A 72,089-nucleotide genomic window follows, 5' to 3' on the forward strand; every position below is an offset into this window, starting at 1 on the left:
TAATTCCGATTGGCTGATAGAATCCTATCAGCCAATCGGAATTCGAGGGATGCCATCTTGGATGACGTCATTTAAAGGAACCGTCATTCGTCGTTCAGTTGTCGGCCAGGATGGATGTTCCGCGGTGGAGGTCTTCAGGATGCTGCCGCTTCGCTCCGGATGGATGCCGCTTGGATGAAGACTTCAATCGGATGGAAGACCTCTTCTGGCCCGCTTGGATGAAGACTTCAGCCGGATCATGGACCTCTTCAGCCCCCCAGATCAGGACATCGGAGGAGCTCTTCTGGACCGATCGGTGAACCTGGTATGGTGAAGACAAGGTAGGATGATCTTCAGGGGCTTAGAGTTAGGTTTATTTAAGGGGGGTTTGGGTTAGATTAGGGGTATGTGGGTGGTGGGTTGTAATGTTGGGGGGCTTGGGTATTGTATGTTTTTTTTTACAGGCAAAAGAGCTGTATTTCTTGGGGTATGCCCCGCAAAGGGCCCTGTTCAGGGCTGGTAAGGTAAAAGAGCTTTGAACTTTAGTAATTTAGAATAGGGTAGGGCATTTTTTTATTTTGGGGGGCTTTGTTATTTTATTAGGGGGCTTAGAGTAGGTGTAATTAGTTTAAAATTGTTGTAATATTTTTCTTATGTTTGTAAATATTTTTTTATTTTTTGTAACTTAGTTCTTTTTTATTTTTTGTACTTTAGCTAGTTTATTTAATTGTATTTATTTGTAGCAATTGTATTTAATTAATTTATTGATAGTGTAGTGTTAGGTTAATTGTAGGTAATTGTAGGTAGTTTATTTAATTAATTTATTGATAGTCTAGTGTTAGGTTTATTTGTAACTTAGGTTAGGATTTCTTTTACAGGTAAATTTGTAATTATTTTAACTATTTTAGCTATTAAATAGTTCTTAACTATTTAATAGCAATTGTACCTGGTTAAAATAAATACAAAGTTACCTGTAAAATAAATATAAATCCTAAAATAGCTCTAATATAATTATAATTTATATTGTAGCTATATTAGGATTTATTTTACAGGTAAGTATTTAGCTTTAAATAGGAATAATTTATTTAATAAGAGTTAATTAATTTCGTTAGATTTAAATTATATTTAACTTAGGGGGGTGTTAGTATTAGGGTTAGACTTAGCTTTAGGGGTTAATACATTTATTAGAATAGCGGCGAGATTCGGTCGGCAGATTAGGGGTTAATAATTGAAGTTAGGTGTCGGCGATGTTAGGGAGGGCAGATTAGGGGTTAATACTATTTATGATAGGGTTAGTGAGGCGGGTTAGGGGTTAATAACTTTATTATAGTAGCGCTCAGGTCCGGTCAGCAGATTAGGGGTTAATAAGTGTAGGCAGGTGGAGGCGACGTTGTGGGGGGCAGATTAGGGGTTAATAAATATAATATAGGGGTCGGCGGTGTTAGGGGCAGCAGATTAGGGGTACATAGGGATAATGTAAGTAGCGGCGGTTTACGGAGCGGCAGATTAGGGGTTAATAATAATATGCAGGGGTCAGCGATAGCGGGGGCGGCATATTAGGGGTTAATAAGTGTAAGGTTAGGGGTGTTTAGACTCGGGGTACATGTTAGAGTGTTAAGTGCAGACGTAGGAAGGGTTACCGCATAGCAAACAATGGGGCTGCGTTAGGAGCTGAACGCGGCTTTTTTGCAGGTGTTTGTTTTTTTTTCAGCTCAAACAGCCCCATTGTTTCCTATGGGGGAATCGTGCACGAGCACGTTTTTGAGGCTGGCCGCGTCCGTAAGCAACTCTGGTATCGAGAGTTGAAGCTGCGTTAAAAATGCTCTACGCTCCTTTTTTGGAGCCTAACGCAGCCTTTATGTGGACTCTCAATACCAGAGTTATTTTTATGGTGCGGCCAGAAAAAAGCCGGCGTTAGCTACGCGGGTCGTTACCGACAAAACTCTAAATCTAGGCCTATGTGATTTAAGGAGAGTAAGAAATCCTATTAATAAAAGACTATGGCCTCTAGTTATGAAGCCGTCTACTTCCCTGCATTCGCTGGCCCAATACGCTCGCTTAATCTCGCCTACCATCGCTGCCGCGGACCTGAATACGTTCGCCAAAGTTATCAATAAAGCTGTCAAGAAGCCGCGCACCAAGTACGGAGCGATGAGCAGCGGACTGTTGTTCACAGACAGTCATCGATCTCGCTGCTCATCGGCTTCTTCGCAGCTTTTTTGATAGCCTGTCACAAAGCACCCACACTAAACTACACTGTTTTACCCCCTAAACCACCGCTTCCGGAGCCCCCCACAACTATATAAAGTTATTACCCCCTAAACCGCCGCTCCTGGACCCCGCCACCACCTACATCATACCTATTAACCCCTATCCTGCCCCCCACTACACCGCCGCCACCTATATTCAAGTTATTAACCCCTATTCTGTGGATCCTGGACCCCGCCGCAAATAAATAAATAGTTTAACCCCTAAACCGCTGCACCCGGAGCCCACCACCACCTATATTCAAGTTATTAACCCCTATCCTGCCCCCCACTACACTGCCGCAACCTACATTAAACTCATTAACCCCTAAACCGCCGCTCCCGGACCATGCCGCAACTAAATTAAATGTTTAACCCCTAAACCGCTGCTCCCGGACCCCGCCGCCACCTATATTAAACTTATTAACCCCTAAACCTAAGTCTAACACTATCCCTAACCCCCCCTAACTTAAATATTATTTAAATAAATCTAAATAATATTACTCGTATTAACTAAATTAATCCTATTTAAAACTAAATACTTACCTATAAAATAAACCCTAAGATAGCTACAATATAACTAATAATTACATTGTAGCTATTTTAGGATTTATTTTTATTTTACAGGAAACTTTGTATTTATTTTAACTAGGTACAATAGCTATTAAATAGTTAATAACTATTTAATAGCTACCTAGCTAAAATACTTACAAAATTACCTGTAAAATAAATCCTAACCTAAGTTACAATTAAACCTAACACTACACTATCATTAAATAAATTAAATAAATTACCTACAATGACCTAAAATTAAATTAAATTAAATAAACTAAACTATAGTACAAAAAAACAAACACTAAATTACAGAAAATAAAAAAGAATTACAAGAAGTTTAAACTAATTACACCTAATCTAAGCCCCCTAATAAAATAATAAAGCCCCCCAAAATAAAAAAAATGCCCTACCCTATTCTAAATGACCAAGTAACCAGCTCTTTTACCTTGGATGAAGATTTTGGCCCGGTTGGGTGAAGACGGCTCCAGGTAGGATGATCTTCAGGGGGTTAGCGTTAGTTTTTTTTAAGGGGGGTTTGGGTGGGTTAGAGTAGGGGTATGTGGGTGGTGTGTTTTAATGTTGGGGGGGTTGTATTTTTTTTACAGGTAAAAGAGCTGATTACTTTGGGGCAATGCCCCGCAAAAAGCCCTTTTAAGGGCTGGTAAAAGAGCTGGTTACTTTGTAATTTAGAATAGGGTAGGGCATTTTTTTTATTTTGGGGGCTTTATTATTTTACTAGGGGGCTTACATTAGGTGTAATTAGTTTAAACTTCTTGTAATTCTTTTTTATTTTCTGTAATTTAGTGTTTGTTTTTTTTGTACTATAGTTTAGTTTATTTAATTTAATTTTAGGTCATTGTAGGTAATTTATTTAATTTATTTAATGATAGTGTAGTGTTAGGTTTAATTGTAACTTAGGTTAGGATTTATTTTACAGGTAATTTTGTAAGTATTTTAGCTAGTAGCTATTAAATAGTTATTAACTATTTAATAGCTATTTTACCTAGTTAAAATAAATACAAAGTTGCCTGTAAAATAAAAATAAATCCTAAAATAGCTACAATATAATTATTAGTTATATTGTAGCTATCTTAGGGTTTATTTTACAGGTAAGTATTTAGTTTTAAATAGGATTAATTTAGTTAATACGAGTAATATTATTTAGATTTATTTAAATAATATTTAAGTTGTGGGGGTTAGGGATAGTGTTAGACTTAGGTTTAGGGGTTAATAATTTTAATATAGGTGGTGGCGGTATGGGGGGGCAGGATAGGGGTTAATAAATTTAATATAGGTGGCGGCGGGGTCCGGGAGCGGCGGTTTAGGGGTTAAACAATTTATTTAGTTGCAGCGGGGTCCGGGATCGGCAGGATAGGGGTTAATAAGTTTATGTAGGTGGCAGTGGTATAGGGGGCGGCAGATTAGGGGTTAATATGTATAATGTAGGTGGCGGCGGGGTCCGGGAGCGGCGGTTTAGGAGTTAACATGTTTATTATAGTTGCGGCGGGGTCCGGGAGCGGTGGCTTAGGGGTTAACATGTGTATTACAGTTGCGGTGGGGTCCGGGAGCGGCGGTCTAGGGGGTAATAAATTTATTTAGTTGCGGCGGTGTAGGGGGGGCAGATTAGGGGTGTTTAGACTCAGGGTACATGTTAGGGTGTTAGGTGCAGACATCTCCCATTGGAATCAATGGGATATCGGGCAGCAGCGAACATGAGCTTTCGCTATGGTCAGACTCCCATTGATTCCTATGGGATCCGCCGCATCCAAGGCGGCGGATTGAAAACCAGGTACGCTGGCCCGGAATAGTGGCGAGTGTACCTGGTAGTAGTTTGATAACTACCAAAAGTAGTCAGATTGTGCCGAACTTGCGTTCGGAACATTTGGAGTGACGTAACCTTCGATCTGTGTCGGACTGAGTCCGGCGTAGTAGGTTACATCACTATATTCTACTTTTGCCGGGCTGTAGGGCTTGATAACTAAAGCGAATCAGCCTCGCCACAAATACGCTGCGGAACATCAGCGTATTTGCGGTTGACGGCTTGATAACTAGAGGCCTATACATGTGTATCAAAAACACTTAAACCATATTCCAGAATTGATTATTTCCTTATACCACAGAAATTAATAAGCATAGTTACAGATATTAAGATAGTAATCTCAAACCACATTCCCATTACATTATCTATATAGGACAAATTTAAAAAAAGAACAACAGCAATAGGCTATTAAATAATCAACATTTTAAAAAGTTTTTACAAGAGAAATCAAAGGAATATGTATTACATTTGGAATACAAAAATAAGTGTTTTGAGAAATGTCCAAGGCGTTTTTAAGAGCAGAAATAACAACATATGTAATTACATTAAAAAGAAAGAAAAAACGTAAAGAGTGTCAGTTAACAGAATAATTATTAAATGCATAAAATAAATATCTTTATGAGCCATCCATCAACAATTGGAATAAATACATAGCTGTTAAGAAAGAAAATAAAAATATACCTACAACAAGAGACCCTACAAAAAGATATGAAAATTAAAGGGACAGTCTCAAGTCCCAAAAAAACTTTCATGTAATTTTAAACAACTTTCCAATTTACTTTTATCACCAATTTTGCTTTGTTCTGTTGGTATTCTTAGTTGATAGCTAAACCTAGGAAGGCTCATATGATAATTTCTAAGCCCTTGAAGTCCGCCTCTTATCACATGCTTTTTTATTTGCTTTTCACAACAGGGGAGAGCTAGTTCATGTAAACCATATAGATAACATTGTGATCATGCCCGTGGCTTTTGGCAGACACTGCACTAACTGGCTAAAATGAAAGTCAATAGATAATAAATAAAATGTCATGTGATCAGGGGGCTGTCAGAAGATGCTTAGATACAAGTTAAAGGGACAGTCTACACCAGAATTGTTATTGTTTTAAAAGATAGATTATCCCTTTATTACCCATTCCCCATTTTTACATGACCAACACAGTTATATTTATATACTTGTTACCTCTGTAATTATCTTGTATCTAAGCCTCTGCAAACTGCCCCTTTATTTCAGTTCTTTTGACAGACTTACAGTTTAGCCAATCAGTGCTGGCTCTCAGGTAACTTCACGTGCATGAGCACAGTGTTATTTATATGAAACACATGAACTAACACCCTCTAGTGGTAAAAAACTGTTAAAATGCATTCTGAAAAGAGGTGGCCTTCAAGGTCTAAGAAATTAGCATATGAACCTCCTAGGTAAAGCTTTCAACTAAGAATACCAAGAGAACAAAGCAAAATTGGTGATAAAAGTAAATTGGAAAATTGCTTAAAATTACATGCCTTATCTGAATCATGAAAGTTTATTTTAGACTAGACTGTCCCTTTAATCACAAAGATAAAAAGTTTATTAGTATAACAGTGTTAGTTATGCAAAACTGGGGAATGGGTAATAAAGGGATTATCTATCTTTTTAAACAACAAAGATTCCGGTGTTGACTGTCCCTTTAAAGGTATATTCTATAGACAAGGTCAGAAACTGGGGATTATTTTAGTAAATATGGTAAAAATGCTAAATAATTCCAATAATATTGCAGGTCAATGAACATAGGTAAACTAATATAAAATATATCACAGAAGAATTAAAAAATATACATTTTGAATATAAGATTACATTCTGAGAGAAAAAATAAAATGACAAAATATTCAGAATGTAAAAAATTTGAATTAGAAAAACAATTAGAACAAGAAGTTGTAAAAAGTATTAAAGAATTAGCAAATAATAAAGCGCCATATACAGACAACCCCCCATCTGAATATTATTACAAGATTTTATATCACCAATATTAACTAATTTATATCCTTCTTATTGGAAATTTGTTTAATACTACAACCTGGAAAAAGTCAGATAAGCTTAGTTCTTACAGGCTTTACTAAATTTAGACTACAAGGTTCTGACCAGAATTCTGGTAATTTGATAACAAAAAAATTCTAAAGAAGACCCAACAGGTTTTATAAAGGGAAGATCTATGAGAAAGAATATGAGAAAGCTATTATTTATTTTAGAGGTGACAGGAAATGATAAGTTGGATGAGCTTTATATTACATTGACAATGTAATATGGGATCACTTAAGAAAAATTGAATTTGGACCACAATTTAGATATTTAATTAAGGTATTATATAAGATATCTACTGCCAGAGTTTGGCATGGAATTGGATTAAATTAGGTTATTCAAGGGTGTCTTCTATCACCATTGCTTTTTAATTTGGTAATTGAACCTTTGGCAATTTGGCTAAGAAGCCGTTTTTAAGGTATTAAAAAAGCTGATGTTCATTACAAATATAACATTGTTAAATATAGCAGATAAAAGATTATTAGATATGGTCAAAATGTTAGACGTGTATGGGTTTTTCACAGGGTTTAAAGGGGCATGAAACTTTTCTTTCATGGTTCAGACAGAACATGTGACTTTAAACAACATTCCAGTTTGCTTCTATTATCTAAATTGCTTCATTGTCTTGGTATTCTTAGTGGAAAAGCATATCTAGATAGGCTCAGGAGCAGCAATGCATTACTGGGAGCTAGCTGCTGATTGGTGGCTGCACAAAAATGGCTATTTTCATTGGATCACCAGATGTCTTCAGTTAGCTCCCAGAAGTGCATAGCTGCTCCTTCAAAAAAATAATACAAAGAGAATTCAGCAAATTGGATAAACTAAGTAAATTGGAAAGTTGTTTAAAATCACATGCTTTGTTTGGATCATGAAGAAGAAGAAAAAGAAAAATGTTGGGTTTCATGTCCCTTTAAAGTAAATTATAATACATCCAAATTATGATGGATAAAAAACTGGCAACTCGGAAAAATAACTGTGGCTTTAATAAAGTTAGGCATTATTTGAATGCTACATAATCCTACAGCCACATAATCCTGTGTCAGCATTGTACTCCTCAAAATTTATGCCAAGCTAGCACCAAGGCACAGCAAAAGTCTGGAGGCTTGCCATACAAGCATATTTGGAGTGAGCGCTAACTAAAGCAATAGCAGGTGTATTTGCGTTAACAGAATTTAGCAAAATAGTGAGCCCTTATGAGGAGTAATATATGATAAGACACGACCCGTGGAACCACCAGGCCTGGAAACCACAAATAATGAATATAGAATCCCATCAAAGCTTAAATCAACATAATAGCAGTAATGGGTTAAAAGGTACCAATGAGATTCAATAGTGCACATTAGAACAAAAATATAAAACTTATAACATTGAGGGCTCAAAATATTAGAGAGGCAGACAATATAGGTATTCAACTCACACAGGAGCGTGAAATATAAACAACTCACATAGAAAGTTCCCTAGACAGCAATCCACCCAGGTGCTATCTTGTCCAGGTTCTTTTAAGTGATCCCACTCTCATAGAATAGCTTAGATTAATTATATAGGAAAAGTAAAGGAACTTAGAATAGGTACAAACATATAAATTTATGCTGATATAAAGTGAGATATATACAGTCTAACTACGCTACAGTACCTAAATAAAATTAGTTGCATTTGAGATGTGAGATTATCTTAATGATAATATGTTAAAGCTTGCAGTTATCTCTAAGAGCTGCAGGTAGAGGCCGTACACAGAATAGTTGGTGCAGAGGTAAATTCCTTATTACTAGATAATGATATCAGGTCGGGGATGGCCATATGATCCTATATCAGCAATGTACTTCTCAAAGTCTATGCTAACCCAGTCTCGAGGTGTAACATAAGTCTGGAGGCTTACTATATAATGGAACAACACATGGGGCTTCCAGGAGTGGAAGTAACGAATAATGAATATAGAACCCTATATATGTGTTGACATAATAACAGTGGTAGGTTAGAAGGTACCAGTGACATTCAGTATTGCACATTAGAACAAAAATATAAAACCTGTAACATTGAGAGGCATACGTGTATGGTTAAAGCTCAAAATACTGGAGATGTAATTAATATAGGCATTCAGTTCACACAGGAGTGTAAAATACAGATGGAGACTGTTCATAAAGAAAGTTCCTTAACAGCCATCTGCCCAAGCGCCAACTTGCCCAAGTTCTCTTTAGTGAGCCTACTCACATAGGACAGTTAGCCAACACCTATTTTGTTTAGGTTAGATCTCACCAAGATGTTTTCAGGGATGATGCCACTGGGCTTAGACTTGCTGTGATACGGACAGCCCGTCGCCTGCAACGGACTGACCAAGATCCAATCTCCTGCATTTGACTGTGACAAATGCAAGGCTGCCAGGTGAAAGAGAGAGTTCTTTAAATCGGACTGTGCTTGGAATTCTTCCTCCCATATAGGTTCGGCTGCATTCACCAATTCCCACTGGTGTGCTGCAATAGAAGGTGCTCTCATGATGGTAGTCGGTGCGGTAAGGGATGTCTCCTGCGCTATAGATTCTTGTGGCGTAGTAAATACAGTCTCCGAGGATATATTGCATGTCTCCTCCATTAGCTGCACTTTATCGCTTTGCAATGTTATGGGGTAATGATCGTATCTTCTAGTGTTTCTGACGGCAGCGAAGGGAGTCTCATACCCCCAAACAAAGCGTACTCCAGCTTGTCAAAGTGGGACTGTAATAGATGTCTCATCTCAGTCTCCCATGTGTGTGGTTCCATCTTATATTTGATTCGGTGGGGGTGGTAGGTTAGATGCTGTAAATTGTAGCACTTTAAGTGCTGCGTAACGACAGGGCCAAAGGCGCCCTGCCGGGGGGTATGATGTAGGCCAAGGTCTTGTAACGGCTCCAGGCACCGAAGCCAGCAGCAATTCCTGCAAAACTGGGTAAAGTAGATGCAGCGTCTAAAGTATAAGTCAGCTCTTGCAAAATATTATATAGATCAATCTGCTAAAAGGTACATTTCTGCATTTATCAGAAAAAGGCTGTAGAAGCATTCAGTTATGCGACCGATCATGGCCGCTGTCCGGAAGTTCCCCCCGGGTTATCACATTTATAGCAGGATATACATCTAAAATATTTGTAATATGGAAAAGTAAAGGTGTAAACAAAATCAAACAATTAATAGACAGTGATGGTAATGTCTGAACCTTTCATAATTTAAAAGAAGAATTTGGATTAGTGAATAATCATTTTATACCTACCTTCAAGTGAAAGATTATATTAATCAACTCAATTTTTGTTATATAAAACAGAGTGGAACATGGGTAAACTGGAACAAGCAATATTGGATTGGAAAAGAGGGATAACAAAGCTTTATACCAACTTATAGGTAGAGAAATACACAACTAAACACATAAAAACCATCACCAAGAGGGGGGCGGAGCTTGGCCGCACTGAGTAATGGCCACGAAATAGAAAAGCTCCTGGGCCTGAATTCCCCAGTTAGGCACCCAACATAACCATGTAGGGGGCATCCGCAAGGAAACACACACAGATAGAGAGGCGATCACATAAAGGCTAACAAGCCGCGACACAGAAGCATACAAGCAGCAGCAGCCGCCATTGAAGCCCCGAGAAGATCTGAGGCCTATCTCTTCAGAGGAGCGGTCACCCGCTGGAGTTTGGCGGGGACCGCTGAGGATCTAAGCGTTGTGGCCGGAGAACAAAGGGGGAGGCTTACACGCATATGACCGCGGCTGGACCCGCTGACATATCTCCTCTGAAGCGCAGCAGCAAGAAAGCAAGGTGAGCGCAGGGCAATCACACCTCCATACCCCGGGCGGCACGTCCCTGCACACGGGAGCCGTTAGAGGGGATAAATACCAGATCAAAAAGCAAGAGGGCCAGTAAGCCCGCACAGCCCAGCCTTAATCGCAACCAGAGAGGTGATCTCCATAACGCAGCCCACGTGGGGGACAAACAAAATAAATACAAAGCGACCACCTAGCATAGCCACTTTGACAATAAAAAATAAAAAATAAAATACAACAAACAAAAAATAATATAAAACAAAACCAACACTGCAACAGGCAAATCCTGCAATACCCCCAGGAACAAAGGACACTTTTTGCTGACCACTGCTAACTATCACTAGATAAGCAGATTGCTTAACACATAAACATTCCCCAAGACAACATAAGAAGCATTGTCAAGCACATAAAGAAGCAGCCCAGCACCTGAGACACACATAAACAGTCACAACACTAGGGGAAGGCATACAGTCACAAAACACTGGTTATGCCAGCTAAAAAACAACATAAGCTAGAAACTCCTGCTAAAGAAAAAAAAATCAGCCAATTCCTGAAACCTATTGAAAGTGCCTCATCCCAGACATCAGATACGGCTGAAATGGCTCACAAAATAGCACAAATCTTAGCCATACAAACAGAAAATACTGTATGTGAAATCACCAAAGCAGACTTACAGCATCTGGCAACTAAAGATGATATCAAATCGGCTATGTCTGACATGAAGGAAATGTTTAATGAAATTAAAAAAGACATAAAGAAACTGGAACGCAAGCTGTCAACCCTTGAGGAGGGACATAACATTGCAACTCAGGACATACAACATCTATCCCAGCTCTCATACGACCAAGACGAAGTCATCCACAACCTCATGGAGAAAGTAGAAGACTTGGATAACAGGGGCCGCAGAAACAATTTGAGGATAAGAGGCGTCCCGGAGAGCATCCACCCCCCTGCGATCCCCGGCTACCTGCAAGACCTCTTCAGGACAGTAAAAGGCTCAAATACAGCACCTGATGTTACCCTTGAACGTGCCCACAGAGTGCTGAGACCTAAACCACCAGCTAAAGCCCTGCCACGAGATATCATCGTAAAATTCCTTAACTATGCAGAAAAAGAAGAGATACTAAGACACTCACGCCAGAAAAATCAAATCACGCACGCTGGCATTAGTATCCAAATTTTCATAGACCTAAGTCCAGCCACTTTGCAGAAACGGAGAGACTTGCAATTTGTGACATCGGTGCTGAGAGCACAGAAGATCCCCTACAGATGGGAGTTCCCAGTAAGCATCACGGCCACAAAGGGAGACAAATCAGCGTCACTTCGCACACTAGATGACATCCCATTATTCTGTGAGGAGCTGCAAATAAAGATCCCTACACCCACAGAGCTACCACAACCACAAAAACTCAGGAAGCCTTTAATACACAACCCTAGGGAAATCCCAAAGCCATCCTCCTCCAGCTCCCTGGGAACTCAAGATCTGGCGCTATAGGAGTATCCTGATTGATTGTGGACATTGTTGACTTTGGACTATGTGACTTTTGCCTTTGCAGCTGCAGGACAGATGAGTATATTGTTCACATTTATGTATAATTTGTTGCTGTTTAATAATGCAATGTAGAAGTTCATAATTTAAGCTGTTCTGTTGTGTCATACACTGGTTTTTGAGGGTCATTTGATGCACACGACATAAAAAACGTATCCTTACTTCCAATGGGAGTATCCCCCCCCCCCACAATGGGAGCAGCACACATAGCACTAGCAAGCTCCTCGAGCAAAACACACATTTATACTCTTAATATATCTTGCAAGCTCTGGAACAGGAGCAGAACTCTGAACCTTAGACCCCTCGGCTACAGCACTTAAGCAATCTTCCATAAGAAGAGAATATCTGCTGCTCATTCAACCCCCCACACATGCTAAGGCCATATGCATTAGCATTAGGCACAGAAACTTAACTCAACTCATAACGAGTGCCCCTGGGGAAGAGGGCCCCTATCCTCTACTATAGTACTAAGGATACTAAGCTATAGTCCATCAGTTGGGAGTGTATACATTTGTTCTTGTTCTGTCATAGTGTTTATATTGATATTCAATTGTATACCCTTTCCTGTCGACCTACTGTTTTCCCCCTTCCCCCCCCCGACCCCCACCCCTTCTCGATAAAAAGGTCAAACTCACAGACTAACCTGACCGGTAGCCACAGTAAATACTCAGACTCTATAGCTTGGTTGGTTAGCCTTAAACTCAAACCCACAGGTATCATCGCACCCAACACACAGTTTATAAACTAAAGATGCGCTCAACACCAAAAACACACACTATAAACATAATTTCGGTCAACGTTAAGGGGTTCAACGTGCCCCAAAAAAGATCCATAATAACACACGACTTAAATAGACTAAAAGGTGATATTGTCCTAATTCAGGAGACACACTTCAAAAGAGGGGCGGAACCGAAATGGTACAACCGAGCATACCCCATTGCATACTTCTCCTCTGGGCCAGCGAAAAAAAGCGGAGTAGGAATACTAATTAAACAGAATGTCCCGCTAAAAATCACTAATATAGAAAAGGACACAGAGGGCAGAATGCTTATACTGACCGGCATGATGCACGGCCACCCAATTACAATAATAAATACATACTTCCCAAATAGAGCACAGTCAACATTCATGCGCACGCTATCAGGGAAAATACTGGATAACTCAAGAGGGGTGGTATTCATGGGCGGAGACTTAAATGTCCCACTCAACCCAGAACTAGACACATCAAGTGGCAAAACAAACATCCCCAAAAAAGATATCAAACAAATAAACAGCCAAATAGATACACTAGCTTTACACGACACGTGGCGCACCTTCCACCCCTCGGTCAGAGATTACACTTTTTTCTCTAGCCCACATGGGATCTACTCAAGACTTGACTATATATATTTACTGACCCCATAGGCCTCACACTTATCAGAAACACTTCAATACAACCCACAACATGGTCGGATCACGCCCCAGTGATCTGCCAGCTGGAGTGGCCAGACAGCCCAGTTACACCTTATATATGGAGACTAGATGATAACTTAATGGATCACCCCCTGATACAGCCGGACATTGAAAAAACTTTACTGGAGTATTACCAAATCAATGAAACACCTGACATGACATACTCTAATATTTGGGAGGCACACAAGTGTGTGCTTAGGGGGGTGTTTTTGAAACACAAGGCAAACTTAATTAGACAACATAGAATCAAGTACGACTCTATCCTACACAACCTCAAGCACTTAGAGCAAGAGCACAAACAAAATCCCAAAAATACAGAACTCAAAACCCGCCTCACACAAACTAGACTGGAGTTCAACACATTCCTACAACAAGAGCAGCAAAAAAGAGCACTCAAATTACGCCAAAGATATTACGAACAAGGGGACAAAGCGGGGAAAATGTTGGCTAGAGCGTTGAGGCGTAGGCAGCTCAAAACACACATACACCATATAAAAAATAAATCCAACCAGCTTAAACACGACAGTATAGCAATAGCGGAGGTATTCCATTCATACTTCTCAACACTATATAACCTGCATACCTCGGATACCGACGCCAAACCGTCATCTGCAAAAGACCAAGTTATAAATGAATACCTAGGGGGGGTTAAATTACCCAAACTAGATGAGAAACAAGCAGAAAAACTAGACTCCCCATTTAATATTAAAGAAATACAAGATGCGATCAAATCTCTCCCATCCGGGAAAAGTCCAGGCCCAGACGGGTTTAGTGTAAAGTATTATAAAAAATTTGCCCATATACTCACCCCGAAATTGCTGCTCCTTTTTAACTCCATTAGACACATAGGAGGCTTTCCGGCATCTATGCTGGAAGCCCACATCATCATGATACCAAAGCCGGGTAAAACCCCAGATGCCCCAGAAAACTTTCGGCCAATCTCCCTCCTAAATACAGATATAAAGATATATGCCAAAGTTTTAGCAAATAGACTGAACCCCTTGCTCGCACACTTAATATCACTCGGTCAGGTGGGCTTTATACTGGAAAGAGAGGCGAGAGACAATACCATTAAGGTTCTGCGGCTAGCAACTCTTGCACGTAACACTCAACAAGACCTGGTCCTTCTCTCTACAGACGCCGAAAAGGCCTTTGATAGAGTGGACTGGGACTTCCTCAGAGCCACTCTACAAAGAATAAATATAGGCACCAACTTTATCGAGAACATCTTCTCCCTCTACGCTAACCCAACGGCGAAGATTAGGACCAACTCAGTCCTATCCAAACCCTTTAGTATTAAAAACGGAACGAGACAGGGTTGCCCCCTGTCCCCCCTTCTGATTGCTATTTCCATAGAGGTATTGGCATGTAAAATTAGGTCACTAAAGGAAATAAGAGGCGGCTTTACCAAAGAAAAGGAATATAAGCTGGCTATGTACGCCGACGACATCTTATTAACACTAACTGAAATAGATAAGTCCCTTCCACCCCTTTTAAAGACATTTGAAGAATACGGCAAAGTATCAAATTTCCACCTAAACCTGTCCAAGTCCGAGTTACTTAACATAAATTCCCCGGCGTCCACTATAGAAAAAGTAAGGCTCACATGTCCCATTAAGATTCAACATACCCAAATAAAATACCTGGGCACACAGATCACTCAACAATTTAGCGATTTATTTGCAAAAAATTACAGCCCCCTATTAAAAGATATCACAATCGATCTTTCCAGATGGAAAAATAAAACTCTGTCTTGGATAGGCAGGATACACGCAGTAAAGATGAATGTCCTTCCGCGTATCCTTTATATTCTGCAGGCGCTGCCCATACCCCTACCAAAAGAATACCTACACCAACTACAGGGAAAGGTATTACCACTGACAGACATGGGAGGGATCATAGGAGATAACCCTCAGGCATGGTACGTACACACACAACTGTCCCACTTTGTATACTCTCACAAATCCCTAAAAAAACCTAACAAGACAACTTACACGCTTTGAGGCTCTGTGTACATCGACACACTCTCCCCGACATACCATATCCACACTATACAAGATACTCCTGAACCCAGTAGGGGAACATCTGCCCTCATACTGTCACAAATGGGCCAGAGAATTAAATCTCGAGATTTCATACGAGGAGTGGATGCGGATTTTCTGCAACCAAAAAAAAGCATCAGTGTCAGCCAAGGTACAAGAGACAAACTTCAAATATATGTCTAGATGGTACCTCACCCCAGTAAGACTACAGAAAATATACAAACAGGCTAGCAACAGATGCTGGAGGGGGTGCGGGGAGCCCGCAGATATGCTCCATATATGGTGGGGCTGTGAGAAATTGGGAACCTTTTGGGGAGATGTTATAGGACACATAGACAAAACCCTCGACACACACTTGAACAGAGACCCAGGGTAGTTGTTGCTTCATGGCTTACCGAACCTCAAAGACGACACAAAACAAAACCTCTTACTCATAATGCTTAACAGCGCCAAATCAATAATACCACAGAAGTGGAAACTACAGAAACACCAAATCTTACATCCTGGAAACAACAAGTAGATAACCTGCTACTTATGGAGAGATACCACTTTCTTGCAATAGGCAAACTGGAAACACACGAGTACATGTTGATGCGCTGGAACGCGCATAGAGATGACTGACGAACGACCTGACTTTTTAAGATAGGATGGGGCAGACTCGGAAACACAACGGACACAGGACACACCAAGACATTAATGTTATATAAGTATTTCCAGAAGTCCACTGACCACACACCCCAACACTAAACCAACCTCGATGTCTTTTTTACCCTTTCCCTTCTCCCTCCCGTGCTTATCCCTTATACATACCATTTTTATTGTTATACATGATATTTTATTCGTTAAATCTGAGCAAGTTTGTAAACGGTTGATCTGCATGTCCTAGTTGGCCGGATGTTCTCTAGCCTGGTCTAGACCTCAATATATTAAGATACCTGGATATCAGCCAACTTCCCTATTTCACTCTGAACTTTACCTACTGGTCCTCACCAACCATTTATAACATTGGACACTCATTAGCCCAAAAGTGGCTAGATAGCTTAACAATAGGCTTGGTTGAGGACAGCTTAAGCAATCACTGTAGAACTATGATCTGTAATAAGCTTGGTAAAACTAAGCCACTTGAAGCCATTGTTGTACTATTAAGATATTTTGTATGAACGCTCTCAAGGCTCACACTGTATCCGGAGCCAAGTTTGTATTTTTGATTACATGTCAATAAAGTTCTTAAAAAAAAAAAAAACCATCACCAAGATTACAAGTTGTGCAATAAACCATAAATAACCCTAAAAATTTACCGCCACCACACTTTTCATAGCGCTGCCATTACAAGTTACACAAAAACGTCTTTTGTTGTGCGGTATGGTGCGTTAAGCTCCATACCGCACAAAAGCCAAGGCCTGACTTGACATACTCGTGCATGTTTTGCCCCATAGACATCAATGAAAAGAAAAAACTAACACCTGCGATCGCGGAATGGTGATCCCTATAACGCAATCCCCATTGATGTCTATGGGGAAAAGAAAGTTATGTAAAAACCTAACACTCTAAGATAAACCCCTAGTCTAAATATCCCTATTCTGCCGCCCCCGACATCACCAACACTAAATAAACATATTAACCCCTAAACCGCCACCCCCCACATCGCAACTACTATATTAATGCTATTAACCCCTAAACTGCCGGGCCCCCACATCACAACTACTATAATAAAGCTATTAAACCCTAAACCGCCGGCCCCCCACATTGCAACTACTATAATAAAGCAATTAACCCCTAAACCACCAGCCCCCCACATTGCTAATACTAAACTAAACCTATTAACCCCTAAACCGCCGGCCCCCCCACATCGTAACACACTAAATTAAACTATTAACCCCTAAACCTAACACCCACTAACTTTAAATTAAACTTACAATATATCTACCATAACATAAATAAAAACTTACCTGGGAATTAAAAAAACCTAAGCTTAAACTATACAAAAACCTAACATTACTATTTAAAAAAATAAAATAAAATAAAAATAAAAAACCTAAGTTACAAAATTATAAAATCCTAACACTAAGAAAAAATAAAAAAAACTAACATTACCAAAAAAAAATTACGAAAAATAAAAAAACACTAAGATTATAAAAAATAATAAACAAAATTATACAAAATAATAAAAATTAAACCTAATCTAATAGCCCTATAAAAACAAAAAAGCCACACCAAAATAAAAACACCCTCTAAGCTAACAATAGCCTTTTGTAGGGCATTGCCCTAAGTTAAACAGCTCTTTTACCTAAAAAAATTACATAGTCCCCCCTAACAGTAACCCCCCCACCCAACCAACCCCCCAAAGTAAAAAAACGTAAGTCTAAAAATAAACTTAGTTACCCATTGCCCCTAAAGGGCAATCAGCTCTTTAGTGCCCATAAAAAAAATAATCCCTGGAGGGCGGAGCCAGCCGAGGACCAACATGGCCGCAAAATAGTAAAGCTCCGTATAGCAGACTCCTGCAACTTTGGTTATTTACAGTCCAGGGTGCCAAATCTGGTACACAGTGACATGGGCAGATACCAAGGACCATCCAGAAACACAGTGCCAACGGCCAGCTGTACACGCCTCATGTAACCCAGGCGGGGTATCCATGCTGGTGCAACAGATCCGACATTAGTGAGGCCCAACAGACCAAGCCCACTGAACAATGCACCGTCCGACGGCGTGACAGAAGTGGGGCAAAGGTAAAGAGTTTGTGGGCTGAGAGTGCACACACTTCCTGAGCAGAGACAAACGGAACTCGGAATCTGCCGATCGGAGTCTCCAGAGCCTGGGGGTAACAAATACTCACGGTCTGAGTGCAAGAGGAAGATGTGAGGCTATTCAGCTATAAAGACCCCATCAGCTAAAGAGAGTGACAGAGGAAGGAGCACTGCCTAAAGAGTTGGTGACTAAAGGGCATTCAGTTATGACCTGCGGCAACTAAGACTTTCTGATCCGTGAAGGAGATGACTTGCGACGCTGGAGCAAAGCCACGTGGTCAGCCGACATCACTCAGGCCTACACCGAGAGACACATTGCCTCTATGTTGTGCGAGGGGCGATCGCCACGCTCCTAGCAAAGGATCTACACGCAAGATGGTTATTGGAGAAAATGGATGCTGTTGATATGGAGGAGGAACTCCTCATGCATGAGTTCCGATTTTCACCTGATCCCTACACACCGGCTAAGAACCGGCATGGTGGCCTAGGATAGATGGCTGTTATGGGCAATGGGGTGGCCACTGTCCCAGGCGGTGAGGAACCTGCATGCCCAAATTGTTCTATTGCCCGGTGTCTACAGATAGGAGACAGGATACTTCAGGACACAGGGGGCATCGTTAGGCTCATACCCCTCTCTGAAAGCGAATGTGGGTTATTGAGTTAACTTGACTAATATACTCAAGAATGCCTACTTTGATGTACTGGAATATGCTCTTTACGGACATTCTTAGAAATGTTCTTGTTCCTTTTTGAAGACAACTGGGGGATATATGGTTTATATGTGTTATGCTTCCCTATCTTGTTTATTGTTACGTATTGCTTTACAGAGTTATTGAAGAAGGTTAAATATCTTTCCTCTCCCTGAGATCGTAATATTACCTTGGTTAGGCTACAATTTAGCAGAAGTTATTCTTATACTAATTATATTGCAAACTTTTACTGTACATACTGCCTATAAATCCCAGCAGCCCCTATCGCCTTTCATAGTAGTTGTATTGGGCATACTTTGCTTATTACTTTAGCACATATAGGCCACTAGATACAAGCTCCATACTATTTTCTTTTAACTACTGTTTTGGGGCACTTAATCAATATTTACTACCTTTTCTTGGTTAGGACCACTATCCTCAAAATTTGAAGCCCAAGTTAGTTATTTATGTGGTTGACTCTATATTATATACATTTATTAGGGTATTAGATACTATAAATGCTAGGTGCAGTGTGTGCTAGGTGCTATATATGCTAGGTTCTGTCTATGCTAGGTATTGGGTGTGGTGGGTTTCGTGTGGTTTGGGTACTGTAGGTGCTACGTGTGCTAGGTGCTGTGTGTGCTAAGTGCTGCATGTGCTAGGTGCTGCATGTGCTAGGTGCTGCGTGTGCTAGGTACTGTGTGTGCTAGGTGCTGCGTGTGCTAGGTGCGGCGTGTGCTAGGTGCGGCGTGTGCTAGGTGCTGTGTGCGCTAGGTTCTGTATGTGCTGGTAGGTACTGGTGTGCTAGGTACTGCGTGTGCTAGGTATTGCGTGTGCTAGGTAATGCATGTGCTAGGTACAATGTGTGTTAGGTAGTATACTCTAATACAGCATGGGTTCCTAGGTGTGCAAGGTACTGTATGTGCTTTGTACTGTGTGTGATAGTTACTGTTTGAGCTGGGGACTGTGTCTGTTTGGTACTGCGTATGCTGGGCATTGTTTATGTTTGGTGTTGTGTATGCTAGGTACTGTGTGTGCAGGGTACTGTGTGTGCTGGGTACTGTGTGTGCTGGGTGCTGAGTGTGCTCGGTGCTGTGTGTGCTCGGTGCTGTGTGTGCTAGGTTCAGTGTGTGCTAGGTACTGTGTGTGCTAGGTTCTGTGTGTGCTAGGTTCTGTGTGTGCTAGGTTCTGTGTGTGCTATGTACTTTGGGTGCTGTACAATGTGTGCTAGGTTCAATGTGTGCTAGGTACTGCGTGTGCTCGGCAAGGTGGGTGCCAGGTACGGTGTGTGCTAGGTACAGCGTAAGCTGGGTACAGTGGGTGTTAAGTACAGCGTGTGCTAGGTACAATGAGTGCTAGGTACAATGAGTTCTAGGTACAATGAGTGCTAGGTTCAGTGTGTGATGGGTATAGTGTGTGCTGGGTACAACGTGTGCTGGGTACAACGTGTGCTAGGTACATCGTGTGCTAGGTACGATGAGTGATAGGTACAATGTGTGCTAGGTTCAATGTGTGCTAGGTACCGCGTGTGCTAGGCAAGGCGGGTGCTGGGTACGGCGTGTGCTAGGCACAATGTGAGCTAGGTACAGTGAGTGCTAGGTGCTGTTTGTGCTGAGGTGCTGTTTGTGCTAAGGTGCTGTTTGTTCTAAGGCACTGTTTGTGCTAAGGCGCTGTTTGTGCTAAGGTGCTGTTTGTGCTAAGGTGCTATATGGGCTAGGTACTATTTGTGCTAAGGCACTGTTTCTGCTAGGTACTGTGTGGCCTCGGTACTATGGGGCCTAGGTAATGTTTGCGCTAAGTACTGATTGTGCTAGGTACTTTTTGGGTTAGGTGCTGTTTGTGTTGGGTACTGCGTGTGCTAGGTACTGTGTGTACTGTGTGTGTGCTGGGTACTGTGTGTGTGCTGGGTACTGTGTGTGTGTTGGGTACTGTGTGTGCTAGGTACTGTTTGTGCTAGTGATAATCTTGCCCTTTCTTTAAATCAAACACTCCTTTTGTTGGCTGGTGTGTGCACATAGAACCTGATCCTTAATATATGCGGTTAAATTTATATATTTTAAAATTAATATGTACTGACTTTGCTTCTAGACGTATTAACCTTAATTTATATGCATCACCCCTCCCCCCCTCCCATATTCAGAGCCCATTTTAGGGTTCAACCTGGGTGAACTATTTTCACCTCAAATTTTACTTGTGTAATATCAATGTCTTGATAGCAACTGTAACTGGACCTGCGTGTCCGATCTCCTTGTTTGTGTTTATTTGTGCAGGGGTCCTGCGCGTCTCCATATTTTGTTTCTAATTCTAAAACCAAATAAAATTCTTTAAAAAAAAAAAAAAAAAATCCCTAATCTAAAAGAAACCCCCCCCAAAAAAACAAAACAAAAAACTAACCCTAGAATATGTACTCCCGTTTCTGAAGTCCGAAAGTCCAGGAGGAGCAAAGTCTACATCCAGGTGGCAAATATCTTCTTCCAGGATGGCACCATCTTTTATCTTCTTCCCGGAGGTGCGAAGTGGTCTTCGGCAATGAGCGGATCCGGAGCGCTGGTCCTCTTCTGGGCGGTGGTCTTCAGCGATGTGGAGCCTCTTCATGCGGTCGTCATTCATTTATTAGATAACCCTCATTTATTTATGAGATAATTATTTAATAGTGGAACAAATGGATACACAATTACAACTCCAATTCCAAAAAAGTTGGGACAGTATGGAAAATGCTAAAAAAACAAACAAAAATAGTCAATTGAAAATTCTATTCACCCGAAACTATATGAAAACACATTATTCACACATTATTTGATGTTTTACTTTGGGAATTTAATGTATTTTTGAAAATATACACTCTTCAAATCTGATGACTGCAACACACGGCAAAAAAGTTGGGACAGTCAACTGTTTACCACTGTGTAACATCACCTTTTCTTTTAATAACACTGAAGACACCAGTTGGTTAAGTTTAGCAAGCAGAATTTTCCCACATCCATCTATTATGCATGTTGCCTTATTTTGTGCTTCATAATGCACCACACATTCTCAATCGGAGACAGGTCAAGACTGCAGGCAGGCCATGCTAGCACCCACACTCTCTACTTACGCAACCATGCGCTTGTAATCCAGGCATCTGGATGGCAGCATATGTTGCTCCAAAATGTATACATATCTTTCTGCATTAATGGTGCCCTCACAGATGTGCAAGTTACCCATGCCATGAGCACTGACACCCCCCCCCCCATACCATGACAGATGCTGGCTTTTGGACTTGACGCTGATAACAGCTTGGATGGTCTTTTTCTTCTTTGGCCCGGAGAACACAACGGCTGTTTTTTCCAAAAACTATTTGAAATGTTGACTTGTCGGACTACAAAACACGATTCCACTGTGCTACTGTCCATCTTAGATGAGACCAAGGCCAGAGAGGTTGGCGGTGCTTCTGGACAATGTTGATGTATGGCTTCTGCTTTGCATAGTAAAGCCTTAACTTGCATCTGTAGATGCAGCTGCGAATGGTGTTGACTGACAAAGGTTTACCAAAGTATTCCCGAGCCCATATCAGGATATCCATTACAGACTCATGATGGTTTTTGAGACAGTGACGGCTGAGGGATTGAAGATCACGCGCATTCAAAAGTGGTTTTCGGCCTTGCCCTTTATGCATATATATTTGACTGGATTCCTTGAATCTTTTAATTAAATTGTGCACTGTAGAAGGTGAAATGCCCAAATTCCTACCGATTTGTCTTTGGGGAATGTTGTTCTAGAAGTGTTGGATTATTTGCCGACACATCTGTTGGCAGATTGTCAAGCCTCGATCCTTCCTTGCTGTATACTATGATTACATGATTGCCTCACTTGTTTCACATCAATCAGAAAATCAAGTTCAATCCGATTGGCTGATCCGATCAGCCAATCAGATTGAGCTCGCATTCTATTGGCTGATCGGAACAGCCAATAGAATGCGAGCTCAATCTGATTGGCTGATTGGATCAGCCAATCGGATTGAACTTGAATCTGATTGGCTGATTCCATCAGCCAATCAGAATTTTCCTACCTTAATTCCGATTGGCTGAATCCTATCAGCCAATCGGAATTCGAGGGACGCCATCTTGGATGACGTCCCTTAAAGGAACCTTCATTCGTCGTCTAGTCGTCTGAAGAAGAGGATGGATCCACGCTGGAGGTCTTGAAGATCAGCCGCTCGTCATCGGATGGAAGAACATAGAAGATGCCTCCTGGATGAAGATGTTTGCCGGTCCGGATGTCCTCTTCTGCCCGCTTGGGCTTGGATCAAGACATCGGAGCCTGGACGGATCGCTGATACCCGGTGTGGTGAAGATAAGGTAGGAAGATCTTCGGGGGCTTAGTGTTAGGTTTATTTAAGGGGGGTTTGGGTTAGATTAGGGGTATGTGGGTGGTGGGTTGTAAATGTTGGGGGGGTATTGTATGTTTTTTTTCCAGGCAAAAGAGCTGAATTCTTTGGGGCATGCCCCGCAAATGGCCCTTTTAAGGGCTGGTAAGGTAAAAGAGATTTTCTATTTTAATTTTAGAATAGGGTAGGGCATTTTTTTTTATTTTGGGGGGCTTTGGTATTTTATTAGGAGGCTTAGAGTAGGTGTAATTAGTTTAAAATTGTTGTAATATTTTTCTAATGTTTGTAAATATTTTTTTATTTTTTGTAACTTAGTTCTTTTTTATTTTTTGTACTTTAGTTAGTTTATTTAATTGTATTTAATTGTAGGTATTTTATTTAATTAATTTATTGATAGTGTAGTGTTAGATTTAATTGTAGATAATTGTAGGTATTTTATTTAATTAATTTATTGCTAGTGTAGTGTTAGGTTTAATTGTAACTTAGGTTAGGATATATTTTACAGGTAATTTTGTAATTATTTTAACTAGGTAGCTATTAAATAGTTATTAACTATTTAATAGCTATTGTACCTTGTTAAAATAAATACAAAGTTGCCTGTAAAATAAATATAAATCCTAAAATAGCTACAATATAATTATAATTTATATTGTAGCTATATTAGGGTTTATTTTACAGGTAAGTATTTAGCTTTAAATAGGAATAATTTATTTAATAAGAGTTAATTTATTTCGTTAGAATAAAATTATATTTAACTTAGGGGGGTGTTAGGGCTATGGTTAGACATAGCTTTAGGGGTTAATACATTTATTAGAGTAGCGGCGAGGTCCGGTCGGCAGATTAGGGGTTAATAATTGAAGTTAGGTGTCGGCGATGTTAGGGAATGCAGATTAGGGGTTAATACTATTTCTTATAGGGTTATTGAGGCGGGAGTGAGGCGGATTAGGGGTTAATAACTTTATTATAGTAGCGGTGAGGTCCGGTCGGCAGATTAGGGGTTAATTATTGTAGGTAGGTGGAGGCGACGTTGGGGGCGGCATATTAGGGGTTAATAAATATAATATAGGGGTCGGCGGTGTTAGGGTCAGCAGATTAGGGGTACATAGGTATAATGTAGGTTGCGGCGGTGTACGGAGCGGCAGATTAGGGGTTAAAAAAAAAGGTGCAGACTTAGGAAGTGTTTCCCCATAGGAAACAATGGGGCTGCGTTAGGAGCTTAACGCTGCTTTTTTTCAGCTCAAACTGCCCCATTGTTTCCTATGGGGGAATCGTGCACGAGCACGTTTTTTAAGCTGGCCGCGTCCGTAAGCACCGCTGGTATCGGGAGTTGCAGTGGCGGTAAATTATGCTCTACGCTCCCATTTTGGAGCCTAACGCACTGAAAACGCAGCCATTCTGTGAACTCTAAATGCCTGCGGTATTTAAAAGGTGCGGGGGGAAAAAAGCATGCGTTAGCTACGCGGGTCGTTACCGACAAAACTCTAAATCTAGCCGTAAGTGCGCTAAAGCAATGTTGGACACGCTAAACCTTCTCTGGTAAATCTGTTTTAACATGAACTTGCATGCTAATTTTAGCGCAGTCCAGCGATATTGATTAATTGTAACTATTAATTATTATAAATATGTTTACATTTGTGTAAAGCTTTACTGGGGATTTTTTTAGGTGCTGTTTTATCAGCTGTATTATTCATGGCACTCGTGTGTAAATTAAATTGGTCCTTGAAAGAGGAGATAGATTACGTTGTCATATCTTTAACCTCTTTTTGTGTTAAAGGCTGCAGATTATCTGAGACTAAAACATCATGTTTGTTTTTTGGTACATAATTGGACTTCTAGACCAGTAGTGATCTAACTAATAATCTGCACATATCAATGTGTGGATATAAAATAAAGGGGTCGTGCAGAAGGAGGTGAATATGCCACTATGCTAAATGAGTATGTAAAAACACAAGACGCGTCTCCCATCCAAATGAAAAACCTATTGGAGTGCCAAAATCTTAAAGGACCATTAAAGGGACATGAAACCCAATTTTTTCCTTTCATGATTCAGATAGAGAATGCAATTTTAAACAACTTTCTAATTTACTTCTATTATTTAATTTGTTTCATTCACTTTGTATCATTTGTTGAAGGAGCAGCAATGCACTAATGGTTTCTAACTGAATACATTGGTGAGCCAATCACAATCAATATATATATGCAGCCACCAATCAAGAGCTAGAACGTAGGTTTCTCTGCTGCTTCTGAGCTTGCCTAGATAAACCTTTCAGCAAATTATAACAAGAGAAGGAAGCAAATTAAATGATATAAGTAAATTGGAAAGTTGTTTAAAATTGTATTCTCTATCTGAATCATGAAATAAAATTTTTGGGTTTCATGTCCCTTTAAGTAGAATTAAATAATCAATGTGTATGGTAAAAAGACAATACAATAGCACTAACTCTAGATTTTAAATGAGCAGTAGATGTTTTTCTGAAACATTTCAAATTTACGTGCCAGCTCAATATATCATGTGACAGCCATCAGCCAATCACAGAATCATATATGTATACACTATGATTGCTGCACATGCTCAGTAGCAGCTTGTGCCTCAGAAAGTGTGCATATAAAAAAAATGTATAATAGAAGTAAATTGGAAAGTCTCGTGAAACTACATACTCTGGGGCTGATTTATGATGGCCCGAATGGGGCCAAATCTCCCTGTTTCCGTGCGAGCCTTCAGGCTCGTCGGAAACAGGAGTTAAGAAGCAGAGGTCTAAAAACCGCTGCTCCTTAACTCATACGTCGCCTCTGAGGCAGTGTACAGCAATTCGTCCGATCGTGTACGATCAGGCTGATTGACACCCCCTGCTAACAGTCGATTGGCTGCAAATCTGCAGGGGGCGGCATTGCACAAGCAGTTCACTAGATACGCTGCAGCGTATCATGTCCGCTAGGCATTGTTAAATCGGCCCCATAGTCTCAATAATGAAAGTTTAAAGGGATGTGAAACCCATTTTTTTCTGTCATGATTCAGATTTTCAAACAACTGTCCACTTGACTTCTATTGTCTAATTTGCTTTTTTCTCTTGGCATCCTTTGTTTAAAAGAATACCCAGGTAGGATCAGGGGTAGCAATGCATTCCTGGGAGTTGGCTGCTGATTGCTGGCTGCACATATATGCATTTTCTAATTAGTTCACCTTATGCACTCAGCAACCTACCAATAGTGACTTGCTGCTCATTCAACAAAGAATATCAAGAGAACGAAACAAATTTTATAAAAGAAGTAAATTGGAAAGTTGATTAAAAGTATATGCTCTGGGGGCGGAGCCAACTAGCAAGGAGAATGGACGCATCTCTGCAGAGCTCCCACTTATAATGCAGTTTAGAAGCTATAATCCAGTCGTTAAGGATACAGATTGTTCTAAAAATGCAACTAGGACATTGCTTGATCCATGATTAACAAAACTTCTGCTAGCTATGATCCTTCCACCACTATCCTAATACTAGTCAGCATACTGCAAGGAGGACAAGCCGAAAACAGCGGGTAACGCATATCACGGCTCTAACCTGATCTTCGTATGCACTAAAGATCCCGCAGGCCTGCAACTACCCACACACAGAGGGCGTGACATATAGACATTGAGCCATACTGGCTCGAGATCAATGATCGATCTGGGAGATAGAGAAATACACAGCGCGCGAACCTCCATTACTGCAAGAAACGTCACTGGCTTGAGGGAAGACGGAAGCCTACCTTAGTGCGCTAGTTCACTTAGGGAGCCGCAACGCCGATGGAGCTCATCACTTTACTTCTAGATGAACTCTCTACCCATTTAGACCGGCACTATATGGCTTGCATTGATGCGCTGCATGGCAGAGCCGACTCACCCTCTCCAGCATCGCTCGACCCCAACACTGATACCTGTGCAGCCCAGGGTGAAGCAGTGGGGCCCCGATACTGTTCCAGGGTGACAGACATGCTGAACCTCCAGCACGCACAATGGAGGGAACTTGAACCTAGCATAGCCCACAAAGAGGAGGAGGTAGAACCTGCTGAGATTTCTTCTCCTACTGACATCGCAGAGACTCCAGTGAAAGCGGAAGCAGCTCTGGTACTTGGGGACACACAGCAGCTAGACCAGCTGAATAGGCCACTCAGACTGTCTATACTACTCTATAACAGCTGTACCTTTATGGCTCAGATTGAAGAAGTTGTTGGTCTCGGATGGCCGGGGTTCTCTACAGTCCTAACGCCATCCTCATGGACTCTTAGAGACACTTTTCCCAATTCAATGGATTCTATCACCCACAGCTAAAGCTGGCGTGGGGTGACTTGATTTTTCTGGTTTGGGGAGGAAGGTACCACTCTAGGACTCTGTCTCTCATGTAATGGATCTCCCGAATGATGGTCTACAGACCTGAAATAAAGGACTACCTACCCCTAAAATACTGTATACTCAGCTTTCTCTTCTCAAGATTATAATACGATAAGTACCACTTTATTTAGTTCAAGTTTGCTCCCAAAATCTTGATGGCTCTCTTAGGGGTTACCGTAATTCATATGATGTTAGAATTATATCTTTAACTGTTACACACCTACATCTGAACAATTTGAACTTTCAAGAACCCTCTAGATACCCCTATGCTATGGGAAAGTTTCCACGGTGCATCCCTAAATTAAACATTTTCCTAACCTAGGTTCTCTACATTTATTATGGTGAAGGTCACTCTCACAATATATGAGTAGCTACCGAAGTTGATACTACTTGCTGTTATATGTATACATCTATTTGCTGCATACATTTCAAGTTTCACTCACCTGAATTGTGGCTGTGATAGATATCTTTACTGCTAACCTATACTAGGACCTATAGCACCTACTCTCAAAGCTGCCATTCTCTGATCCAAAGAGCCCACCTCTATGATTACAGTCATCTTTACTCAACTGGGAATCATACCCTGTCTCATGAGCCCAATAGGGTGGTTTCATGTTATGCTTATCACATATAGTTCTAATCTAATGTTGCTGGTTACTTGTACATGTTTACTTCGTTTGGTAACTTTCCTTATCTAAGTTAACTAGATTACTTAGAATTGCTCACACCCATCCCTGGGTATATCTACATTTACCTGAATGTTTTTACCCCAACTCTAAGGAATTTATTCCCTCCTATCCTACTACTGCCTTCTATAGTTACTTAAGAGACAACTATTTCCTATAGTTTGGGGTGCAATTCCGCACACAGTATTAGCTAAACCTATATCTCCTTGTCGGACATCATCACTGGCTATAACCCAGGTATATATTAAGGCACTATCTATAATTACATTATAGGATCTCCCTAGACGTCCTTATTACTTATAATTACCCTTTACTATGGAATCAGCCTAGAAAGGACCGAATTGATACACACAGGATTATGGATGTTTATGATGTCTGTTCTACATACCTTCTACTTATTAGGGGACAGTCAAGTTCTGTTTTACTCTTTTCTTTCCGTTGTCATAACTATGTATTATTATTCTTAAGTATCTGCACCAAACAATGTATTTTCCTTATTATTCTACATTAATTATTACCCTGGCTAAGCCCCTAAATTAGGTATTGTACGGAAGAGCTCTAGGTTAAACAGGAAATAATCTTTCTACCTGACCACGGATACCTACTATTAGAAACAACCACCCCTCTATTTATGCTACCTACATACCTCCCTCTCCCCTGTTCATTCTACTGTTTTAGTTGAGTTGGCTCCGCCCCCCTCTTCCCCTATATTTCGAGCGTCTCTCGCCCGCTGATCTTTCTTCCCTTTCCCACTCACTATGGCCCAAATGTGGCCGTCACTAAAGCCAACTCCCCACATCTTGTTGTGTTTAGAATAGAAAGCCATAGAATACCCCACCTATAGATGTGGGGATTATCTTTCTCCTTTAATACAACATAAAATGAAGTTCTATTTTATTTAGCCCAAACCCTTTTCTTTCACCTCATCAAGACATGATATGTAATCTCATCCTTACATGCTTATCCTACACTGTTGATCCCATCACATAAAAGCAGTAAACTAAGACACGTTGGCTTACACCCCTGGGAGACAACTCTTATCTCTATATAGTCCTATACTTTTATTAATATCCTTGCTATCTTTAATGTTAAAACACAGATTTGATATGTTGAGCTGCAACATTTGTTCTGTCTTATAGGGTATTCATTATGTAATAGCAAAGTACATGTCATGACATAATGTAATTATTGTTAATGGGCGACTATTGTATACTTCTTTTTCTTGGAAATTCAATAAAAAATGTAATAATAAAAAAAAAAGTATATGCTCTGTCTGAATCATGAAATAAAAAAAAATGGGTTTCATATCCCTTTTATTTTGCCTTTAAAAAATACTATAATATTAAAACAATACAGAGGAAAGTTTCTCACAACCTTACTCATATATTCATCATATACATTTTAATTCATAAAATCTATGAATATATAATTGATTTATCAACATTATTAAACAATTTATAATGTTGCTATGATGTAGCCTACTATGTAATATATAATACATTTCACAGGAAGGTGAAGTTTATTAGTTATGGAGTGGTCCTGTTTGTTCCAGTATTTGTCATTTTCATACCTTAAGTCATTCAGATATGACTTTAGTTGATTGGCAATTACTAGGGCTGGTAACTACAAGCCTTTGGGGCAACCATGTCATACCAGTGTATAATCCAGTGATCCAGTCTATCCCACAGAATGCTTTTAAGTGGGTTTACAAGAAAAGCTCAGGTGACAGTTTTATCTATGCAGCAATAGTCAGCCCAACCTTGATAATTTAAATGAGTTTTTCCTTAATACTTTAGTTAGAACAAAAAACAAAAAGCTCATAAACCAGAAGCTTAAAATAAATAATGTCAAACCAACCAGATACGTAAATATGGTGTGTGCATAATTTTCTAACAATGATAACTGTAGAATTTATTAGTAAAATTAGCATGAATCGAAAAAAATAACTCAGAAAATATATAAAGGTAAAGTTTAAAGGGACAGTCAAGTATAAATTAAACTTTCATTATTCAGATAGGACTTTTAATTTTAATTGACTTTTCAATTTACTTTTATCATCAAATTTGCTTTTTTCTCTTGGTATTCTTAGTTTAAACTAAACATAGGTAGGCTCATATGCTAATTTCTAAGCCTTTGAGGGCTGCCTCTTATCACATGCTTTTTAAATTTCTTTTCAACACAAAGAGACAGAAAGTACACGTGGGCTATATAGATAACACTGTGTTCAGGCACAGAAAGTTATTTAAGATCTAGCACAATACAATGCTAAATTTAAGAAAATAGATGATAAACAGTCACAGTCATGTGATCAGGGGGCTGGAAGAAGGTTCCTAGATACAAGGTAATCACAAAGGTAAAAAGTACATTAATATAACTGTGTTGGTTATGCAAAACTGAGGAATGAGTAATAAAGGGATTATCTATCTTTTAAAACAATAACAATTCTATGGTTGACTGTCCCTTTAAAGGGATGTGGAATTTTTTTCTTTCATGATTCGGATAGAGTATGCAATTCTCAACAACATTCTTGTTTATTTCTGTCGACCAGGATGCCGAAAATAAATATAAGGGTGAAGACATAGCATTACTTACCGTGGATGCGGAAAAAGCTTTTGATTCAATTATCTGGGATCATCTAATAAACTCGTTAAGAAAGTTTGGTTTTTCTGGCGCCCTGGTCGACCTGATCGGGTTAGTTTACAATAAACCTAGATCCCAACTTCTTATTAACGGTGAGCTATCACAGAATATTATTCTGGGCAAAGGAACACGTCAGGGATGTCCCTTATCACCATTACTCTTTGATATTGCACTGGAACCACTAGCTATATATCTAAGAAAGACCCTTCCACCTGTCTGGTTGGGGAAACAGAAGGTATCTATATCTCTATATGCAGATGATCTACTAATATTCTTACAACATACGAGACAGAGTATACCACGTTTTATGAAGATATTAAGTACATTCAGCTCATTTTCTGGGTATAGAATTAATATCAGCAAATCAGAAATTTTATGGATTATAAAAAACAGAAATAGCTACTCTGACATGTTCAAAGAAGTGCAAAGTATTAATTATTTAGGAATTAAGATCAGCAAGAATCCGGCACATTGGTATCAGCTTAACTTTAAAGAGATATTTCAGAATTTACATCATGATCTAGCAAAATGGAATTTATATTATCTATCTATCTCGGATCGTATAAATGTCATAAAGACCATTATATTCCCAAACTGTTTATTCTTATTGCAGAATCTTCCTTTGTTACTGCAGAAGAAAGATATTAATAGGTATAATAAGGAATGTGCTTTCTTTATTTGGTGGAAGAGGACCTCACGTATTGCATTCAGCAAGCTGGCTCAGGAGAAGCAGTTTGGGGGTTTCTCGTGTCCTAACATAAAATATTATAACATAGTCTCCTTGGTCAAATTTGGGGTAAATTGGCTCAGTAGAACAGATTATGTTACATATTATGATCATGAAACGGAATTAATCAAACCATTTAATCTACAGGCTGTGCTCCACCATCCATATAAACAATTACCAAGTAATATAAGTAGATTAACTACAATTGCGAATATAGTATTCACGTGGCAGAAATTTTGTAAATTACTGGGGGCAGAATATCAGATTTCCAGATTGCTTCCAATCTGTGGTAGCCCAGCTTTTTTACCAGGATATAGCAATAATTTATTCCAGGTTTGGAAAAGCAAGGGGCTGATATATGTATCACAGCTGAGAGAATCACATACAGGGCCAATCAGATCCTTTGCAAATTTAGCAAGCGATTACAATTTGCCATCCCAACATTTCTATGCATATTTGCAGGTTCGCCATCTTATAAAGGAGTATGAGAAAAGGTTTGGTGAGAATTGGACACAAACAAACATTGAGGCAGGTATCACTATATATAAAGCAGGTATCCGATCAATATCAATTTGGTATCAGTACATTATAACCCAGGAAGGAGAACTACATGTTAATCAGATTAAACAGAAATATGTAATTCACTTTCCACAAGTGCAAGATCATGACATAACAGATAGCCTAAAAAGAACAATGGAGGCAACGGATAGAATTAACTTAAGAGAGTCCCAATACAAAGTAATTAATAATTTATATCTAACCCCAGCCAGAATTGCTAAATGGTCTTAACTCCAGGTGGTTTGTCCCAAATGTCATAAGGTAAATGCGGACCTATGGCATTACCTTTGGGGCTGCCCAAAGATTGCGCAATTTCGGAGTAAAATCCAATACTGGATTAATAGAAAAGTAGGAAATACGATAGAATTGGAAGCACATCATATATTTTTTCTGTATCCGTCGCAAAATATAGGAGACAAACTATTTATAAACATTGCGATTTTGATCGCAAGAAACCACATACACGTATGTAAAATGTGGAAGCAGAGAAATTCCCCCTCTATAACTGAATTCATAAACCAGATGAGAAGTCAGATCATGCTATAGATAATAGGAATAGATAAAGGGGTAGATAAACAGGTTGTTACATTAACTTTAGAAATTTTCGAGTTTTCTTGGGTGAATCCTGAGTACAATCAAATATATGATGGGATGGCTACATGTAGCTTCCTTATAGGAATTTGAGCAGGTAAAGATAAAGCAGGATAACTCAAGATATCTGTTCAGGAACAGATTAAAGTATATCAAGTGTAAGAGATTGTAAATAAAGGTTCCTATAAAGGGTGTAAGAGAATAGATAAATGGTATTGGTGGGAGAAGCTAAGACTTTCTAACAAACGTGATTTGTAATATCTGGAAAGTTATGTAAAGTTTAAGTAAATCTGAAAGGTGTTTACTTTTTTTTTTCTCCTCTTTCTGTAGAATTTCAGTTGTTATTTCATTTTAATTGTATAAGAATCAGAGGTATTATATGTATTCTTATGGAATGAAATGTATTTTTCTTTCTTTTTGGTGCTTCACCCCCAATAAAAAGAATTTAAAATAGAAACAAGGTAATCACAAAGTGTATTAATATAACCATGTTTTCTGTGCAAAACTGTGGAATGGGTAATAAAGGGATTATCTATATTTAAAAAACAAACAAACAAAAAAAAAACACATTCTTGTTTATTTCTATTATTAAATTTGCTTTGTTGATCTGAGCCTACCTAGTTATTATTTTCAACAAATGATACCAAGAGAACAAATCAAATTAGATAATAGAGGTAAATTGCAAAGTTGTATCACAAAAGAAAAATGTTAGGATTTACGTCCCTTTAACATTTAAAGATATAAAGAGGCTAACAGTGACCCATAAACCCACAGTCCAGTTATAACGAGCATTAACCTTATCTGCAGAAGAAGGGAACTTTATATATAATAATAATAATAACTAGTATTTATATATAGTGCCTTTCTCCTAGTGGGACTCAAATCGCTTTTTCAACGATCGCTCTCGGAGTTAACCAAAAATCGGCAGCTGAATAGTAATAGTTGTTATATATCCATGGATCTAGTAATAAACAGGTGTAACCTTCCCCAACATAGCTCCATTCTTGCTACTCCAACATTGGTGTAGACCAAGAAGAACATTATGATAGTCTTTATTTCCCATGATCTCTCCAAGGAATGTTATCTCATTTTAGGTGAAATGCGTGATCAGATCACTGAAAGACTGCAGTAAACATAATGAATATAGAACATAATTCCATAATCTCATCCAAAATAGAGTCTGTCAGTGTGTTTTGGTTATTCACAACTCATTTTATTCCAAACAGCCTTGGAACACTCGCAAGTGTCTCTATCAAATTTAGTATTGATAAACTGGATAGTGATCACTTTGAACAGGACTGTCCCATATTATGTAAAGGACCTTTTATCTTCGATCCTTTTATGTATTTTCAGTAGTGAAAAATACTCGAAAACCTGTTATTGTGATCAGCTCTAATTCAAAAAGCGCAGATTGTGCACCTTCCGGATTCTAAACTGTTTGTATCATAAATATATTTAAAGAGTCAACAAGGTAGTGCTGTGACCTAAAAGTTTCTAAATAGCTATATCCCAGTATTACAAATAACGGCGTCTTCTTAACAGAAAAATGGAGTTTGATGTGCTTGCGCAGGTAAAGGTAAGTTCCAAGTCCGGATCCCTTCATGAGGAGGCAACAACACACTGCAATTCTGTGAGGAGTGTATCTCACCGTGTCTACCTGCTCTCCCCACTACCGGAACCTTGTCTCCCTCAGTGCTCTGCTTGCGACTTGCTCCACGACAGGCTCCTCTGGCAACGATTAGTGACGTCACACAGTGCGCAATTTAAATGTGCTACCGCAGGTGAAAAGGGTGTATGCAGGCTCTGATGCTTTGCTAAATGTGATAAAATCCATCCAAAAGAAAGGTAAGCTCAGACGTCGATAGTAGATAAAACTTGACTTTTATTTTCCATAATTTAAAACATGGAGATACACACATAAGGAAGAAGATGGTGTGATAAACACAGCTTACGCGTTGCGTCTGATAGCCGTAGTCATAGCCCTGTGCTATACCACACCTGGTACATCTTAAATAATGGGTTCTTTCACCTGATTGGGTAAAAAGATTTAAAAGAAAACATACACCTTCAAGCTTAAAGGGACAGTATACACTCATTTTTATATAACTGCATGTAATAGACACTACTATAAAAAATAAGATGCACAGATACTGATATGAAAATCCAGTATAAAACTGTTTAAAAGCTCTCAGTTTAGCTCTGTTGAAATGGTAGCTGGAAAGCCCACTGCAAGTGGGAAATAAGACACCCCCCTCCCCCTTCTTTTGCATATGAAAAGACCCGTTACACAAACAGGAGCAAGCTGTAGAAGGTAGCTGATGGTATTCACATAAAACTTTGGGGCTTGGTTAGGAGTCTGAAAATCAGAGCAATGTTATTTAAAAATAAGCAAAACTACAAAAAAAATTAAAAAAAAAAAAACAACTTTATGGGCTATATAAATAGATCATCTACAAAATATTTATGCAAAGAAAAAATGAGTGTATGATGTCCCTTTAAAGTGATATTTACATCAGAATGCTACATTGAATGATATAATTTCCATTTGTAAGTAATGTATGAAACTGTTCACACTAAACCAATATATACAAAAAACATGAACAGTGTATTCATTTAAGAAAAAAGGAGAGTATTTTAGAAATAAAATTATAAATACTTGGCCAGAGCTCTTTGTTTTTTTCAAGCAATATTAGCTTAGTGGGCATATAGATAACAATCTCATCATGAGCCCCTCCGGCCTCATATCTGTATTTAAGATCCCCTATGGTCGAATAACGATATCCCTGATACAGAATATGCTTGGTTTGTACACAATCATATACAAAGTATCCGCATTTATATTATTTCACAGATCAATGAAAAGAGATCTACATATCTGTTACATCAACTAATGTATATACACAACCATATGAAAACTTATTTGCAACAATGTCACTTAGATAAATACATAGATATATACATAAGTCTCATTATGGGATGTGTATACATGAACCTTTAGAACTTATTCACAGCAATGTTTAACCAATAAAAGGGAATGTGTGCTCACACCTCTGAACCTTTAGGTTTTGAAACTTATTCCCAGAAATTGATCAGATCATAGTATGAGATCAAACCATATGGTTTTCTAGTCTTTAACTTAAAGATCCAGAACATTTCCCTCTTGTTCAGCATTTTTTTTTCTATTTCCCCCTCTCTTTGGATTATTAACTTGCACTATGGCGCACCATCTCAGAGAATCTACTTTTTTTATTGTGGTGAATAGCAAAATGCTGAACAAGAGGGGTAAAGGATTTTCCTGCACCTATAGTGGATAGGTATTCCCTGATTCTTGAATTGATGTCCCGTGTCGTGAGACCTATATATTGAATGTCCCACAGATTACCTGTTAAAAGATAGATGACAAAGGTAGAGTTGCAATTTAGGCAACTATCAATTTGGAATGTTTGTTTAGTCGTGGGTAAAGAAAAATTATTTTGTGACAAGGACATGTTCACAGGGTTTTACATTTTGCATGCCCCCACACCTAAACATCCCTTTATGGTGTAGCCATGAACTAAGAGGAGTAGGAGATTTTAGTTGGGAGGGTGAAATTAAATTTCCTATGGTTTTACTTAGTCTATATGAACACCATTCTTTACTACCTCTGTGAGTTTGTCATCCGCCACAAGCAATCCAAAGTGTTTCTTTACAATTTTCTACACATCAGTATAGTTAGTGTTATGATCAGTTATAAAGTTAACTCCTTTGAATTGGTTGCACGGTTTCTCTTACTTTTTCTCACTCAGAAGTGAGATTCTCTCCATAAAGTCATCAGCCCTCCTAGCCCTTTTGATGTCTCTATACTTGTAGCCTCTTTGTTTCAATCTAACCTCTAGAAGATCAGCATCTCTTTTATAGACATCATTTTCTGAGCAATTTCGTTGTGTACGAATGAATTGCCCTTTGGCAATCGCATGAGGCACATGTTGTGGATGGCAGCTCTTCGCATGAAGGAGCGTCCATGCTCCTTCATGCTCCATTTTCATTTCCTGTTAGATTTACATCTAGGAAATTAACCGTTTGTTTATGATATTGGTAGGTAAAACGTAAACCCATTTCATTGTCATTTAAATATTCAGTAAATTTGGTTGCTTCCTCTGTACTTCCTGACCAAATTAGAAGTAATTTAAAATCTGATGACTGCAGCACGTTCCAAACTTTAGGACTAATAGCGATGTGACAAGTTGAAATAAGAAGGTGATGTGAAACAGGTGAGGCAATCTTATCATAGTAAATAAGGAGCCTCCAAAAAAGGCCTAGTCCTTCAAGAACAAGGATGGGTTGAGGCTCGCCAATCTGCCAACAGGTGCTTCAGCGAATAATCCAGCACTTTGAGAACAACATTCCCCAAAGACAAAATCGGTAGGATTTTGGGCATTTCAATTTCTACAGTGCACAATATAATTAAAAGATTCAAGGAATCTGGTCAACTCTCAGTGTGTAAAGGGCAAGGCTGAAAACCACTTCTGAATGCACATGATCTCTGATCCCTCAGATGTCACTGTCTCAAAAACTGTCATGAGTCTGTAATGGATGTCCTGACATGAGCTCGGGAATACTTTGGTAAACCTTTGTCAGTCAACACCATTCACCGCTGCAAGTTAAGGCAAGTTAAGGCTTTACTAATCAAAGCAGAAGCCATACATTGACACTGTGCAGAAGCGCAAACTACTTCTCTGGGCTCGATCTCATCTGAGATGGACAGCAGCACAGTGGAGGAAAAGAGGTAAAGAACCATTCAAGGTGTTATCAGCATCAGGTCCAAGCCAGCGTCTGTCTTGGTATGGGGGTGTGTCATGGTTAACTTGCACATCTGTGAGGGCACCATTAATGCAAAAAGATATGTATACATTTTGGAGAAACATATGCTGCCATCCAGACAACGTCTTTTCCAGGGACGTCCCTGCATTCTCAACCAGGACAACACCAAACCACATTCTTACAAGTGCGTGGTTGTATAAGCAGAGAGTGTGGGTGCTAGCATGGCCTGCCTGTAGTCCTGACCTGTCTTAGATTGAGAATGTGTGGCACATTATAAATGCAAAATAAGGCAACGAAGGCCCCTTACAGGTCCGCAGCTGAAGACATGCATAATGGATGAATGGGGAAAATTCTGCTTGCTAAACTTAATCAACTGGTGTCTTCAGTGCCCAAATGCTTAATAAGTGTTATTAAAAGAAAAGGTGCTGTTACACAGTGGTAACATTCGACTGTCCAAATGACTATTAATACTTCACTTTTGATAAAATATAAGTAAAAAGTATTCCCAATAGAAATAAGACAGTTAATCTATGACTAGCGTAATTTAATGAAAGATACATTCAAAAATGAAAGAACTATCAACTGTTACCTCCCTTCTCCACTAAGTGTTACAGCTCTTATTAAGCCACAGTAAAAATTACCCTTAGTCTATCACAGAGACACACCCTCTCTGGTATTCCTGGTCAATATACTGGAACCTTTGCATAAGTTGGGGTATGTGTATGAGACTGGCTAAAGATGAAAAATTATAATAAAATTAATAAATGTTTCGGCCCACAAACAGACCTTCATCAATGCAGACAACAATACTTGAATGACTAGCATCCCAACCAGTATTTAAATGTTAGGCACCACCCCATTTAAGCAATACACCGGTGTATCAAAATTGTCCTGCCGACGCTCACCAGGTAGGTCTCATGTTGTTCATGTTTAATGTCTACCAATCAGCTTAAGGGATGTGTCCTATGTAGAAACCCAATCACCTGATTGTAAACCTCTCCGCATGTTGCTACCGATTACATGATCATGGCACATGATTGTTTATAATTTCTGTTTTGTAACATTTTCTTTGTTACTGAGCAATTACGATGCAAACCTTTTTAGATATGTGATTGTTAATTATGACTGCTAATTGTTACTTTGTAGCTCTTGATGTTATGTAAAGATATGTTTCATCCACTATTTGATAATAATAACTGGAGATTCTGATCACAAAGACTATAATATATTACATTGTTTAACCATATCATTGCCATAAATTAAAAAATAAGAATTATGCTTACCTGATAATTTCAGTTCCTTCTTGGCAATGAGAGTCCACGAGAACATTCATAACCTATGGGAAATACTATTCCTGTCCACAAGGAGGAGGCAAAGACACCTCAAACAAGGCTATACATATCCCTCCCACTTCCCCTACCCTCCAGTAGTTCAGCTGAAGATAAGGAAAAGTGATGAGAGATACAAGGAATACAGAAGTGCAAGAAAAAACGACTGCCACCACTAAACATTTAGCAAGCAGGCAGGGTCATGGACTCTCACTGCCAAGAAGAAAATTAAATTATCAGGTAAGCAATTCTTATTTTCCTTCTATTGGCAGTGAGAGTCCACAAGAACATTCATAACCTATGGGAAACCAATACCCAAGCTGTGGAGTTCACAAATGTTCGGGAGGGGAAAAGTAGGGAAGGCACTCCTAATAACTAGGCACCACCGCTTGTAGAACCCTTCTACCAAAGGATACCTCTGCTGAAGCAAAAACATCAAATTTATAGAACTTTGTAGAAAGTGTTTAATGAAGACCATGTTGCAGCTTTGCAGATCTGCTCAACTAAAGCCTCATTCTTGAAGGCCAAAGTAGTAGACAATGCACAAGTAGAATGTGCCATGATTCTCGAAGGGGGCTCCTGATCCGCTTCCCTGTAGGTTGTATTGATCAGACATCTCAGTCAAAAAGGAAATATAAATAGCTGAGACCTTTTGCCCCTTGTGCTTACCGGTATAAAGGATGAATAATGAAGAGGATTGACGAAACTCCTTAGTAGCATGAAGGACTTTGACCACGTCCTAATTGTGTAACAGTTTCTCCTTGGAGGAAGACGGGCTGGGTCAAACAGAAGGAACCACAATCTCCTGATTGATGTTATGAGTATTCACCAGCTTAGGTAGAAAGCCTAATTGAGTCCTCAACACAGCCTTATCTTGATGGAACATCAGATACGGAGGATCACACATCAAAGCTGAAAGCTCTGACACGCTGCGAGCAGAGGAAACTGCCAATAAAAAGACCACCTTCCAACTTGATATCAACAAAATGTAGAAGCTCAAACAGAGCTCTCTGAAAAACCTTAAGAACTAAAAATGTAAGCTCCACGGAGGAGCAACAGGTTTGAAAACAGGTCTAATTCAGGCTAGAGCCTGAATGAACTCTTGAACATCTGGCACACTAGCCATCTTTTTGTGAAAAAAAACTGAAAGGGCAGAGATCTGACCCTTGAAAGAACTTTCCAACAGGCCTTTCTCCAGATCCTCCAGGAGAAACTGAAGGATACGCAGAGTCTTCACTCTATGCCAAGAAAAACCTTGCTAGTAACACCGGTGTAGTTAAGTCCTCCAGACCTTGAAGTAGATTCATCTGGTGACAGCATTGCGAGCCTGAGTAAGAGTATAATTCACATTGTCAGAGAAGCCTCTCTGAGCCAAAATCAACCATTTAATCTCCAGGCAGTCAGCCTCAGAGTATCTAGATTTTGGTAAAAAAACGGTCCCTGAGTCAATAGATCTTGACGAAGAGGCAACCGCCAAGGAGGAGCAGACGATAAACTCACTAGGTCTGTGTACCAGGTCCTGCATGGCCATGCAGGTGCTATTAAAATCATTGATATTCTTTCCTACTTGATCCAGGCAAGCACCCAGGGCAGAAGGACAATCAGTTGGAACAGATAAACAAGGTTGAAATCCCACAAAACTGCTAGGGCATCCACTAGCTCCACCTGGGGATCCCTGGACATGGATCCATACCTCAGGAGCTAGGCATTAAAGCGGGAAGCCATCAGATCAATATCTGGAACATCCTATCTGCAAGCTACCTCCAGAAATACCTTCGGATTTAAAGACCACTCTCCCGAGTTAAGAGTCTGCCTGCTCAGTAAATCCGCTTCCCAATTCTCCACACCTAGAATGTGGATAGCTGAAACTTGACATTGGTTTCTCTCCACCCACAAAAGTATTCAGGGCACCTCCTGCATTGCCAGAGAGCTCTGTGTGCCTCCCTGATGGTTGATGTTATCTGACTGAGATCGGAAACTGAAATCAAGAACCGCACACCACACCCCAGGGTCTGTGGTGATTATTCCCCAGAGGGACGACGGAAACTCATCCCTAGGATAACTTGAGCTGCCAAATGCCACCATGCAAGGCTCCCTCTTGTCTGAGCATCCAAATAGATGACCTGAGAAAGATCTGAATGATCTTCATTCCATTGTCTGAGCATACACAACTGTAGTGGTCTCAGATGAAAGCGAGCAAACGGTATAGCATCCAATGCCATAAATCTCAGTGGAGAAGGGAGGTAATCCCTCATCATTCAAGCCACAGTTAATAGTTTCTTTTTCAATAATAGGACATGTTACCCAAATGTTGAAGCAGTTGAAAGTGAACATTGCTATGTAAAAAAGGAAGATATTTACCTCAACATTACCTAAGTATTCACACCCCACTGTGAAGACTTTAAACAGCCAATAAGAATGTTAGTCCCAGGACTTGCAAGGGAGTGTGTATTTGGCATTTGCAGGCACAGTCATGTTATTTTCCTACTCAGTTTAAGGAAGTTTACTATGAAATATCACAATATTTCAGTGAAATCTTATGAGATCACAGCAAAGAAATGAATGACCTCAGCACTGCTGATGCTGATTGGCTATTGATTCTTTTCTTTCTTTTTTTTCCAACTTGCAGCTGGACAACAGCTGAAGTATAACTGTTCAAAGAGAAGTTACACCGGCTGAGCTGAACAAATTGTGAGGTAAAATATCTTCCCTTTTCATATAGAGATATCCAGGTAATATTTGCATGTCAGCTTTTAAGTGATTTAGCATATGAGTATTATGTCCCTTTACGTTATCCTAGTAATAGATTAACTGACTCATTTTTAATGGGAATACTTTTTACTTATACTTAATTAAAAGTGAAGTTTAAGGGCCAGATTACGAGTGTTGCGCTAACAGTTACACGCAAGCAATATCGGGTTTATCGTGGCTGTTTGCGCATGTTGGATGTAGTGCTTGAATTACAATTTGAAAATAAACGCGATTACTTGAGTGCAATTGAATTTAACGCTCCCTGGGATAGTGCAACTTCAAATCTCTGGTTGACTGTTTCGCAAAACAAAAAAGTATCACAAAACACATAAAAAATCCATTTAAAAGTACAGTTACCCTCATAATAACACCATCTAATGAAAACTATTAAGCAAAAAATATTGCACAAAAAAGTTATAAGGACACAAAAATATGAGGTCTCAGGTTTTAGGAACTACATGTCTACATATGTATATGCATGTGTGTATGTATATGTATATATATATATATATATATATATATATACAGGGAGTGCAGAATTATTAGGCAAGTTGTATTTTTGAGGATTAATTTTATTATTGAACAACAACCATGTTCTCAATGAAAGAAGAAAGGGGGAAGTGATACAAAGATTCTACACTCAGACTCCTTGCTGATCCCGAAGGTGGTGTAACCTCTAAACACTGACACCTAAATGCAATATAGAAGAAAGAGAAGGGGGGTTGGGATAGCGCTTAAACAGCTTGAGTCTTGTGAAATAAGTGAAAGTATGTGATCTTAGATTAGTCAGTGACTAAAGAAATGAGGGTATCCCTAATTTTGGTTCTCGATTGTGAGGCTAGCTGCCTAGGTATATTAAATGGGAGTATCTGGTTTTTTTGTGGTTTTTAGTTTGTCATGTGACCAGAATTTATGCAGATAATTCCTATATCTCAGATAGTGCCTAGATCTCAAAAAATGTAAAATAACCCTATATCTTACGATTTTATATCATACATATGTGGTAAAATATATTTATAGTATTGTGTTTTTATAAAAAAAACAAAGAGAGGAGTAATGGAGGAGTCAGGAGTCACTGACTAATCTAAGATCACATACTTTCACTTATTTCACAAGACTCAAGCTGTTTAAGCGCTATCCCAACCCCCCTTCTCCATGTTCTCAATGAACCCAAAAAACTCATTAATATCAAAGCTGAATATTTTTGGAAGTAGTTTTTAGTTTGTTTTTAGTTTTAGCTATTTTAGGGGGATATCTGTGTGTGCAGGTGACTATTACTGTGCATAATTATTAGGCAACTTAACAAAAAACAAATATATACCCATTTCAATTATTTATTTTTACCAGTGAAACCAATATAACATCTCAACATTCACAAATATTCATTTCTGACATTCAAAAACAAAACAAAAACAAATCAGTGACCAATATAGCCACCTTTCTTTGCAAGGACACTCAAAAGCCTGCCATCCATGGATTCTGTCAGTGTTTTGATCTGTTCACCATCAACATTGCGTGCAGCAGCAACCACAGCCTCCCAGACACTGTTCAGAGAGGTGTACTGTTTTCCCTCCTTGTAAATCTCACATTTGATGATGGACCACAGGTTCTCAATGGGGTTCAGATCAGGTGAACAAGGAGGCCATGTCATTAGATTTTCTTCTTTTATACCCTTTCTTGCCAGCCACGCTGTGGAGTACTTGGACGCGTGTGATGGAGAATTGTCCTGCATGAAAATCATGTTTTTCTTGAAGGATGCAGACTTCTTCCTGTACCACTGCTTGAAGAAGGTGTCTTCCAGAAACTGGCAGTAGGACTGGGAGTTGAGCTTGACTCCATCCTCAACCTGAAAAGGCCCCACAAGCTCATCTTTGATGATACCAGCCCAAACCAGTACTCCACCTCCACCTTGCTGGCGTCTGAGTCGGACTGGAGCTCTCTGCCCTTTACCAATCCAGCCACGGGCCCATCTATCTGGCCCATCAAGACTCACTCTCATTTCATCAGTCTATAAAACCTTAGAAAAATCAGTCTTGAGATATTTCTTGGCCCAGTCTTGACGTTTCAGCTTGTGTGTCTTGTTCAGTGGTGGTCGTCTTTCAGCCTTTCTTACCTTGGCCATGTCTCTGAGTATTGCACACCTTGTGCTTTTGGGCACTCCCGAGATGTTGCAGCTCTGAAATATGGCCAAACTGGTGGCAAGTGGCATCTTGGCAGCTGCACGCTTGACTTTTCTCAGTTCATGGGCAGTTATTTTGCGCCTTGTTTTTTCCACACGCTTCTTGCGACCCTGATGACTATTTTGAATGAAACACTTGATTGTTCGATGATCACGCTTCAGAAGCTTTTCAATTTTAAGAGTGCTGCATCCCTCTGCAAGATATCTCACTATTTTTGACTTTTCTGAGCCTGTCAAGTCCTTCTTTTGACCCATTTTGCCAAAGGAAAGGAAATTGCCTAATAATTATGCACACCTGATATAGGGTGTTGATGTCATTAGACCACACCCCTTCTCATTACAGAGATGCACATCACCTAATATGCTTAATTGGTAGTAGGCTTTCGAGCCTATACAGCTTGGGGTAAGACAACATGCATAAAGAGGATGATGTGGTCAAAATACTCATTTGCCTAATAATTCTGTACTCCCTGTATACTGTATATATATATATATATAAATATATATATATATATATATATATATATATACAGTGCTCAGCATAAATGAGTACACCACAACAGATTTGTCAGAAAACCTTTACTTACCTTTCAGAAACAACATATTCTATGGGACACTATACTACAAAATACTCCCAAAATGCGGGCCATTGATTGCAACCAAGATTTGTGTTAATTTGCACCCACAACAAAGTATTTTTCCTAACAAATTCATTCAAAATAATGTTGCAAATATAAATACACCCCAAATTCCTAATTAACAAGAATTCAACTACAAGTGAGTCTAATTATTAATTAAACAGGTGTTCAGCAGACAGTTGATTATAAAAGGTGATTACTTACCAAAGAAAACTCCTTCCCATGTCATGCTGTCAGCAATAGCACCACATAGAAGAGAAATGTCACAAGGCCTGAGAAAGAAAAACAGAATTTATGTTTACCTGATAAATTACTTTCTCCAACGGTGTGTCCGGTCCACGGCGTCATCCTTACTTGTGGGATATTCTCCTCCCCAACAGGAAATGGCAAAGAGCCCAGCAAAGCTGGTCACATGATCCCTCCTAGGCTCCGCCTTCCCCAGTCATTCGACCGACGTAAAGGAGGAATATTTGCATAGGAGAAATCATATGATACCGTGGTGACTGTAGTTAAAGAAAATAAATTATCAGACCTGATTAAAAAACCAGGGCGGGCCGTGGACCGGACACACCGTTGGAGAAAGTAATTTATCAGGTAAACATAAATTCTGTTTTCTCCAACATAGGTGTGTCCGGTCCACGGCGTCATCCTTACTTGTGGGAACCAATACCAAAGCTTTAGGACACGGATGAAGGGAGGGAGCAAATCAGGTCACCTAGATGGAAGGCACCACGGCTTGCAAAACCTTTCTCCCAAAAATAGCCTCAGAAGAAGCAAAAGTATCAAATTTGTAAAATTTAGTAAAAGTGTGCAGCGAAGACCAAGTCGCTGCCTTACATATCTGATCAACAGAAGCCTCGTTCTTGAAGGCCCATGTGGAAGCCACAGCCCTAGTAGAATGAGCTGTGATTCTTTCAGGAGGCTGCCGTCCGGCAGTCTCGTAAGCCAATCTGATGATGCTTTTAATCCAAAAAGAGAGAGAGGTAGAAATTGCTTTTTGACCTCTCCTTTTACCAGAATAAACAACAAACAAAGAAGATGTTTGTCTAAAATCCTTTGTAGCATCTAAATAGAATTTTAGAGCACGAACTACATCCAAATTGTGCAACAAACGTTCCTTCTTTGAAACTGGATTCGGACACAAAGAAGGCACGACTATCTCCTGGTTAATGTTTTTGTTAGAAACAACTTTCGGAAGAAAACCAGGTTTAGTACGTAAAACCACCTTATCTGCATGGAACACCAGATAAGGAGGAGAACACTGCAGAGCAGATAATTCTGAAACTCTTCTAGCAGAAGAAATTGCAACCAAAAACAAAACTTTCCAAGATAATAACTTAATATCAACGGAATGTAAGGGTTCAAACGGAACCCCCTGAAGAACTGAAAGAACTAAATTGAGACTCCAAGGAGGAGTCAAAGGTTTGTAAACAGGCTTGATTCTAACCAGAGCCTGAACAAGGCTTGAACATCTGGCACAGCTGCCAGCTTTTTGTGAAGTAACACAGACAAGGCAGAAATCTGTCCCTTCAAAGAACTTGCAGATAATCCTTTCTCCAAACCTTCTTGAAGAAAGGATAGAATCTTAGGAATTTTTACCTTGTCCCAAGGGAATCCTTTAGATTCACACCAACAGATATATTTTTTCCATATTTTGTGGTAGATTTTTCTAGTTACAGGCTTTCTGGCCTGAACAAGAGTATCAATGACAGAATCTGAGAACCCTCGCTTTGATAAGATCAAGCGTTCAATCTCCAAGCAGTCAGTTGGAGTGAGACCAGATTCGGATGTTCGAACGGACCTTGAACAAGAAGGTCTCGTCTCAAAGGTAGCTTCCATGGTGGAGCCGATGACATATTCACCAGGTCTGCATACCAAGTCCTGCGTGGCCACGCAGGAGCTATCAAGATCACCGATGCCCTCTCCTGATTGATCCTGGCTACCAGCCTGGGGATGAGAGGAAACGGCGGGAATACATAAGCTAGTTTGAAGGCCCAAGGTGCTACTAGTGCATCTACTAGAGTCGCCTTGGGATCCCTGGATCTGGACCCGTAGCAAGGAACCTTGAAGTTCTGACGAGAGGCCATCAGATCCATGTCTGGAATGCCCCACAATTGAGTAATTTGGGCAAAGATTTCCGGATGGAGTTCCCACTCCCTCGGATGAAATGTCTGACGACTCAGAAAATCCGCTTCCCAATTTTCCACTCCTGGGATGTGGATTGCAGACAAGTGGCAGGAGTGAGTCTCCGCCCATTGAATGATTTTGGTCACTTCTTCCATCGCCAGGGAACTCCTTGTTCCCCCCTGATGGTTGATGTACGCAACAGTCGTCATGTTGTCTGATTGAAACCGTATGAACTTGGCCTTTGCTAGCTGAGGCCAAGCCTTGAGAGCATTGAATATCGCTCTCAGTTCCAGAATATTTATCGGGAGAAGAGATTCTTCCCGAGACCAAAGACCCTGAGCTTTCAGGGGTCCCCAGACCGCGCCCCAGCCCACCAGACTGGCGTCGGTCGTGACAATGACCCACTCTGGTCTGCGGAAGCTCATCCCCTGTGACAGGTTGTCCAGGGACAGCCACCAACGGAGTGAATCTCTGGTCCTCTGATCTACTTGTATCGTCGGAGACAAGTCTGTATAGTCCCCATTCCACGGACTGAGCATGCACAGTTGTAATGGTCTTAGATGAATTCGCGCAAAAGGAACTATGTCCATTGCCGCTACCATCAAACCTATTACTTCCATGCACTGCGCTATGGAAGGAAGAGGAACAGAATGAAGTATTTGACAAGAGTTTAGAAGTTTTGATTTTCTGGCCTCTGTCAGAAAAATCCTCATTTCTAAGGAGTCTATTATTGTTCCCAAGAAGGGAACCCTTGTTGACGGAGATAGCGAACTTTTTTCTACGTTCACTTACCACCCGTGAGATCTGAGAAAGGCCAGGACAATGTCCGTGTGAGCCTTTGCTTGTGGAAGGGACAACGCTTGAATCAGAATGTCGTCCAAGTAAGGTACTACTGCAATGCCCCTTGGTCTTAGCACCGCTAGAAGGGACCCTAGTACCTTTGTGAAAATTCTTGGAGCAGTGGCTAATCCGAACGGAAGTGCCACAAACTGGTAATGCTTGTCCAGGAATGCGAACCTTAGGAACCGATGATGTTCCTTGTGGATAGGAATATGTAGATACGCATCCTTTAAATCCACCGTGGTCATGGATTGACCTTCCTGGATGGAAGGAAGAATTGTTCGAATGGTTTCCATTTTGAACGATGGAACCTTGAGAAACTTGTTTAGGATCTTGAGATCTAAGATTGGTCTGAATGTTCCCTCTTTTTTGGGAACTACGAACAGATTGGAGTAGAACCCCATCCCTTGTTCTCCTAATGGAACAGGATGAATCACTCCCATTTTTAACAGGTCTTCTACACAATGTAAGAATGCCTGTTTTTTTATGTGGTCTGAAGACAATTGAGACCTGTGGAACCTCCCCCTTGGGGGAAGCCCCTTGAATTCCAGAAGATAACCTTGGGAGACTATTTCTAGTGCCCAAGGATCCAGAACATCTCTTGCCCAAGCCTGAGCGAAGAGAGAGAGTCTGCCCCCCACCAGATCCGGTCCCGGATCGGGGGCCAACATCTCATGCTGTCTTGGTAGCAGTGGCAGGTTTCTTGGCCTGCTTTCCTTTGTTCCAGCCTTGCATTGGCCTCCAGGCTGGCTTGGCTTGAGAAGTATTACCCTCTTGCTTAGAGGACGTAGCACTTGGGGCTGGTCCGTTTCTGCGAAAGGGACGAAAATTAGGTTTATTTTTGGCTTTGAAAGACCTATCCTGAGGAAGGGCGTGGCCCTTGCCCCCAGTGATATCAGAGATAATCTCTTTCAAGTCAGGGCCAAACAGCGTTTTCCCCTTGAAAGGAATGTTAAGCAATTTGTTCTTGGAAGACGCATCCGCTGACCAAGATTTTAGCCAAAGCGCTCTGCGCGCCACAATAGCAAAACCAGAATTTTTCGCCGCTAACCTAGCCAATTGCAAAGTGGCGTCTAGGGTGAAAGAATTAGCCAATTTGAGAGCATGAATTCTGTCCATAATCTCCTCATAAGAAGAAGAATTATTATTGAGCGCCTTTTCTAGTTCATCGAACCAGAAACACGCTGCTGTAGTGACAGGAACAATGCATGAAATTGGTTGTAGAAGGTAACCTTGCTGAACAAACATCTTTTTAAGCAAACCCTCTAATTTTTTATCCATAGGATCTTTGAAAGCACAACTATCTTCTATGGGTATAGTGGTGCGTTTGTTTAGAGTAGAAACCGCCCCCTCGACCTTGGGGACTGTCTGCCATAAGTCCTTTCTGGGGTCGACCATAGGAAACAATTTCTTAAATATGGGGGGAGGGACGAAAGGTATACCGGGCCTTTCCCATTCTTTATTTACAATGTCCGCCACCCGCTTGGGTATAGGAAAAGCTTCGGGGGGCCCCGGGACCTCTAGGAACTTGTCCATTTTACATAATTTCTCTGGAATGACCAAATTCTCACAATCATCCAGAGTAGATAACACCTCCTTAAGCAGAGCGCGGAGATGTTCCAATTTAAATTTAAATGTAATCACATCAGGTTCAGCTTGTTGAGAAATTTTCCCTGAATCTGAAATTTCTCCCTCAGACAAAACCTCCCTGGCCCCCTCAGACTGGTGTAGGGGCACTTCAGAACCAATACCATCAGCGTCCTCATGCTCTTCAGTATTTTCTAAAACAGAGCAGTCGCGCTTTCGCTGATAAGTGGGCATTTTGGCTAAAATGTTTTTGATAGAATTATCCATTACAGCCGTTAATTGTTGCATAGTAAGGAGTATTGGCGCACTAGATGTACTAGGGGCCTCCTGTGTGGGCAAGACTGGTGTAGACGAAGGAGGGGATGATGCAGTACCATGCTTACTCCCCTCACTTGAGGAATCATCTTGGGCATCATTTTCTCTAAATTTTGTGTCACATAAATCACATCTATTTAAATGAGAAGGAACCTTGGCTTCCCCACATACAGAACACAGTCTATCTGGTAGTTCAGACATGTTAAACAGGCATAAACTTGATAACAAAGTACAAAAAACGTTTTAAAATAAAACCGTTACTGTCACTTTAAATTTTAAACTGAACACACTTTATTACTGCATATGTGAAAAAGTATGAAGGAATTGTTCAAAATTCACCAAAATTTCACCACAGTGTCTTAAAGCCTTAAAAGTATTGCACACCAAATTTGGAAGCTTTAACCCTTAAAATAATCTGCTTTGCTGAGACCCAACCAAGCCCAAAGGGGAATACGATACCAAATGACGCCTTCAGAAAGTCTTTTCTATGTATCAGAGCTCCTCACACATGCATCTGCATGTCATGCTTCCCAAAAACAAGTGCGCAATAGAGGCGCGAAAATGAGACTCTGCCTATGATTAGGGAAAGCCCCTAGAGAATAAGGTGTCCAATACAGTGCCTGCCGGTTATTTTACATAGTTCCCAAGATTAAAATAATTCCTCAAGGCTATGGAGTATAAAATATGCTTATATAGAAATCGTTTTAGCCCAGAAAATGTCTACAGTCTTAAAAGCCCTTGTGAAGCCCTTTTTTCTCTTTATGTAATAAAAATGGCTTACCGGATCCCATAGGGAAAATGACAGCTTCCAGCATTACATCGTCTTGTTAGAAATGTGTCATACCTCAAGCAGCAAAAGTCTGCTCCCTGTTTCCCCCAACTGAAGTTAATTCCTCTCAACAGTCCTGTGTGGAAACAGCCATTGATTTTAGTAACGGTTGCTAAAATCATTTTCCTCTTACAAACAGAAATCTTCATCTCTTTTCTGTTTCAGAGCAAATAGTACATACCAGCACTATTTTAAAATAACAAACTCTTGATTGAATAATAAAAACTACAGTTAAACACCAAAAACTCTAAGCCATCTCCGTGGAGATGTTGCCTGTACAACGGCAAAGAGAATGACTGGGGAAGGCGGAGCCTAGGAGGGATCATGTGACCAGCTTTGCTGGGCTCTTTGCCATTTCCTGTTGGGGAGGAGAATATCCCACAAGTAAGGATGACGCCGTGGACCGGACACACCTATGTTGGAGAAATAATTTCTTTACACAAGAAAGGTGAAGGATACAATATATCAGCAAAGCTTTACTTATCAGTCAGGATACTGTAGCAAAAGTACTGTACTGTAGCAAAAGTGATACAAATATGTAACAAAGATGAAACTGCAACCATCTCACAGAGAAGTCCAGGCCGTCCACGGAAGTTTACACCTCAACAGGAGCATCTTCTAATGAGAAAAGTTGCAGAAAAAAAAGCCTGCCTATAATTTGCTAGACATGTGCAATTTGTTTCCGCCGAATTTAGTTTTCGATCGAATTTTGGCCGATTCGGAGATTCTAATGAATCCGAATTGGCACCATAACTAACATCCTGAAAAATTCTGAAAATTAATAAATCAGTTTCCGAATTTTTTAATCCATTTTTTATTCATATTTGGAATTTTTCATTGTTCTAATCTAAACTACAGTTCCCCAACATCGCAGACACTAACTAAATGACTAAATAAAGCTATTAACCCCTAAACTGCCATTCCCCAACATCGCCGACATTAACTAAACCTATCAACCCCTAAACCGCAGTTCCCTGACATCGCAGACACTAACTAAACATATTAACCCCTAAACCGCCGTTCCCAAACATCACCAACACTAACTAAACCTATTAACCCCTATACCGCAGTTCCCTGACATTGCGGACATTAACTAAACCTATTAACCCCTAAACCTCCGTTCCCAAACATTGCCAACACTAACTAAACCTATTAACCCCTAAACCAACGTTCCCTGACATTGCCAACACTAACTAAACCTATTAACTCCTAAACCGCCATACACCCACATCATCAACACTAACTAAAACACTAAATAAACCTATTAACCCCTAAACCACTGCCCCCCACATCTCCAACAGTAACTAAACCTATCAACCCCTAAACCACCGCCCCCCCACATCGCTACAACCTAAATTAAACTATATTAACCACTAAACCTAACACCCTCTAACTTTAACATAATTAAAATAGACCTAAATTAAAGTTACAATTATTAACTAACTACCTATTTAAAAAGAAATACAAACTTACCTGTGAAATTAAAATAAAACCTAACTAGCTACAATATTACTATTTACTAACTACCTAGTTAAAATAAATACAAACTTACCTCTGAAATAAAAATAAAATATAAGCTTCCACTAATAAAACCTAACATTACTAAAAATAAAAAAACTAACGGCTAGATTACGAGTTCGGCGTTAGCTTTAAAAAGCAGCGTTAAGGGCTCCTAACGCTGCTTTTTAACGCCCGCTGGTATTACGAGTCTGGCAGGTACTGGTGTACCGCTCACTTTTCTTCTGCGACTTTTCCATACCGCAAATCCCCTTACGTCACTTGTGTATCCTATCTTTTTAATGGGATTTTCCTAACGCTGGTATTACAAGTCTTGGAAGAAGTGAGCGGTACAGCCTCTACCTCCAAGACTCCTACCGCATATAAAAGTCAGTAGTTAAGAGTTTTATGGGCTAACACCAGAACATAAAGATCTTAACTACAGTGCTATAAAGTACACTAACACCCATAAACTACCTATAAACCCCTAAACCGAGGCTCCCCCCCCCCACATCGCAAACACTAAAATAAAATTATTAACCCGTAATCTGCCGACCGGACATCGCCGCCACCTACATTATACCTAGGAACCCCTAATCTGCTGCCCCTAACATTGCTGACACCTACATTATAGTTATTAACCCCTAATCTGCCGCCCACAAAGTCGCCGCCACCTACCTACAATTATTAACCCCTAATCTGCCGCCCCCAACGTCGCCACTACTATATTAAATGTATTAACCCCTAAACCTAAGTCTAACCCTAACACCCCTAACTTAAATCTATTTTTAATAAATCTAAATAAAATTACTATAATTAAATAAATTATTCCTATTTAAAACTAAATACTTACCTATAAAATAAACCATAAGATAGATACAATATAATTAATAATTACATTGTAGCTATTTTAGAATTTATATTTATTTTACAGGCAACTTTGTATTTATTTTAACTAGGTACAATCGTTATTAAATAGTTAATAACTATTTAATAGCTACCTAGTTAAAATAAATACAAAATTACCTGTAAAATAAATCCTAACCTAAGTTACAAATACACCTAACACTACACTATCAATAAATTAATTAAATACATGAACTACAATTATCTGAAATAAAATACAATTAAATAAACTAAACTATATTACAAAACAAACAAACACTAAATTACAAAAATTAAAAAAAATGACAAGAAGTTTAATCTAATTACACCTAATCTAATCCCCCTAATAAAATAAAAAAGCCCCCCAAAATAATAAAATTCCCTATCCTAAACTAAATTACAAATAGCCCTTAAAAGGGCCTTTTGCAGGGCATTGCCCCAAAGTAACCAGCTCTTTTACCAGCCCTTAAAAGGACTTTTTGTGGGGCATTGCCCCAAAGTAATCAGCTCTTTTACCTGTAAAAAAAGAAACACAATGCCCCCCCGCCCAACATTACAACCCACCACCCACACATCCCTACTCTAAAACCCACCCAATCCCCCCTTAAAAAAGCCTAACACTACCCCATTGAAGATTACCCTACCTTGAGCCATCTTCACCCAGCCGGGCACCGATGGGGCAGAAGAGGACATCTGGACCGGCAGAAGTCTTCATCCTATCCGGGCAGAAGAGGACATTCGGACCGGCAGACATCTTCATCCAAGAGGCATCTTCTATCTTCATCCATCCGACGAGGAACAGCTACATCTTGAAGACCACTGGCGCGGAACATCCTTCTCGGCCAACGAACTAACGACGAATGAATATTCCTTTAAATGACGTCATCCAAGATGGCGTCCCTCAAATTCCGATTGGCTGATAGGATTCTATCAGCCAATCGGAATTAAGGTAGGAAAAATCCGATTGGTTGATTTAATCAGCCAATAGAATGCAAGGTCAATCCGACTGGCTGATTAAATCAACCAATCGGATTTTTCCTACCTTAATTCCGATTGGCTGATAGAATCCTATCAGCCAATCAGAATTCGAGGGACGCCATCTTGGATGAAGTCATTTAAAGGAATATTCATTCGTCGTTAGTCCGTCGGCAGAGAAGGATGTTCCGTGCTGGAGGTCTTCAAGATGGAGCCGTTCCTCAAGATGTCTGCCAGTCCGGATGTCCTCTTCTGCCCGGATAGGATGAAGACTTCTGCCGGTCCGGATGTCCTCTTCTGCCCCATCGGTGCTCGGCTGGGTGAAGACGGCTCAAGGTAGGGTGATCTTCAATGGGGTAGTGTTTAGGTTTTTTTAAGGGGGGATCGGGTGGGTTTTAGAGTAGGGATGTGTGGGTGGTGGGTTGTAATGTTGGGGGGTATTGTATTTCTTTTTTATACAGGTAAAAAAGCTGATTACTTTGCGGCAATGCCCCACAAAAAGCCCTTTTAAGGGCTGGTAAAAGAGCTGATTACTTTGGGGCAATGCCCCGCAAAAGGCCCTTTTAAGGGCTATTTGTAATTTAGTTTAGGATAGGGAATTTTATTATTTTGGGGGGCTTTTTTATTTTATTAGAGGGATTAGATTAGGTGTAATTAGATTAAACTTCTTGTAATCTTTTTATTTTTTGTAATTTAGTGGGGTTTTTTGTAATATAGTTTAGTTTATTTAATTGTATTTTATTTCAGATAATTGTAGTTAATTTATTTAATTAATTTATTGATAGTGTAGTGTTAGGTGTATTTGTAACTTAGGTTAGGATTTATTTTACAGGTAATTTTGTATTTATTTTAACTAGGTAGCTATTAAATAGTTTTGTACCTAGTTAAAATAAATACAATTGCCTGTAAAAGTTGCCTGTAAAATAAATATAAATCCTAAAATAGCTACAATGTAATTATTAATTATATTGTAGCTATCTTAGGGTTTATTTTATAGGTAAGTATTTAGTTTTAAATAGGAATAATTTATTTTATTTATAGTAATTTTATTTAGATTTATTAAAAATAGATTTAAGTTAAGGGGTGTTAGGGTTAGGGTTAGACTTAGGTTTAGGGGTTAATACATTTAATATAGTAGTGGCGACGTTGGGGGCGGCAGATTAGGGGTTAATAATTGTAGGTAGGTGGCGGCGACGTTGGGGGCGGCAGATTAGGGGTTAATAAATATAATGTAGGTGTCGGCGATGTAGGGGGAAGCAGATTAGGGGTTCATAAGTATAATGTAGGTGGCGGCGGTGTCCGGAGTGGCAGATTAGGGGTTAATAATATAAAGCAGGTGTTGGCGATGTCGGGGGCGGCAGATTAGGGGTTAATAAGTGTAAGATTAGGGGTGTTTAGACTCGGGGTTCATGTTAGGGTGTTAGGGACTTAGAAAGTATTTTCCCATAGGAAACAATGGGGCTGCGTTAGAAGCTGAACGCTGCTTTTTTGCAGGTGTTAGTTTTTTTTTCCAGCCGTCTCAGCCCCATTGTTTCCTATGAGGAGATCATGCACGAGCATGTTTTAGCCAGCTTAAGCTACCGTAAGCAACGCTGGTATTACAGGGAGAAGTGGCGCTAAATTTGCTCAACGCTCACTTTTGTGAGGCTAACGCAGCCATTCAGAAAACTTGTAATACCAGCGTTGTTTAAAGTGAGCGCTGGAAAAAAAAGGCTCGTTAGCAACTCAAGTTTTTACCGACAAAACTTGTAATCTAGCCGTAAGATTATTAAAAAATTAAAACTACAATTACAAAAAATAATAAACACTAAAATTACAAAAAATTAAAAAAACTACCATTACAAAAAATAACAAACAAAATTATCCAAAACAATAAACATTATTTCTATTCTAATACCCCGTTTAAAAACAGCTCTTTTGCTAAAAAAATTACAACTAACACCCCCTAACATTACAACCCCCCCCAAACCCACAAAATAAAAAACCTTACTAAAAAAATCCTAATCTACCAATTGCCCTGAAAAAGGCATTTGTATGGGTATTGTCTTTAAAAGGGCATTCAGCTCTTTTTTGGCCCATTAAAATAAAAAATCCTAATCTAAAAAAAAACAAAACACCCCAAGAAAACAAAAAAATACCTAACACTAACCCCAAAATCCGTACTCACAGTTGCTGAAGTCTGGCGAAAGATCTTCATCCAGGCGGCTCCATCTGTATCCATTGCGGGGCCGACATCTTCTATCTTTATCCCAGGGAAGACGGATCGGTTGGTGGATGCGCGGAGGCGGAGGTTCAGGCGAAGTTCCATCGGTCCGACGTGGAGGTCCTCTTCATGCGACCACCGCACACTGAAGATTGAATGCAAGGTACCCCTTTTATATTGGGGTACCGTTGCATTCCTATTGGCTAAAACATTCAAATCAGCCAATATTAATGAGAGCTGCTTAAATCCTATTGGCTGATTTGAACAGCCAATAGGATTTAAGCAGCTCTCATTCCTATTGGCTTATTTAAATCAGCCAATTGGAATGAGACTTGCTTAAATCCTATTGGCTGATTTGAACAGCCAATAGGATTTAAGCAGCTCTCATTCCTATTGGCGGATTTGAATTTTTAGCCAATATGAATGCAACGGTACCCTAATATAAAACTGCGGTTTAGGGGATAATAGGTTTATTTAGTGTTAGCGATGTTTGGGAATGGCGGTTTAGGGGTTAATAGGTTTGTTTAGTGTTTTAGCTAGTGTCAGCAATGTCGGGGAACTGCTGTTTATGGGTTAATAGGTTTAGTCAGTGTCGGCGATGTCGGGGAACTGCGGTTTAGGGGTTAATAGGTTTAGCTAGTGTCGAGGAACGTGGGGTTAATAGGCTTAGTTAGTGTCGGCGATGTCGAGGAACTGCGATTTAGGGGTTAATAGGTTTAGTTAGTGTCCGCGATGTCAGGGAACTGTGGTTTAGGGCTTAATAGGTTTAGTTAGTGTCCGCGATGTCAGAGAACTGTGGTTTAGGGGTTAATAGGTTTAGTTAGTGTCGTCTATGTGGGGGGGCCATTTATGGATGAATAGGTTTAGTTAGTGTTGTAATGCTCGTGGGATATCTCTCTATGAGACCAAACTTGGCCAGTAGTCTTCTTATCCCGGTGTCAAGTGGAATGATAGGAAATATCCCAGAGCAGGGTAGTCCTTCAGGGCAATAAGAAGAAGACAGAGAAGGGTCAAGACAGGCTGAGTCTGGCAACAGGAAGGCAATCCAGCAGTAAAGCAGTTCAGGGGTGAACCAAAAGAAACAGCAGGAACAGGCGGGTGTCAGCATCAAAGGAAATCCAGCAGTGTAACAGTTCAGGGGTAAACCAATAGAATGGCCAGACAGGCAGAGTTCGGCAACAATATGGCAATCCAGTAGTTCTGGGGTTAACCAAGCAGAGTGGTCAGACAGGCAGAGTTCAATATCAGTATGGCACTCCAGCAGTTCAGGGGTTAAGCAAGCAGAGTGGTCAGACAGGCAAAGTTCATTAACAGTATAGCAATCCAGCAATTCAGTAACACAGCACCCAGGAGCACACAAATCAACACCTTTACTTGGGCAGTGTATGTACGCACTGCAGGTACTTACATAGGTGCCGATTCGCATCAAGCAGCTCAAAGGATCCGGCTTCAGAGAAAGAGACGTGTGGTGATGATGTCATCGCCACACGCTCACAGGAACTGCCGCATCCCTGGCAACAGCCAGAGCAGCAACCCGGCGCGTCCCTGGCAACAGCCAGGGCAGCGCAGTAAGCGGTGCAACATAGCCCCCCCTCAAGGGTTCCCTCTGGGAAACAGAGTTGGCTTCAAAGGATGAGCAGCATGGAATCTGGAGACCAAAGATGGAGCATGCACATCATGGGCAGGAACCAAGGAACGATCTGCCACAGAGTAACCCTTCCAATACACAAGGTACTGTAGTTGCCTGCACCTGTATCTGGAGTCCAGGATCTTAGCAACCTCATACTCAGGGTCACCATAAATCAAGAACGGAGGAGGAGGAGTTCGGAGCTGAGTGTATCTGTTCTTGATGTAGGGCTTGAGTAGTGAGATGTGGAAGACTGGGTGTATGCACAGGGTTCTGGGCAAGGCCACTTTGTAGGCAACAGGAGACAGTCTTTTAAGGACTTTGTAAGGGCCGATAAACCTAGACCCTAATTTGTGACTGGGTTGATGTAGCCGAATATGTCGAGTAGAGACCCAAACACATTCACCTACTGAAAATGCATGAACTGAAGCTCTATGATGATCAGCAAACCTCTTGAATCTGGAGATGGCTGAAAGTAACTGAGAACAAATACGTTGCCAATGAGTAGTGAGGTTAGTAACATGTTGGTCTGCAGCAGGAACCCCTGTGGACTGAGCAGAAAGAGGAAAGACACGAGGTTGGTGGCCTGCTGCGGCTTGAAATATCTGAAATGGAGAGTGCCTATGAGTGTTCTTTGCCAGCTCAGCTAGGGGCAACAATTTAAACCAAATGGTATGAAGAGAATTAACAAAAACTCTGAAATAGGCTTCGAGATATTGTTTCACTCTCTCTGTCAGCCCATTAGTCTGAGGATGGTAGCCTGAAGACAAGGAAACAATGGTTCCAATGGTTCCAATCAATTTGCAAAAGGCTTTTAAAAAGGTAGAGATGAATTGAGGACCTCTGTCGGAAACAATATTCACGGGAATGCCATGAAGTCATACCACATGTAACAGAAAAAGAGATGATAATTCTTGGGCAGATGGTAGTTTCTTTAAGGGTATAAAATGAGCAAGTCTGGAGAATATATCCACCACAACCTAGATGGATGTATGATGGTTAGAAGGAGGGAGATCTACAATGAAATCCATTGTTATGTGTGTCCAAGGTTGTTTGGAAATGGACAAAGGTTGGAGTAAGCCAGAAGGCAAGGATCGGGGAGTCTTATTGGCAGCACAAGTCATGCAGGCTTTTACATAATCCTGAGAGTTAGACTTCATGGTAGGCCACCATACATGTCGGGAAAGAAGCTTAAAGGTTCTTATCAAACCAGGATGTCCTGATAGTTTGCTATCATGAGCCCAGGATAGCACAGGGGTGCGTAGGTTCAGAGGTACAAAGAAAATATCAGGAGCTGTGGGGGCTTCAGGAGGCTTTCTAGACTGGGCACGTTGCAGTCTTTGAAGTAGAAAGGCACTAAGTTGAGTAATCACACAGGAAGGGGGTATGATGTGTTCAATAGGAGCTTCAGAAGAGTCAGTAGACTGAGGAAACTGATGGGAAAGGGCATCAGCCTTTTTATTTTTGGTCGCAGGAAGATAAGAGACCACAAAGTTAAAACGGGAAAAGAATAAGGCCCACCTGGCCTGTCGAGGATTGAGTAGATAAACAGCCTCTTGGTACGTCAGATTCTTGTGGTCAGTGAGAATCTGAATGGGATTGGCAGTACCATCTAGCCTATGACACCATTCAATCAGGGCCATCTTAATGGCTAAAAGTTCATGATTATCCACATCGTAATTTCCTCTCAGCAGAAGTAAAGCGTTTGGAGAAAAAGGCTACAGGGTGCAACTTGGAGGTTAAAGGATCCCTTTGGGTTAAGACTGCTCCAGCTCCTATATCAGAGGCATCAACCTCTAAAGTGAACTGCAGGTCAGGATCAGGATGGCGGAGCAAAACAAAAAGTTTTTTTCAGATGAGAGAAGGCATCCACGGCTTCAGGAGGCCAATTTTTGCAGTCTCTGTTCCGTTTAGTCAACTCAGTGAGTGGAGCAACTATTTTGGAAAAGTTTTTTATAAACCTGCGGTAATAATTGGAGAATCCCAAGAATCTCTGTAGTTCTTTTAATGAGGTGGGTTGAGGCCATTCAAGAACTGCGATGAGCTTAGAAGGATCCATGGCAAAACCTCACTTCGAGATGACATAACCAAGGAACTGGATCTGAACTTGATCAAACTCACATTTCTCTAGTTTGGCTACCAGAAAATTGTCTCTGAGGCGAAGAATTACCAGTTTTTCATATTCATGATGCTCCTCAAGGGTGGAGGAGAAAATAAGGATGTCATCCAAATAGACAATGACATTGAGGAGGTCACGGAAGACATCGTTGACAAATGCTTGGAAGACTGCAGGGGCATTACTCAGCCCAAAAGACATTACGAGGTATTCGTAATGGCCTGATCTCGTGTTGAAGGCAGTCTTCCATTCATGCCCTGGGAATATACGAATAAGATTGTACGCCCCACGTAGATCCAACTTAGTGAAGTAGCGAGCATTTTGAAGCGAATCATAAAGTTCAGTGATAAAAGGAATAAGATAGTGATTCTTGATAGTAATGTTGTTTAGGGCTCTGTAGTCGATACAGGGTCTGAGTCCACCATCCTTCTTACTGACGAAAAAGAAGCCAGCCCCGGCAGGAGAAGAGGAAGCTAGGTTTTCTCGTATATAATCCTCCATGGCCTTGGTTTCAGCTTTGGAGAGAGGATAAGTCCTCCTTTTAGGAAGTGGGGCTCCAGGAAAAAGGTCAATTTTGCAGTCTTAAGGACGGCGGGGTGGCAGCACATCAGATGATTTCTTTTCAAACACATCTGTAAAATCTGTGTATACTGAGGGAAGACTTGAAGGGGTCAGTATACTGGTTATGGGGATGTGGTGCAGAGGACCCTAGCCAGGCAGGAGTGGAAGCAGGATGTACCCCAGGAGGCCAACTGTCCCTCAGTCCAGTCGAATTGCAGGTTGTGTATACGAAGCCAATGAAGACCAAGGATGACAGGCTGTGCTGGGAAATAAATAACATTGAACTGTAACTGTTCGGTATGAAGGACTCCCACAGTCAGGGTTAGGGGTGCTGATTCAAAATGGATTAACCCTGATCCAAGGGGAGTGCCATCCAGAGTAGTTATTTTGAGACATTATTTTTTCTGCAGAAGAGGCAACCCTGCCTGAATCATAAAACGGTGATCAAGAAAATTTCCAGCTGCCCCTGAATCAATGAAGGCTTGAGTGTGGACAGAATTCTGAAGGAAGGTTAGGGTAACAGGAACCAGGATCCGAGAGAAGTGAGGGGATTTAGTAGAGACCATGCTTAGAGGTACCCCAGTTTTATCCTTTAAGAATGGGCTTTTCCCGGCATAATATCACAGTTCTTTTAGTTGGTGTGAGTTAGAACCACAGTAGAAACACAGTTTCAATCTCCTTCTTCTCTGTCATTCAGATTATGTGGGCTTGAGGGAGGAGAGATCCATGGGTTCCTCTACAGAGGTAACTGGAGGTGCTGAAGGGGAAGATGATAGTCTAGAGACCGGAAGACTAGGAGGACGAGAGGGAAGGGTTCTACGAGTTCTGTCTCTCTCAGCTTGTCTCTCCTGAAATCTGAATCTAGACTGATACAAAGTGTTATGAATTCATCCAGGGAAGAAGAAACATCACGATAAGTAAGCTCGTCCTTGATGCGCTCATGCATACCTCTCCTAAAGTCCGCCTTGAGAGCACTGCCATCCCAACTGGTCTCAAGTGCCAAGGTGCGAAACTCAATGGCGTATTGTGCCACAGATCTATTGCTCTGGCAGAGATCCAAGAGAGAGTACTCTGCAGCAGAAGCGCGGCCGGAGGTCCCAAACACAGAAGATAAAGCAGAAATTAAGGCATCAGCATCGTTCAGGAGTTGAGTGCTCTGTTCTAAAAGGGGAGAGACCCAGGCTAGGGCCTTGTCTTTCAATAAAGAAATTATAAAAGTGACCTTTGACTGATGAAACTGGAAGGTGTGAGGATCATTGCAAAAGTGCAGCCTGCACTGGTTGAGAAAACCCCTACAGCCGGTAGTACCATCATACTTCTCAGGAATTGGTATCCTGGGTATACTTCCAGAAGCAGGGGTAGAAGCTGCAGCACTAGCAGCAGGGACCGGCTGTGTAACAACAGGAGCAGCGTAGCGGTTATAGCCTCTAGTTTAGAATCCACACTCTGCAGGTGTATGATATGGGTTCCCAGCATCTGTCCCTGAAGAGAGACTGCTCTTGCTACCTCATTTGGGTCCATGGCCCAAGTATAATGTAATGCTCATGGGATATCTCTCTATCAGACCAAACTTGACCAGTAGTTTTCTGATCCCGGCATCAAGTGGAATGATAGGCAATATCCCAGAGCAGAGTAAGTTAGTGAAATGAGGTAAGCAGTACTCACGGTAGACAGGGTAGTCATTCAGGGCAATAAGAAGAATACAGAGAATGGTCAAGACAGGCTGAGTCCGGCAACAGGAAGGCAATCCAGCAGTAAAGCAGTTCAGGGGTGAACCAATAGAAAGAGCAGGAACAGGCGGGTATCAGCATCAAAGGAAATCCAACAGTGTAACAGTTCAGGGGTAAACCAATTGAATGGTCAGGCAGGCAGAGTTAGGCAACAATATGGCAATCCAGTAGTTCAGAGGTTTAGCAAGCAGAGTGGTCAGACAGGCAGAGTTCAATATCAGCATGGCAATCCAGCAGTTCAGGGGTTAAGCAAGCAGAGTGGTCAGACAGGCAGAGTTCAATATCAGTATGGCAATCCAGCAGTTCAGGGGTTAAGCAAGCAGAGTGGTCAGACAGGCAGAATTCAATAACAGTATAGCAATCCAGCATTTCAGGGGTTAAGCAAGCAGAGTGGTTAGACAGACAGAGTTCAATAACAGTATAGCAATCCAGCAATTTAGGGGTTAAGCAAGCAGAGTGGTCAGACAGGCAGAGTTCAATAACAGTACAGTATAGCAATCCAGCAATGCAATAACACAGCACCCAGGAGCACACAAAGCAACACCTATACTTGGGCAGTGTATGTAAGCATTGCAGGTACTTACATAGGTGCCGATTCTCGACAAGCAGCTCAAAGGATCTGGCTTCAGAGGGAGAGACATGAACCGCCGCATCCCTGGCAACAGCCAGAGCAGCAACCGCCGCGTCCCTAGCAACAGCCAGGGCGGCGCAGGAAGCGGCGTGACAAGTGTTGGCAATATAGGTGGTGGCGGCGGCGGTTTTAAATAATGTTTGTTTCAGCAATCGGTGGCATATTAGTTATGTTTAGCTAAATCGTTTTTTCGTATCCTTTCGTATTTTTTGGATCCATTCTTTATTCATATGCATTATTCTATTTTAAACTTTAGAATAGAATAATGAATATGAATAAAGAATGGATCCGAAATAACAAATGGATCCGAAAAAACGATTTAACTTAACATAACTAATTTGCCGAAGCAATTTTTTTTTTTAAACTTAACTAAATATTTGCCGAAACTAAATTATTTAACTAATGAAAACGAAACAAAACTAAATTTTTAGCGTTGCATATGTATAGAATTTGCCAGGACACATGCTGAAAGAGAAGACTTCTAGGACTCTGTACTCTGGAGTGATGAGGCCACAATAAATGTTTTTGGAACTGATGGCTTCAAAATGTATGGCGTCGCAAAGATGAGGAGTACAATGAAAAATGCATGGTGCCTACAGTGAGACATGTTGGTGGTAGTGTCCTTCTGTAGGGCTGCATGGTGCTGCTGGTGTCGGGGAGCTGCATTTCATCGATGATATCATAGATTAACAGATGTACTGCGCTTGCCCTTGGTCGTCGTGCAGATTTCCAACATGACAATGATCCAAAACACACATCTAAGGCCACTGTTGCATTTCTGAAGAAGAACAGGGTGAAAGGGATGCAACGGCCAAGTATGTCTCCTGATCTGAAAACAATCGAACACCTATGGGGAATTCTGAAGAGACAGGTTAAGCATCACTCTCCATCTAGCATTAAAGGGACATTATACACTATTTTTTTCTTTGCATAAATGTTTTGTAGATGATCTATTTATATAGCCCATAAAGTTGTTTTTTTTAAAAAGATTTTCAGACTCCTAACCAAGTCCCAAAGTTTTAGGAGAATACCGTCAGCTACCTACTCCAGCTTGCTCCTGTTTATGTAAAGGGTCTTTTCATATGCAAAAGAAGGGGGAGGGGTAGTGTCTTATTTCCCACTTGCAGTGGGCTTTCCAGCTACCTTTTCAACAGAGCTAAACTGAGAGCTTCTAAGTAAGTTTTGAAACAGTTTTATACTGGATTTTTATATCAGTATCTGTGCATCTTATTCTTTATAGTAGTGTCTATTACATGCAGTTATATGAAAATGGGTGTATACTGTCCCTTTAAGGCTTTAAAAGAGGTTGTTCTTGAAGAATAGAAAAAGATAGATGTTGTAATATGTCGCCAACTTGTCTATTCCATGCCTAGTAGACTTGGTGCTTTCCTTACAAATCATGGAGGCCATACAAAATACTAGATGTAGTAGTTTTTGTTGTGGGGTGTATTCATTTGTGCATCACCTACTTTGAGTAAACCTGAAGATTTTGTAATCTAAGTTATATTGTTAACTTTACTTTTAAGTAATAAGCTAAACAAATGTTCTATAAAAATAAATGTGTATATATGTATTTATAAACACATAGGTATAGATATATTTTGTACCAAAATACAATAATATACTGTATATATAGAAATATATATTTATGAATAAATAGAACATATTTTTCTATGCAAAGAACATTGGAATATTAACATTTTCATGTTGAGTTAGAGTTGAGAATATGCAATCGTTTTTTTGCGCAAGTATGGTGTTAGATTTTTTCCACTTTTCTTGCTCCATTGACTACGGTAATGTGGTCGCAATATCCTAACTTCTGCTTTTTGCGGGTTAGCAAACAAGCGAAAACTTTTTACAATCAACTTATAATATGAGCACTACTCAACGCACGCAAAATTTTACTTCTAGTGGAGTTAGCGCACGAACCTGAGCGATGAAAACCGCTCTACTCGTAATCTGGCCTTTAATTTACATAGGAAGAGGTGTGCTTAATCTCTTAATTCCTTCTTTCTTTTGTTTTCACATATATGTATGGTTGAACGAGAAGGCAGCAGCAGGTTGGTAAACCTGGTATCCTTCAATTTTTTTTATTATTTTTTTCTATTTGAAATGTTGTTCTTTAAATGATTTATGTAAGGTAAAACATGCACTACAGCTAATTGTTAGACACAATAATGCTTTTTCTATATTCGTTTTTGCACTGCAAGCCCTCTTGTTGCAAGTTATTTGAAGGATTTCAAATGCCTTAGGGTCTTCATAAAGCTGACAGTCAGAAGCTTTCCTGAAATAACTATTCTTTCCCCCATTGGGATATCGAGAGTAACACAACTTTAAGCCATGCAAGGCGTGATTAGGAAGATGGAAAAGAGGTGTGGAATTTAATTAGATAACCAGTTTAACTCATTTCTCCCTGAAGCAGTTTAACTGGGGATATTATGCTCTCAGAACTTTGTGTGGAATATTTCTCTAAGTTCAGTAAATTTTAAAATTCCATATGAATTTTGGAGTTTCTAAACAATTTTAGCTTTTGGTTTTGATAAAGATTTGTATATCTGCATTTTTTTATTATGATGTTAGTCTTTAAAATACCCTGATTTCATTTTTTTTGTTTGTTTATTGTAACACCCAAGGAATGGATTCATGAAATGCAACCATATAAAATTACAATGATCTAGAACATATACATAGAAAGTATTATTATGTAATGTACTAGACGATAAGCCTGCCCAGAAGGCAATCTATGTTTAAAAAATACAACCCCCCAAGCTACAGTTACAAAAAATAAAAAAGTAAAAATACAGAAAAAAATAATCAAAGCTATCCAAAATAAAAAAAAAACCTAAACTAATACCCCTATAAAAATATAAAAAAACAACCCTAATCTAATACTAAACTACCAATAGCCCTTAAAGGGGCCTTTTGTAGAGCATTGCACTAAGTTAAACAGCTCTGTTACCACAAAAAAATACTAAGTCCCCTTTAATAGTAAAAAAAAAACCCACCCACCAAACCCCCCAAAAATAAAAAAACTAACACTAAAAAAATCTAAACTACCTATTGCCCATTTGTATGGGCATTGCCCTTAAAAGGGCATTCAGCTCTTTTACTGTCCTTAAAAGGGTAATCAGCTCTTTTTCAAGCCCCAAAAAACCCCTAATCTTAAAAAAAACACCTAAAAAATGAAAAGAAAAAAGCCACATCTGGGAACACCGCTTTGCACCGCCTTCGCTGTGGATGAAGATGATCGATCCGCCTGGTAGAAGACCTTCTCCACTTTATTTTTTTTTGGGGGGGGGGGTGTTTTTTTTTAGATTAGGGTTTTTTGGGCAATTTAAAAAGAGCTGAATGCCCTTTTAAGGACAATGCCCATACAAATGCCCCTTTAGGGGCAATGGGTAGTTAAGGTTTTTAAGTGTTAGGTTTTTTATTTTGGAGGGTTTGGTGGGTGGGGGGTTTTACTGTTAGAGGGGATTTTTGTTTTTTAAGGAAAAGAGCTGTTTAACTTGGGGCAATGACCAACAAAAAGCCCTTTTAAGGGCTAATGTTAGTTTATTCTTAGATTAGGGGATGTTTTTATTTTGGGGGCTTTTTTATTTTCAAGGGAATTAGGTTTATTTTGGATAATGTGGTTTATTATTTTCTGTAATGTTAGCCTTTTTTATTTTGTGTAATTTTAGATTAATTTAATGAAATCTTATTTTTTTTAAAGTAATGTATTTTATTATGTTATGTAATTAAGGGGTTAATTTAGGGGGTGTTAGGTTAAAGGGCTTAGTCATTAACGTAGTTATTTGCGTTGTGGGGGTTGGTGGTGTAGGAGTTAATAGGTAAATTAGTTTATTGCGTTGGTGGTGGATGGCGGTTTAGGGGTTAATAAACTATTTAATTTGCGATGTGGGGGAATGGCGGATTAGGAGTTAATAGATGTATTTGGTATTTTGCGATGTTAGGGTTTAGGGGTTAATAACTGTATTAGTTTTTTTTTTTTACTTAAAGGGACACTCAATAAAATTAAACTTTCATTATTCAGATAGAGCATGCAATTTTAAACAACTTTCCAATTTACTTCCATTAACAAAATGTGCACAGTCTTTTTATATTTTAACTTTTTGAGTCACCAGCTCCTACTGAGCATGTGCAAGAATAAGTGTGTATGCATTTGTGAATGGCTGATTGCTGTCACATGGTACGTGTATGCATTTGTTGGCTGATGGCTTTCACATGGTACAGGGGGAGTGGAAAAAGACATAACTTTTAAAATTGTCAGAAATAAAAATCTACTACTCATTTGAAGTTCAGACTAAGTGCTATTGCATTGTCTTGTTATCTTACATTTGCTGATTATGCAAATCTAGTGTTGACTGTTCCTTTAATACTTCGTACGGGCGGTTAGATTTTTTTTAATATTTATTGCGGGCGGTTATTTTTTTTTTGTAATACCTATTGCGGGCAGTTAGTTTTTTTTTTTTTAATACTTATTGCGGGCGGTTAGTTTTTTTTTGTAATACTTATTGCGGACGGTTAGGTTTTTTTAAATACTTATTGCGGGAGGTTTCTTTCACCACCCTGCCATTTTCGGACTCCACCTGGATGCAGCAATTTTTTTTGGCTGCATGCGCAACCAACATTCTTTTGGCTGCCTCGCGCTGCCAACATTCATTTGAGGATGCGTGCGCAACTGCCGACAGCGACGGACGCGTTAAAAACGTGATTATAGTATAGATGTCACCAAAATCTTTGGGTAAAAATGGTACTGTAAGTACTGGCAGGAAACACATGCAGGAAAAATTAACTTCTCAGTAGAGAAAGAGAGAAGGAAATTATAGTATAAAGTTTGAGGGTACTGGTAGGGATTGAGGTGGAAGCATTAATGTACATATAGCAGCAAAAAAGACTGAAAACACTACTGATCACACATTTCGTGGTAGCACAATCAAGTTGTGTATCTTCATGCTCCATGGTTAATATTCACCAGCATGAGACCCTGTCTAAGGGGGGGGGGGGGGTACAAAACCAAACACTCCTTTTTGCCTTAAATATGTCTCCTCTACTAACCCCCACTCAGTTATGTCCATCACAAGGTTTACAGGTCTAAGACCCTCTCTCATATATACTTACATTGCAGTATTAGTTGGACGTTATGAGCAAAGCCAAGTGGGAAAGATTTTTAGGCAGATTGGTGGGAGCTGTAGATTGAAGGAGGCTGGTACTGAGTTCCCTCATACATTTTGGAGTTTTCCCATTTGTATTCTCAGGTGGATGCTGCTATGAAGGATTGTGTCATGTGTATGCATATTCATGGTCACAGAGGTAGCATTTTGTAACCTCTTGTACCAGTATGGAGAACTGATGTTTTCAGTGACAGTGAGCAACAGCAGCATTCTAAGCCAGCACTGTAAATCATATTTGTGCTTTGGTGCCTTATGCTTCAATACTGTTATCAGCCTTTTCAGTGCTGCAGATGAATAAAACCTCATATGAGCACAATGCCCACAAATGGGTGTATATACACTTTTATGTTAAAGGTTCTGCATATGAATTACACCCTTTGTAGTAATGGAACTTGGATGAATGAAAAATGTTGTGCAGTGTGTATTGAGTAAACCTATGATGGGAACTTTGCACAGCCCCTAAAACCTCCACAATAGTTCCGGCATTAAATTTGCTGGGTTCTAGAAAGACTGATCTCTGATACATCTGAGGTCCCTGTGGCGGCTGAGTGGCCTGCCTGTTCACAATTTTGTAATATCACTCATGAAAGATCAATGAAAGAAGGCAAATATATTTCAGTGCATCAACAAGCTGTAGCAGTCTCAGCAGAAACTTGGATTTTATTTCCAACATTTTCTAATAAAGAAAATTCATGTTGGTGCCTCTTCTTGTGTAAAATAAATTCAAAATGGAATATCTTCTAAGAGTCATAAAAGTGATTAGTGTAAATGCCTGTCATCATTTCCAGGTTGTAGCAATTAGATTTAGGACCTCAATAGCCCTGGGGATCTTCACTAAAGTGCTTGTCCCTTTCATAGTAGAACTCAGAAAAAAATGGTCCTTGATTATTTAGACAATATCATATTGGTGACAAGGCTCTAATCCAAATTATCTGGCACCATGGTTGGCTTATAAAAGTGAACTTGAAGGTTAAGCTTGTTCCATCTGTCTTCAACAAAAAGTTAAAGATATGACTTCTTATCTTCCCTGTCTGATGTTCTGGAATGCCAGGACCTGGATGAGAATGCACAGAATTCAAATTCATACATAGAGGGTCATATTACAAGTGAAGCGCAAGAGCAAAAAGCACGCACGATAACCTATTCCCCCATAGAAGTCAATAGAGAAAAAAAGTGAAAAAAAAACACCCAATTTGCACACAAATCCCATCCCATATTCTCATGTGCGCTAGCCTGACATGAAAATATGAATATTTCACATTCCAATGTTCTATTTATTCATAAATACATATTTTTTTATTTTATATATATATATATATATAATGGTATTTTGGTACAATATATATTTATACCTATATCTATACATGATTATATATAGGTATAAATATACACAGATATATAGGAATATCTATTTAGAAATACGTAGAATATATTCTACTATGTGCAGAACATTGGAATGTGAAATATTTACAGTAAATACATAGTTAAAACATTTATTAAAAATTAATATTGCATAAATATGTTTTTTCATGTTTTCATCTACTTAACTTAAGGTCTCCAATGCACATACTATATATATATATATATATATATATATATATATATAAGCACAAGCAGGGAACCAGCACACTTTTCTCATGCAGCTGCCGGGGTGCGCTTCCAAACACTCAAATATCAGCAAACCAAAGAAGGCACTCTCCGTTAAACAAGCCGTTTATTAGTAAACGTTTTCGGGGTCTCCCGGACGGGAGAGACCCCGAAAACGTTTACTAATAAACGGCTTGTTTAACGGAGAGTGCCTTCTTTGGTTTGCTGATATATATATATCTATTTGTGTGTACATATGTATTTATGTGTGTATATATATATATATATATATATATATATGTCTGTAAATACATATATACACATATAATACATATGTACACATACTGGGCCCGATCTGATATGCAGCGTTGCCCGCAAAAGCCAGCGACGATGAATTTTGCGCGGGTTTGGTATCCTATATACGGCGTAACCTAGAAGTTACGCTCGTATATTTCTGCCTTCGGCCGTAGCTTTTTGGGCCATAGGCAAGTATACCAAACTCGCGCAGTTTGGTATCCAATATACAGCGTAAGGACTTACGTGGCGAAAATTGAGAAATCTTACCACAAATTGCAGGCGTAGTAAGCCTTATGCTGTCTATTGGAGCCCCGTAACTCCCTAAACTAGCTGCAAAATAAAACCTAACACCTAACGCATGCCCAATGTCTATCTACCTGTCAACCGCGAACTGCAAAATAAAACCTAACAACTAACGCATGCGCAATGTCTATCTACCTGTCAACCGCAATCCCCCGCCGCAATCCCTAATAAAGTATTTAACCCCTAAACCGCCGCTCCCAGGCCCCGCCGCCACCTACATTAAAAGTATAACCCCCTAATGTGATCCCCCTACACCGTCACCAGCTACATTACCTACCCCCTAATGTGAGCCCCTTACAACGCCACCACCTACATTACCTACCCCCTAATGTGAGCCCCCTACACCGCCGCCACCTACATTAACTACCCCCTAATGTGAGCTCCTATCCCGCCGCCAGCTATATTACCTACCCCCTAATGTGAGCTCCTACCCCGCCGCCAGCTATATTAAAATTATTAACCCCTAATTTAATCCCCCTACACCGCCGCCAGCTATATTAATTACATTAACCCCTAATTTAATCCCCCTACCCCGCCGCCAGCTATATTAATTACATTAACCCCTAATTTAATCCCCCTATACCGCCGCCAGCTATATTAAATAGATTAACCCCTAATCTAATCCCCCTACACTGCCGCCAGCTATATTATATTATATATATTAACTATATTAACCCTAATTATATTAGGGTTAATATAGTTAATATCGTTATTATATTATATATATATTAAGTATATTAAGTAAATATAATAACTATATTAACTTAATATAGTTAATATAGTTATTATATTATATATATTAACTATATTAACCCTAATTATATTAGGGTTAATATAGTTAATATCGTTATTATATTATATATATATTAAGTATAATAACCCTATCTAACTCTAACATCCCTAACTTAATTCTTATTAAAATAAATCTAATTAATATTAATATTATTAATTAAAATATTCCTATTTAAATCTAAATACTTATCTATTTACTTATCTATTTATCTATAAAATAAACCCTAAGATAGCTACAATGTAATTATTAATTACATTGTAGCTATCTTAGGGTTTATTTTATAGGTAATTATTTAGATTTAAATAGGAATATTTTAATTAATAATATTAATATTAATTAGATTTATTTTAATAAGAATTTAGTTAGGAATGTTAGAGTTAGATAGGGTTATTATACTTAATATATATAATATAATAACGATATTAACTATATTAACCCTAATATAATTAGGGTTAATATAGTTAATATATATAATATAACTATATTAACTATATTAACCCTAATATAATTAGGGTTAATATAGGTAATATAGCTGGCGGCGGTGTAGTGGGATTAGATTAGGGGTTAATCTATTTAATATAGCTGGCGACAGTATAGGGGGATTAGATTAGAGGTTAATGTATTTAATATAGCTGGCGGCGGTATAGGGGGATTAAATTAGGGGTTAATAATTTTAATATAGCTGGCGGCGGTGTAAGGGGCTCACATTAGGAGGAAGTTAATGTAGATGGCAGCGGGGTAGGAGCTCACATTAGGAGGTAGTTAATGTAGATGGCGGCGGGGTAGGAGCTCACATTAGGGGGTAGTTAATGTAGATTGCGGCGGGGTAGGAGCTCACATTAGGGGGTAATATAGATAATGTAGGTGGCGACGGGTCCGGGAGCAGCGGTTTAGGGGTTAATAACTTTATTAGGTGGCGGCGGGGTCCGGGAGCGGCGGTTTAGGGATAATACATTTATTATTAGGAGAGTGAGGGGGGATAGCGGATAGAGGGGTATACGTGTCGGGCTATGTTTAGGAGGCGTGTTAGACAGTACGGGTGATTTTATAACTTAGTCAGGTTTTGTAGGCGCCGGCAGTTTCTAAAGTGCCGTAAGTCACTAGCGACTGCAGAAATTTGTACTTACGCAGATTTCTGGACATCGCTGGTTTATCAGACTTACGGCACTTTAGCATCTGACGGTGCCGTATATAGGATAGCTCGAGTTGCGAGCTGAAACTATGGGCGGCGGGGGTTCCCTCGCTTGCGCCGCAAACTAAGATCTTTATCGGATCGCGCCCACAGTATCTCACAAAAGTGAGTACACCCCTTACATTTTTGTAAATATGTTATTATATCTTTTCATGTGACAACACTGAATAAATTACATTTTGCTACAATGTAAAATAGTGAGTGTACAGCCTGTATAACAGTGTCAATTTGCTGTCCCCTCAAAATAACTCAACACACAGCCATTAATGTCTAAACCGT

Source organism: Bombina bombina, chromosome 5 (assembly GCF_027579735.1).
Source record: "Bombina bombina isolate aBomBom1 chromosome 5, aBomBom1.pri, whole genome shotgun sequence".
In the NCBI taxonomy this organism is placed as follows: domain Eukaryota; kingdom Metazoa; phylum Chordata; class Amphibia; order Anura; family Bombinatoridae; genus Bombina; species Bombina bombina.